Genomic DNA, 72,089 nt, shown 5'->3' with positions numbered 1-72,089 from the left:
AGTACCCCAACTGAAAACAGGGCATTATTGTAGTCCTTCAAAGACTTAGATTTTCCTGAAAGCCATCACTAAGAGATTAACATACAGAGGTGAGAGTTATTTACACTCAACTGCAATGAATTTATATCTGGTTGTTGCTCACCTAGGCAGACATATGTGAGAACAATCCTTACAAAAAAGATACATACACTTGTATTAAACAGATACATTTGCCTTAATATGGGAAATTAATTTATATCTCCTTGCAGTTATAGCATTGCAGTCTAAAGGGGAGCCTGCATTCAGCTGCTAGATATTCCCATCCCACTCAAATGAACTCAAAAATCTGTTTTCTGTCCATGCTATGAAAAGATCAGCTAAAGTAGATTTAACTGATTAGCAAAGCACCCCATCTGGTAGGAGGACTCCATGCATGTCCTTCATGCACCAACATCTGATGCTCCCAGTCAGGAGCCTTACAATCCAAATTCAGCAGCTCTGTCAGTAGGTTGGAGAGGAGTTCACTTTCTGACCAACAGCATCAACAATACAGAGCTCATCACAGCTTGAACATTTTTGTGCTTGCATTAGCCAGCTGTAAGCAGATTGTTGAAGCAATCCCTCTATTGGTCCAGGGAGAGGGAGGGACACAACACAGATTTGACCATTTTGCATTTATCAAGAGGGGTGAAAGGGAACACCACAGACCTTCATTTAATGCATCAGGAGATGCCTCCTCATGTCAGACAATACTCAAGTGGATGGATCCATGGTCTGTTACAAGATGCCTAATTCCACTAATAATAATCCCCTATAATAGGCTCACGTCTTGAGCAAGAGCCATTAATCTGACTCCTCCTGCCCTTATTCTGACCAGCAGTCAGGGAATCTTCATCTGAGCTACAGACTGCGTCAACAGGAATTAAGCATGCACCTGTGATACCACCTGCTGCAATCTCTAGTTCTGTGTCACATAACCGCTTGGGTCATTTTATAGTTAATTTAGTGCCACAGGAGGAGTGGGGAGGAAAACCATTGCTACTTTCCACCATCTGCAAGGTATGAAGGTACCCTTACAGCTCGTGGGATTACCAGTCAGCTCAGGAAGATTTTTTTTCCTTGGTCTGTATATTTTCCTACTCACCTTTAGTTCTACCTTATACTAAACTATAAGTGCTGTATCAGTTGTTGATATACTCAAGAGCCAAAGTGATATACTTTAGCCCTCTGAGTATAAACATTACCAATTTTGTTTTGAAACTGCAGCAGTTAAAGACATTGGGAACCACATGTGAAAAAGAAAATTCCTGGGTCACGGCCCAGGATGAAAGAGCTCTACCTGATTAGATTATATGAGAGGCAGCCTTCTGCTCCAACAGAAGAGCAGTTCACTAATCCTAATCTTTATTCTTGCCCCTTCCCTCCCCCCACAGGAAAAAAATAACAAGAGGCCCTTAAAACATTTTAATAACCTTTCTTCTTCTTTTCTAGTTCTCTTCCTCAAGAGGTAGACAAGACAATTTTATGTAGAAAGTCACTCTTCTTGCATACTTCCTTCAAGTTGCCCCAAGGCAATATATAACTGGAAAGTTCTGTTCACGATACAGAGTAGTGTGGAAAATTCTGACTCTTCAAACCTGTCCTGTGATTTGCAGGGACACACCATGCAAGCTGTTTTTGACACGGGCAGCAATGTTAAACTGTTCATAATTTAAGATGTTACTAGTTACTTCCCAAGAGAGAAATGGAAAGAGTGCATAATAGTTCAACTTCCCATAGCAGAACACGTGCAATTAAAAAAATGCTTTCATGCAGTCACTGGTAACTCGAGGTTAAAGAGACCAAGTATCAGACAAACCACTGGAAAAGAACTGTTTCAAATATATTTATATCATAAGACAAAATATCCAGGAAAATATGGACATTATCAGATCCTATTGGTTTAAGTGAGGACTTGCATTTCACATGACCAAGGAAGGGGTGGGTTGTTTTGGTGGTGTTTTTTTGTTGTTGAAACAAAAACAGAAGAAAAAAGAAAAGGAAAAGAAAAATGAAGGAGGGCAAGAGGGCTGGCCACCATAAGGAAACATGATTCTGGAAAACTAATAAATAATATTTCAAGTAACTTGCTCTATCATGTTTCTCTCTAGAAACTTGAGCCAGACATATTTGAAGTCATAAGAAGTTAAATGTACAGAACCGATTTAAAACAAACTGAAAAAACAGGAATACAGTGCAGCCTTTGTTGAAGTGTAGCTGAAATCCATTTTTTCCTCATAATGATATATTAAGCACCAAACTGGTGGGCAGCTTGGGGGACTTGGTTAAAGATAATGTTTACTGCACTGTGACATTTACCTTAATTACAGTAGATTGTCATTTCCTATACATGAAATTAATACCAGAACTTGCCCCCATGGGTGCTTACGTGTAGCTTTTTTTTTTTTTCTCTTCAGGGCACATCATACAAGTGTGGAAAAAAGAGTATTGTAATACACAAGGATAGATAGGGAACCAAAAACCAAGATAGGTACATGTACCAATGGCAGCATCTGTATTAGCCAGCCTAAACCGTAGGCAAGGAAATATTACGTTGCTATTCATAGCTATTAAGAGATTACATGGGCTAACAAGTGACTGAATTTGAAATACCACATCTTTGTGTGAGGTAAGACATTCTCACAGCAACATGAAGAGAACAGAAATACAAAGAAAAAATGGAGATTGGAAACACCTCTTACTGAATCTGAGATATGAGTGGTTCATAAAGAGCCACTCACAGCAGATGCTCAGCTCTGAGATCTCACAGAGTTCTGTGCTGGTACCATGAGTGTGGAAGAAAGCTCAGAATTGACTTTAATTAGGGCAATTCCAAATGCTTTAATTTATTTGACTTGAGTCACTAAGTTTTACGTCAGATTGTGTCCCTGAAGGAAGTTAAATACTCATTTTTAAGTGCACCTTCCACCTCTAAAATAAGAATCAACTTGGAAAACTGCTTTGTTTTAAAAAAGCAAAATTTTCCATTTTTAAATGTAATACACACCTACAGATAACTTGGATGAGCACAAATCAAAGATAACAATGGAAAAAAGTTGTTTTATTGGCATCATACTGTTTACATTCTTAATTTCTATGGTTTGTATCCCCAACAAGAACATTTTCTATAGGCATTTTAAGCCTGGTTCTTTTGTAGACTCACAAATATGCTTTACAGAAGTACAGACAATCCTACTGAAATAAATGGGAAAGAACAGCAGGTAAAATTAAGAATGAGTTTTCAGAGTGAAGATTCTATTCTCTTAATACATTCCAATTCTGAATCATTTTGTATAGAATAAATATTAATTTTTACATAATTACCCAAAGATTACAGAAGTTAAAACTTTTTAGCAAAGCTTAAATCTTAGAACCCTTTCAAACAATCCACCTATTTCTTAGTGCTCTCCTTAGTATCAGATTTGCCATGTACTCTGAAAAGAAGAATTAAAAGTGAAGACAAAGCTCTATTTTACAGTTAACACCATAACTGAATCCCCTTATATAAACTCTGTGGATGCAGATTTTGACATTATTACTGTTTTATGTGTGGATGGCTCCTACTTGGTTCCTTTCCAAGCAGACAAAGCCTTGGTTGTTACTGCTGTGGGGACTTCAATCTTAATCTGCATCCATTTCTACTCTGAGCAAATTCTGTCATCTCAGCCTTCATCTCTTCAGGGAAGGCTTGCATCACTTTCCACGTTTTTGTTAAAGAAATGTAGTAATACACTGAAAGACATACAACAAGCATAAGAGATGATTTTGTCTGTTATGGTAGTGCTAAGCTGCATGCCAGCTTCATTGATTCAGCTTAGTGACTTTCAAATGAATAGAAGTGATCTGAAAAAAAAAAAAAAAAAAACCATTACTCAGGAATATCTCCCTATTAAACAGTGCTCTTATAAGCATGCCTTGTTACTTGTTTTAAGATTACAGAACCTGTTTGTACAGTCAGTCTGAGATGGATAAGCTGTAAATTCCTAACAGAAAAGCTTATTTTCACTTTACAAGTCTGGGAATGTTGATGTTCAAGGGCAGCTAAGTTTTTCCATCCCAGTTTGTCCCATCTTTTATCTTCAGCAAGTTCTGTTGCTATGGGGAACACCAAGGCTTTGAAACATCATTTTTACTCTGTACAATGTGCTTCTTAATGGTTTTATTCCATTTTGCTTATCGAACTCATAAGCCAACTATCGATCCTAGTGAGACCTTGTGAGTAAAGATTAAAGCATTCCAACATGCTTGTCTACAGGTGTGCCATGGTGAATTATGATCTTCGCATAATTCATAGAATGAAAAAGTTGCACCAAGAAACCAACTGTTAATCAGTGTATAGGCACAGGAGATCAGTCTTTGATTCGTATATTCACAAATCCTGTTTACTTGGCCACATTAGAGAACAGACGGGTGTTCTGGAATGGATTCTTAGAAATGATGGATGTCATTGTCAAAACTGCCAAGGTCAATGTATAATGTTCAAAAAAGAACCAACTCATTTCAAGCACCTTCCATTTATCATTCATGCAATTTGACCCCCAGTTCTCTTTGTAATAACATAGTATGAGGGAACAACTGCTGTGTTCATTCCTATATACTCCTGTGGACTTTTAAATATCATGCAGGTCACAGCCTTTCCAAAAGACTGAGGACATTTGTATATAACTTTTTTCCAAGCTAAAGTATGTCAAAGCTATTAGATGAAGCCTGACTTTAATAAGAGTAAGTTTGCTTCCTATAGAATTGTTATGCTGCAGTACTATATACATTTGAAAGGAACTTGTTGCAGAATCTCTTCTCTTTTTTTTTTCATTTAAGTGCAAATTGATAAGTTTTGGAAAACATACCTAAATAATTTTCTTTTCAGGTCTGGGATGTTCCTGCTGTTGATGATATATCTTAGTTGCTTAACATCATGCTGTGGAATATAAGCCAACACTAAATAATGAGTGTTAGAGAAAAACTGTCCCTGTGGGCAGTTTAGTCCAGAAGTCAGCCATTTCTTCTAAATACCAGCCTTGCTCATAGTCAGGATACTGAATCAAGGGGAATGGCCTGGGAGTTTGCCTTGGTATGTAGGTCTAATTATCTGGAAGTAATTCATAGTGTTCTAATTTTCAGATTTAAAGATAGAAGCTAAAATTCCTAAAAATTTACAATTAAGTCTGGCATTCTAGAAGCTCAAAATCACCAGTTTTTGGTATTACTTTTCATAATGGTGGACAAAGGGTGTTTTTTGCATTTTTGGGTTATCACTGCATGCACTTTTGTTACTTGACTTTGTAACTTTTACGACTCTATTACACAGCCATAAAAACTAGTAGAGTAAGCTTGAATATAGACATTCAGCAGGTCAATTTCTCTCAGATTAGAAATCAGGACTTCGATTCACCATTGCAGACGGTTCAAATTTCTTTTTGAAATGAAATAAAGAATAGACATAACTTATGTAACAACTTTTTTTTTCTTTTCTGGAGCATAGGGAAATAAAGAGTCTGCTTGTCAAAGAAACAACACACTTTAGTTCATATTCTATTGAACAATTAAGAACCAAGAGAAGTCTGAGAGTAATAAAACCCAGTAGGTATAACTGAACACTGTGAATAGTTGGCACCAAATAGCTTACTGAAGGTAGTGGAGAGGCCTGTGACCATCAGGCACAGGAATAATTTCAAACACATTCTTTAATCCTTCCACCTTCAATAAGAAAGTCTGGATGATGAAATGGCATTCTGCACTAAGGTCTGTACTCAGGAAAGCATCTCTGAAACAGAAGTTTGAAGAAATAATACTTACTAAGTTTTCTTTCATTCTTACACCATTATCTTTTATTGAAAAGGTAACAACCAGCCATGCACATCTGTTGGGATATCATCTCTCACAAATAAATGAGTTCATTTGTCCTCAAGCACGTGACATTGTAATAGAGTGGGTAGGAGGTTTGCATAATTGCTTCATTTCTCATATAACATTGAAATAAAGCAGTTAGTTGTGGGTGAAGAAACTGTGACATCAGCCTGAATGACAACAGAAAGATGCATAGGGAAGCAAACATCTGACATACCAGAAGACTGTATTAAGATTGTCTAAATTTTTGCACCTTACCATTGAAGCGCGTTCTCAGTAACAGAGCTTTCTACTCAAGAGGCACTTGCTCCAAAAACACTTTTTAAAATAGAATAAAATATTTGAGATATAAAGCAGACAGCCTCCAGAAAAATTGTGATAACTTCAGCTTACATGATCAAGAAGTCTTTGCAGAGGAGAAAGGAGTAAAAGCTGCTGTTCACAAGGAACTTCAAAAATATGGCAGGGAAGAACGAACAGGGCATAGGAGCTCTACATCCCCTCACAGAATCCACATAGTTGCTGAAGGCTATAAATCTGCGAACTATTTGAAAGACAGGCTGCCATGGGATGTCAAAGTGGTCTCCCTGACAGATATCAGACATTTATCAGACTTAAACATGACTTACATTTAAGCATTTCACCTGCCAGGAACCCAGTTGATGTGCTCCAACACAACGGGACAACTGGGAAAGTTGCTTCAGATCCTCACTCCTGATTTCCACTGAAGTGCTAGCACAGAGATCCCCATGGCTCAGAGGGTGACTTGCGAGCCCAAAGCTTTTTCGGAAGCAAGAGCACTGCACAGGCACACTGGGACATCTGCCTGGCAGCTCAGCTATAGCTCATGGTTTGGAACTGGCTTATACTCATATGTCAGGAATACACGTGGTGCTAACTTGCAGAGGTCTGTGCTCAACCAAGCTCAAAGGTCCACCCTTTTTGTAGCAAATTAACATGCATTAGGGCAAAACCTTTTGATTATTTCAGAATAAAAGTATGTGAATGTACTTCATTTGTGATCAGTACAAGAGGAGATGAATTGATCTGATTAGCTTTATAATCCTTTGCACCCCATTGCTCTTTCAGCCAACTTGATATTCAGGTGTAAATCCACTGTAGAGACAAAAGCACGCTTTGTAAACAGCAGCAGCTTTTAAGTATAACACGTGCTGCAGGTAGAGTTTGGGCAATGCTGCTTCTGTACATAAATCTCAGTCAACAAGTAAGACATATAACTTTAAAAAGTAGCATAGGAAAGCATACAAATCAGTAATGCTGATGAAACTACAGGTTATACACTTCCAGTGCATCACGACAGACTACTGCAGGTTCTAGCCTCTATATGTGGAATTTATCAGGAAGAACCTGTGGCAGCAACTAATCAGTAACCACAAATATCAGGGACACCCGGAGGCAAGATTGCACCCCTGCAGATATGCTACACAACACTGGATAACAGGCACACTAATGATGAGGGCCCATGCTTAGGTACTAGATATGACCCACTTACTTGCCTTCAAATTAGATCACGTAAGCTTGGAGTGCAAACCCATGGAGCTATTTCATTAGAGGGGTTATACATGCTTCAGGTGCCAGCCTTACACTACTAGGCAGTAACTGTGTATTACTCTGGCCATCAGTACCCTTCACACACAGGTAGTGGTGTCAAAAGTTATCACTTGCAGAAAAGAACTGTGAAAGATGTGAATACAAGTGTCAAGTTCTCTAGTGTGCAGTGCTCATCGACTGAACTTGCATATATTGCTTTACCTCAGAGACAGTATATGCGAACAGAAGCTGCTTTTCCATCTCACCTTCTTTATATCTGCCGAGCTCTCTGCTGAACTATTACTATTTAGCTTTTATAGAAGCAGGAAGTGTTATTGCTTGATGGCCCTACCTCAACCAATATAGCACCCACACCTCATAAAAGAACAGGTGAATTAGCAATTAGGATACTAAACAGCAGGCCCTGCCCTGAGATATCTATTGTACGATACCACTGTGAAACATTGGACAAAACTCTGCTCAAATCCCTGCGTGAGAGAATGAATGGCAGAACTTCTGTACCTGACAGGGTGCTGTGCAGTAAGCCTTAACTCTGAAAAGCTTGGACACTTCCTCCGAGATGAGAGGTTTAACTTCCTACAAATACAAATAGCACAAAACAGTTATTGCAGGGCATTCCTGTAAGATTCCATCCATTCAAAGCATGCAAGACAATGGTTATCTGATGCATGATCTGATCTGTAGTGCAGTGAAGGATTTAATCTATACACTGCTACAAAAAGGTATTGGAGAAGAGTAACTGCAAGAAGTAAGATGGCTGTCATTAATGAATTGACCTTTATGTGCAGAATGTGCACCCTCCCTATAGTATAAATGTACCAAAACAGATGTCTACAACTGCATAGCTATTTAATTGAAGAAGCATAGGAAGGCAAGATCATTTTCTTTATTAGAAGGCTAGCTTCTGTCAGGTGTCAAATTTGTTCCTTCTTGAACTTAAGCCATCCAACCCTTAAAAAGCATAAACAGGATGTTCTAATAATCTGTGGATGTACAATTCCTTCAAGAGTCTCCTACACTCCCAGCTCTCTTGCAGTCATAGCAATTTTTAAAAGGTAGAAATCCCTATTTCATAGCAATCTGGTTATATCACAATAGTACATGCTTTTACAATTTTCTGATGTAAATACAGTTGATAAGTGCTTCTCTTGTACATGCAAGGAATGATTTCATCGTCACTGTTTATCAACCAAGATATGAAAGGAGAAGAGAGTAATTATATTTCTGCTTCCATTTTTTGCTAGCATTGTCAGATAATTCAGGCTGTGTTACTGTAGGCTTCTGCAAAACAAACCAAAGGGATGGTAGTGTCAGAACGGAAAATGGAAGAAGAAAGTCAGCTTTGAAGTCTACCTGTACATCTTCACTGCACTGCCAGCTCTGAGCTCATTTTGAAATCAAAGAACGATCATAAAAAATTCGAAGCAATCAGACACATTGCTACACGGAGACTTCACATCAACTTTTATTTTTAGCATGGAAAAGTAAAAACCCTGATGTGTTGAGATGAAGACTACAAGCAAATTAGTTACATCTAGGATATAATTAATGTTTTCAGCATTTCAGTGAAGAAAAATACTTTAAAAACTTCTAAAAATATAGGATTATTTTCCTGAATGTATAAGTATGAAAGCCTGTCATTTTCATGCAGCAGTGACAATTTTGAAATCTCAGCAGATGTGCTGTTAAAGTTATTAATTTCACCAAGATGATCAAGAATGCTTTGCTCAGCTCTTCTGCCAGCATTAGAACAACAAATCAAGTTCTAAATTTAAATACCTGTTGTCCTCAACACTGGAATTTGTTTTACCTTCCATGCTTTGATTCTTATGGTTTTAAATGAGACAGTGGCTACAGTTTAAAAGGGTTATAAATGCTTGAGTAAATGAACAGGAGGACAGTGGGCACTCCAGTTATATTTAGCAAGCCATGATATCTCAGGAAGCAGAGCTTTAGCTGCTTGTAACCCTCCTGTGAAAACATCTGGACATTAACACCTGGGAGAGCCAGCTTCAATGGAAAGGAAAATGACTTGAATGGGTTACATCTGACAACATATCATATAGAGGGAGACAGTGAAATAGAAGGCTGTACAAGTGTCAGACATGCTCCGTTCGATACTTGCTTACTGGAACACGGTAGATTTTAAGATTTGGTAATCTGTTATTCAAGACAAATTCACTAATGTTATGTAACCCAATAAAATACTTGGTTAACAGCATCCCATTCAGCCCAAGACAAACAAAGCTGCTGTCAATATTCCTTTTAATTAACCCAATAGTATTAGCTGCTTATGACTTCATTCCCCTCGGTCCCAGTGGGCAACCTGAAAGGCAATTCTTACTATTACTTAGCTCCCGTGGCGTAATCCACAAGAGGCTGTCAGCTTGCCACGGTTTGTGACCTCTGACCCAATCACTTTCTTCCTTTTAACATTACTACCTTTGCACATTTAATGAACTTTGTACATGGTTAAAAAGATGTCAGCACAGAGAAACGATGGTTCCTGCTGTGAAAAGGCTCCATTGTTTCTATAAGTCTAATTGACCTTTCACATCACAGAAAACGAGGAAAAAAAATCAATATAGTTACTTAGTCACCAGTCCAATGCTATCTTTTATAATTAATATGCTAACCACATTGCTTTTGGAACACTGACACCCAAACACCCTTCCATGTACAAAAATGGATTCTCATTAATAACCATTATATTAATCACTGTTGCCCAGAACTGGAACCTGACTGCAAAATCCCCTGTTGGAAATTGCTATAATCGTTCAAACTACAGGAATGAATATTTTTTTTTTTTGGCATAATTACTGCTGTCTTCTTATTGAAAAATATCCATTAGATTGCAGCTTTTAGTTACGTAAATCAAGTTGATTAATTTTTAATTCTTATCATTTATATGACATTGCACAAGTAAAGATCTTTGATAATTTAAATGATTAGCTGAACAATTATTAAAGCAACTTGCAGTAGTTCAAATATTCGTTTAGTTACTAGAAGAGCCATACATCATTAGCTTCCAATTAAAATAAAGTTGGGAAATTGTAAATGCTGATACAATAAAAAATATACATATGTTCTTGTCAATAAAGCAGTGTACCACTGTGAAAATATTGCACTAACTTCAGCTGAAAGCAGGCAGTTCATCTAGTACCAGCTTTCTGCAGCTGCTCCATGAGTGAGGAGGAAGAAATCCTCTTATGTGTCGGGAAGCCATTGGGAAGAGGCATCCAGCAGTGGCACAGCACTTCTGTGCTGTGTCCCCAGTCCTCTGAGGTGGGAGCACAAACCAACTGCCAGGTCCCTGTACTGGCTCAGCTCAAGCCAGCAGTTCAGCCAGCAGCCTATTCCACAGCCTGCTCTGGTATTTTGGGACACTCACACAACTTTTCTGCCTGGGTTTGTACATACTTTTGTGTTAAAGCACCCAGAACTGGCCAGCAGGCATCTCCACTCCCATTTGGTGTCCAGGTTGGTGTTCCTCGTCCTGTGTCCTGAACCACATCAGCAGACCACTGAGCCCAGCACATACCACAGCAATCACTATTACCTTTCCAGTAGCAGTATCCTCCAAAAAAAAGTCATCCAGTTTTTATGCAATAGCCCAGTGGTTGGACTAACTCCCTCCTGAGTACAAAGGGATTTCATTTCACATCTTACACTGCTTCCCTTGAATGTCTACATCTGAGCTGTGTACCTAAAGCATTCTGAGTTTGGCCTGAAAACCTTCATCTGAAAAACATCCCCTAATCAGGAGCTGCTTCACTGAAATCAGAGCTACCAAACAACAAAACAAAAAGCAGAGCTGTCCTGCTAATGCTAAGCAATAAGTCATTTCCAACATTAAGTCCACACCTACACTGTCTTAAACATATTCCAGTAAAATTCAGTTACATTTTTCTGACCAATCTTCTGCCAGCTTGTCAATCAAAATCTTCAAGTATGCATACATTGTTGCTGACATTCTTCCAGTTGCATATGTACCTCTCAACTCTTCCAGTTACAGTGAGGTTTGATTCAAATGTTTTTCCCGAGGAAATAGAAAGAGGACAGCTGTGAATGGTGCAGTGTTAAATGATCTGGTTCAGGATCCAGAGGCAATATTGCCATACAGAAGACATACTTATGTCATCCCACTTGTCTGCTCAGAGCTTCCTCACATACATCTTCACTGTACTGCACCACATGGGCCTCCTCTGAGAGGCCACATTAAAGAATATATGGAATATAAATATTTCTTAAAGAAAAGCATTCGATTTATTTTGGAAACTACATTCTTGAGATTAAGTAGTTAGCCTCATTGATCCTCATTTGCCAAAAGACAAGATTAAAGATCAAAAAATAGATCTTTTGGGTTTTAGGGTTTTGTTTGTTTACACAAATTGTAACATTGACATTGTCACAGGGAAGACCATCACCTATAAGACTTACAGGAACTCTATAGAGAAGAACTGTATGCTGAGCATAAAATACCTGTATCTGCTTGGTTTTGAACTTCCTTATTTTTTGCCTTTCTAGCTCCCATTGTTAAAACTCAACTCAACTTCTTCACTAACCGGGTAAATTACCATACCCCTGAGGTATTAGCAATTCTGTACCCTACCTCCTCTCCTGTCCCTGTGTTCCTTCCCTCCCACTCCCCACCTCCGATGGGAAAATCTAGGCTTCAGACGAGACTGGAACTTAAACACAGCTTGCCCTGAAATATAAGATTTTAGGAAAAAAGTGAAAACTCTAGGAATGAAAGGGGTAAATGTTCAAAATACTGTCTGTGAACTTAAACTACTTGCACAGGACTTTCATCACGATGATAAAGAGTCCAGGAAAAAACTCTACAACATTATTAGAAAGAACTATTGCCTTACAGAAATTCCCAGTGTACCATGGAGCCTCCTCACTTAAGGGAGCTTCTAAAATAATGCTGCAATACTTCTGATGTGCAGCAAACAAGTTCCGATACAATCTAATGTTTTCTTATGTCACATTATCCAAATTCATTAACATTTCTTCTGTAAAATGCAGTTTTCTCCTAGATTAATTATAACCAGAAGTTGGCATTGATATTAAGCTGATGTGACCGACTGCAGTGGAAAACAATTCTTAAGCTTTCTAATTTTGTTACTACTGATATTTGTGGATTTGGACTGGTCATAAGACCACATACTTTGCAGGCATTTCTATCTACCGAAAACAAAATGGAAATGTTGAAACTTAGAACTGGTGATTTCCAACCTGTTACCTTATCTTTGTATATACATGGCAGACTGCATCTATACACAACCACATTTTTCTTTGCATTCATCCTTCAAGCACTAGAACAAGACAAATTTTAACACAGCCTCATACTTGCATTCTCACATGGGTACCTTGGTACTTGTTTTCAAACAGAAGCTGAAGTAGGGGTTGAAAAAGATCAGGCATAGTTGAAGTAAAAAAAAAAAATCTTTCAGGAAAGCCTTAGAAGAAAATCAGAAGAGACCAAATGAAACATAGGATTTCAGTGTCTTAGTTTCTCATTTTATAGCACCTATCTATCCTTCTGTAGACTACTTAAGTGTACATACCTAAAAAGTTAGGAATAACTTAAATAGCCTTAAATGACAACTCTCCCCCCTAGAGATCAAAATTTATTTTGACACTCTGCTTAGGTGTTTAAACATTCAGGATATTTGACTTTAGGGAAAAGCGTTTTTTCTTTTTTTTTAAAGAAAAATTTTATTTCTGGAATACTGGGGGGGAGGGGTATGAGTCAGTTCAATACCGTTCTTTAGATTAGTGTTATCAACATGTGAAGGATAACATCTCCACAAAGAGAACAGGCAGTACAAGCTGCTACTGTATCAATTAAATCTTGGCATTCGTTATGCTTATGTCCTTTTCCTGCCCCTTTCTTCCTTGGTGGTCTTCTGATATTTTTCTTAATAGCAGCAGCCAAAAAGAAAAAAAGAAAAGATACTAGAGGCAATTTCTTTAGTATAGTCACAAGCAGACTTTTTTTTTTGTAGTTTAATATTTGAAACTGCAGCCCTTGTAACTTCAAGGGGCCACCACTCCACTATTTACACAGATGTTAGAAAAGGCAGCCTGTAACCAGCTACCTCCGCCCCTGTGGTCACCTTTGCCTCTGAGCAGTCTTTGGGAGGTACATTAATAACATTTGTATTAGATACCTATTTCCAAGTTACATTATTTGCATTTCACATTGTCTGTGTGGAATGTAACTTAATACATATCCGTGATGCAGGGAGATGTTGACATAGTATTTTATGATTAGTTCAACTGGCGACCAGTGGGTTTCACAGGCTAGCATCAATACAGCCTATAGTCAGAGCAGTCGAGATATAACTCAGGTTTTCCAGAAGAATTGCACACATAAGTTAGGAATACATTTAAAAGGGATAATAAACAGCCAGCTACAAAGCAGAAATAAAATTGATCCAATTTTTAAATTTCACTTATTGAAATTAGAGTGAAATATTTTCAGGAAAGGCCGAATAAAAGACCATGGCAGCCAGAGCATGTATACATTTCCTTTTAAAAATTCATAATTGATTGGTAATGCAATTGAACAAGAAATTTTGTCTTTTCTGACCATCTTGCTTTGGCTATTTGAAATGCTCCAAAGCAGCAACAGTACTGTTAATAGAGGGGCTTACACATTTCTTTTGATTTTTCCTTTTAATTCACTCCTCTTACACTATGGAACACAGAATAAAATTGGTAGTGGGCTTATTCCATAGGACCTTCCTGCCTCTTTAATCTTCAGCTTTGCCTTCTGAGCTCCTGCAGGTGCCCGTGCCCTGCTGGCAGGGCGAGTGCAGGTCTCCCACTGGGAATTTTACTCAGCCAGGTGTCACACAGTCCCGCTGAGCCACAAACACTAAGCAGAACCTGCCAGGGGAATATTTGCATTGTGGCTTTTCCTTTCAAATCAAAAGGTGTTAAATATGTCATTGAAGAGCTTAGAATAGTGACTAAGCATTTTCTGTAGTCCAGTCTCTCGTGGCCTAACTTAGTCATATGGCCTCCTGCAGGTATGCCTAATAACTCCAGCTCTAGTGCCTATATCTTTTCACACCTTTTTACCAAGAAGAAAGCATTGTCTTTGATTGTCCACCAGCCCTAATCCTCTCTCAGCAAGAAGCTTGTTAGCATAATTGGAGAGAAGAAACCAAAAAGGTACATTATGTGCATCTATGTGTTTCTTTTTTTCAGTAAGTGAGGCTGTTTGGATGAAAGACCACTGTATTTATTGTACTAATCCAGCACCTACAGGTTTCCTCGATAGAAGTAAGTCTCTACCTTCTCAGACTTTCATTTAATGCAAGTGATGATAATCACAGCCATAACTGTGAGAATGACAGTCACCATTCTAGAGAAAGACTTGCAGAAGTGAATGTTAGACTCGCTGTCCAGAAATAACCATGGACACTGTCTGGCATCCCTGAATTCAACCTCAGCTTCTTGGTCACTTAGTAAACTGCAAAACTGATTGCAAATAAATTACTTAAAATTAGTTTTTTAACTTTTCCAAGAACAAAGATTTTTAGCATCTTCCCGGACACTGGAAGCTAAGAAAGTATGAAGGTAATGAGCCCTAAAAACTTCCAAGGCATTTTCACTCTTCTACCATCTTAGTCCTTAATGACAAGCAGTTAAAGGACTATAAGCAACGATAAAAGAAAGCCAACCATCAATCACAGACACTTTATATTAGGATTTACTTCACATTTTAGTCTTCATCTCCCTTGAATAACAAGACAAATACCAAAATAAGTACAATTTACCATTGGATTACATAGTTCATCAAGCTAGTAGAAGAATTTTTGGTATTTCTACTCACATAACCGAGAACAACAAAGCCAGACCAGAAAGAACAAGCAACAGAGACATATTTGGCTACTCTCTAATACATCAAGTATGACATGACTTACAGTAGCTTGGGTACTATCTGGTTCATTCCTAGTACAGTCCAGGGAAACATGAAACTAAATCTGAAACACCAGTGTCCTACAGCTTCTCTTGAGTATATGCAACTTGCAGACTACCCTGACTACCCTTTGCTTTGAGCCAGGTCTAAACCAAAAATAGTCAAGAAATTTTGTTATTTTGGAAGCTTTTGCATTTAAGATGTCCTTGTGAACATGCACATAAAAACCACTTGCAGAGTAACTTATGGAGGTGAGGTTGCCTTCCCTCTGCGGCCCTTACAGACGTAGTCACAGAATTACCCAGCCACTATTTCCCTGCCATGTCCTGCCTACACACACCCCTTTCCTGCATGGAATCTGTATGCATTCCCTTACCCCACTAGCAATAACAATTTAGCAAGATAGGGGAACTTATATTTTCCAAGGTACTTTCCACTTATCCAGACACTGCTATGCACCATCTTTGATCAGAAGTAACAGATCAAATTAGTACAGAATAGGAAACTTTGATTCAAATACACATTTTTGCAAGCTTATCTTGTTTTCTTGTGGTTTTGTTTTTGCTACTTTAAGTGACTGCAAATTCTTAAACTGAATCCTGGGAAGAAATCTAAAGTTTTACAGACTCGAAGGCAAAGAATGAGCATATCATTGCACTGTTTTTAAACTTATCTGTGGTATCTGGATTATTTTATTTCATTTTAAATGTCTGGATCAGGAATGAGAAGAAAACTATTTTTCTTTCTTATTGTGTACACATGAACAGGTATTACATTAGATATAGGGCATACTAATACAGAATTGAGCAGTGCCTACCCTCATGTGAGGTGAAAATGTGTGTGGTTATGGAAACTTCTCATTATACTTTAACTTCTACTTACACATAGAGTAACTGTAAACAGTTATCCATCCTTGCAAACTTTTTTCTACTCTGTGGTGCTTGCAAACCAGATAAGATACCTAAACTTCCTTAGCTTTACACTGAAAAAACTGACACTTTTAGTCTACTTTGGGGATGCATCTTTATCATACAGAAAATTTTCAACAGTTGTTTTCAAGTGAATATACTCCATTGCCACGGTTATAGAGCTTGAAGAGCTGCCGAGCATGGGTCCTAAGTACCTCAAATTGAATCCTTCCTATGTATTCAGGCACTTAGTGCATCAGGTATGTCTGAGCAACATACAGGTCTGCAAGTAAAATTAAGCATTTATGCACATGATAAAATTCCATGTGCTTTGGTCTTAGTCTCCTTCGATCATTGGTCATGTGTGGAGGTCCCTCCATGACAGCATGAGGGCTCTTGCACTACAGTAGGAATGTGACCTATCACAGGTTTGTGTTTATCATTGCTAAGTTCAGTGAAATGTTTTGCTACCAATCACATCATCTTTGGTTTTCTACAGCACATTGCTGTATGTGACAAGATGAGGGAAGTTATTCAATTTCAGTTAAGTGGGTTTTTACTCTATTCTGAGCTCCTAAAACCAAAAGTTTTTCTTCATTTCAGCACAACACCACTCACAGAATACCAACAAGTACCCCCTTTCATACTGAAAATGCAGTATATATGCAACCTATTCAGGTTTTCAGTTTTTCCTTACATCAGAAGTCCCTGACCACCCTAGTATTAAAGAGCCATGGAGAGAGGAATTGAAGCAAGTAGTAGAACCCATGCAAAACAAATCCCAAATCACAGAACTATGCAAAATAAACATTTTATCAACTATAAAATAAAAAATAAAAAAAAAAGTGAGAAGACCGTGAAATGAAAAATACAAATTCTAGAGGCTCAGTAAACTTTGTTATTTGTGCTATCAAAACTCTAGAACCCAAGGACTGAGAGTTGCATGCACATTGCTCAGTTTTAATCCCCAGTATTAGGCAGCTCACTTTCCATAGCTGTAAATACATACATATACAGACAATGGAAAGCTTTGACTTACCCTGACAAGTTAGCCTAGCAAAATTAGACAAGTAACTTGGCCAGCTATAGTGATAGCAGTGTTCCTCTCCTTGATCACTCTTAAATCATTGCAGAGGTCTATTTAGGGATTGAGACTTTACTGAAATACCTGATGTCAAAGTAAGTCACTATGACCATTGTCCCCATGTGAACACACTTTTCAATAAAGAATTACCTTAGACTCCAGCAGAATGCCTACTACATGCTTTTGCAGATCCAGAAGATGCATTTCCTTAATGGTTTTCCAGGACACTATCAGTATTAAATATATATCAGTCATTATATGTAAATACACATAACAGTTTTAACATAACAGATCCTTCCCTCTGCAGGAAAGAAAAGGAAAATCCATCAAAGAATGGTGCATAGGGAAATCAAATATCAAATGCTTCCTGCTTCCAAACAGAGATGTAATATTCTGCGAATGACTGACCTGGTTCTGACCTTGATCACGGTAAGAAATTTGTTTTGGTAGTCTGCTGTAGCCAGCAACCTGCAGAGCAGTTTGGGAATCCTACCAGAGGGAGTTCTCAATGCTGTAGTTAAAAAGCACATTTGTTTATGTGGAGATACTATTGCAGATATGGTATTGCAATAATATATTTAAGATTGCTTGACAAATACTTTAAAAGAAAGCTAGATAATTAAATACATAAGCATGAAAGGCTTCTTGAAGATAACATAAGGTGAGATGTAACACTCACTGCTGTGATTCCTGTAACAAAGGCAGCATTAGAACAACATTAGTGGTTTTACTTATAGCCAGACAACAAATTCAAATAAATTTTTCTCACTCCATTTATGCACTGTTGACCCCAGGTACTGCAAAGGTCAGAGAAAAGTTCAGCTTTCTGTAAAAAGCACTAAGTGTACATATTACCTTCATATAAAGCATGAGAAAATACTGGGAAGCTGAACAGAGCATAAACATTTTAATGTTTAACAGACAAGTTCATTTTAATTTTTGCATTGTGTAACTTGTTTCTGCTTTCCATGAAAAAGTTTAAATTAAAAAATGTTCAAAGTACAAAATTCCATTACTTTTCATTTGAAGATGTTTGATACTGGTTAGATATAAACTGAGTAAATATTGCAAATAAGTACCTTTTAGGACCCTTAAATGTGATTACTACGTGTCTGAAGTCATTTTTCCCCTCAGAACCAGGGTTTTGTTATGTGGTGTGACAAAATATACAAGAAGCATGATCCTGCAATCTTTGTCCTCCCGAAATTCATTGCTTTGAAAGAAACGTAGGGAGGCAACATCAGAACTCAAGATAGTCGGGTAACATATGTCAGTAATAAATTACACCATTCACAGACATCCTGAAGCAAAGCTGATGCTCAGCTAGTGGCTTGAGCAGACCTGAGAACCAAGAGCAAAAAAGAAATGATGCTGCTCAGAAAATATACAGAAAAGATGGGTAACCAACAGCAAATATCTGCGGAAATCTGAAACTTAGAATAAGTAAGAGTTCAAGTGGTCTACAGACTTTCAGGTAAGATCAAGCAATTAAACAAAAAGCCCAAACTACTAGACCAGTTTTATTGACACAGTGCCCCTCTAACAAGGATGCTTCAATCCTTTTTCATGCAAACACTGGCACACTGCCACTCTGCCACTGTACACTGTTCCGTCACTTGGAAACTCTAACATGCACCCCAACAATAGAGAAGAGCTCTGTAGAAATACTCAGCCAACAACCTATAGTAGAGTCTTCGTTCACCACTGAAATCACCAAATTGTCTGGGGAGCAAATGCAGACAAGAGCTGCCAGCCAGGATGAGCTGGCTCAAGAAAAGGAGGACACTGTGTTGGTTCATTGCTGGAGATGTTCCATGCCTAACATAAGGACGCATAGCAGTGCTTCTGCTGGGGGACGTGAAGGACACCCAGAGTGATTTTAGCAGTTGGAGGCAGCACAGCTCTAGCTGGCTGATGCCATGAAGACTGAGCAGGAAATGTGAAAACTCTCCCTGTGTGGAGATGAAAGGGCACAAGAAAAAGAACTGCAAAAGGTTGCATTTGTTACACAGGTATGAAAAGGCACCAATAACCAGAAAAAGCTTTTGTGGCTTCACAAAAAAAGGTGGGAATCTTACCTCAGCATAATGGTAATTATGTATAAGGCATAATGCATTCTCAGCTCCAGTGTGATGGTGTTTATATTTCAGGTTTAGTGTGATTTTAACTTTAGTGGGTTGGTGATTAAGTTTAAGGTATATATGAATAATACATAGGGAGTGAAAAGGGCAATATTATGAACAAAAGAAGTGAAATAACCAGTTGGAGATGTTGTTGCAGAACTCTGAAAGTGCAAGCTTCCAGATGTTTATGTTCACCAGCTTAAAAGATTAATGAGAATACTAAAGATTTATACCCACCCCCTGGAGCAGAATACAAGTAGGGTTTTCTAGGCATGAATCTGGCCACTTCCTGAAAGAGGCAATTTTCCAGGTTCAGTGTGGTTGAAGCTAACTGGCCTGCAATTAGCTAGACTCAAAACCATTTAAATTCAGTCCTGACTAAACCTCGAGGGAAACTTGCTGTGCTGGCACATAAGACATTTTAACCTTCGGAACAATTTCATGGCATAAATAACATTTTTCTGTGTATTGGATTCTTGGATTAGCAATGATTATGGAGACTGCACTATCTTTCAAGCTCTAAAGCAGCTTCCAGAGCAGAGAGATAAAACACAAAAGACAATATCTGGACACTTTGCCTACCACTGCCTGCACTTACAAACTTTTTTTCCCCTCCTCACTGTTACTCTGGCATTCTTCACAACTAAAATTAAATAACAAAAATGTCAACCAAGATCCATCATCCAACACCAGAAAATAAGCCTTCCATCACAGGAATTCAATCAGTCCACCTAATCTGAAACACCGTGTAACAGTTATACAAAGTGGCACCAAAAAGCAGGAACTGATGTCATACTCGCTATTCCTACCCTAGCCAAGACAATCCCTTACCAAAAACTAAGCCTACGCTTCCATACCACTGCTACATTTACTGTCATCACAGAACATTTTACAATAACTAGTTTTTCTTGACTGGCTGGCTGCCATTAGGTAATGTAATAGCATTCACTTCTGGATATTTCTGTTCTGGGGAATGAACCATCCAGCTTTTGATGATTCACACTTGCCTGTTGACATTCATGATGAATGCACTTCCTTCACTCTGTGAAACACAGAAACACCAAAATCATTGCTTCAACAGGCTAAGCCAATATTGAAAGTTTTCCCCTTCACAAAGGGATCTCAGTCATTAGCACCCCTCTCTAAAACAGCATCATTTTCCTATTACCCACCATGGGTTCATGACCATGACATCCATATAAATCACTTACCACTTCCAGTAAACCCCTCCTATTTCCAAGCCAAAGCGACACAAGCAAAGCCTCCAAATCAGCTGTTTTCTGGTCAAGGCTCAGAGCTACCCCATGCCTCCCCCTCCAATAACCAGTCAAGCAAGCCCAGATGCAGCCTGTTATAGCCCCCATGCATGAGTGGGGCTGTGCCCCACAGGTGTTCAGCTTTCTGGGTGAGTGCTGCCATTTACCCTTCATGGGCAGTATGGGGATATTGAGAGCTGAGAACCTTCTTGAGCCGTGTTCAGAAGTTAATACGTTTCAGAGTATAAAGTGTGCTGTGGGTTATCTCGAAATTTTTGAGGTACTACCACAGCTGGCTGTCTATTAATATAACCCTTTATCTACAACTGGAAAGAAAACCTTTCACAAATTCACCTCCCTGCATTTACTTTTGCTGACCTAAGGCTGCCTTGCTAAGAGAGAGCAATGAGTTTTGATAGCTCAATGGCTTGTTATCATGTCAGAGAACTAATGGTCATCCATTACATGGATGACTTTTATACACAACCTGATGTGCAGAGATACTGAGCAGAAATGCTCACTGAGAATATACTCTGATGTTGCCCAAAATATCCAAACTTGCGTAACTGCAGGTAATTTCTGAACTGTCAAGGATGGGTCAAAATTCAAGTTGATTGTACAAGACATTTTTACAAGTTGACTTTGCCCCAGATATGTGTTTTAAACACTCCTATACTCCAAGGAGAACAAGGCTTGGATGCTGTTTTGGGAGGAAGCAGTAAATCAGTATTTTTAAGTGGGACATGGCGCTTTCAAAAGTCACTCCAGATGCTCCATATTTACTCATCTTAGAGGCATTGCTTTAGCAGTTAATGTAGGTTGGAGTAGTTCTGCAGCAGCTCCTGGTAGGCTGAATGCAATGTGTGTGTGTGCCATCAACTCTCCTGTCAACTCTTTGTTCTCTGAGAATGAGAGACTTGGCCATAGCTAATGCAAATGCCCAAAGAAAAGTGTTACAAAATTCAAACCCAGAGCACTACATATGTATCTCACAGCTTCTCCATAAGAAATCAGGCTTGGTTTAGTTAGACTAACTAATTAACTCCAAAACAGTATGAGTTTTGTTGTATCAAAGCTGTTTCCTGCAGAGCTATTTGGTACGCCTACATTATGCTCTAAGCACCTCGGTACCAAGATTTTATTATACAAAGGCCAGTGTTAGCCCTGAACATGTCCATACATTGTTACAGCCGAATACCTGCCTGAAATAGCCCTTCTGAAATCTGGTAGCTACCAAAAGAGTGTTTCCATATGGGCAGTTCGATGGGTGTAACCTGAGTGGACTTCACAGATGCCTGATGGATCTGACTGCCTTTGAGACAGCATACTCCTCCTCCACCTCCTGCCAGGCAGCACTGGGGCTGAACATATATTCCACTGTCATGGGTAGAGCAGGTATATTTTCTCAGGCCCTGTGTGGTAGGAGACCAGCTGCACTTGCTGACTCCTGAGAGCAGCTTCTGTCTTGTTGCACTTGAGTTAATACATGGAGCATTCCTGAGCAGTCACTGCATCCATGGCCCAAGTAATTCACAATCCAGCTCACTAAAAGCTGGCCACATCAGCGTTCAAAACACCATTTCTACTCAGGTAAACAGAAAAGAGGCAGCAGCCAATAGATGTAGCAATAATTTCCCACATAGTTATTAACACGCATATATTGGTTGATAATGAAAAAAAAAAAAAAAAAAAAAAGAATAACGATATAGCTTATTTCTTTCATTAATACTGTTTTATTTAATAATTTCTGTGAAAGCGTTTGATGCCAAGCACCAGGATATCAGATCAGGTCACCATATAAAATTAGTTTGACATGACTGCTTTTAAAAAAGCAGGCTTTTTAAAGATATCCTCCTTCTCAATGTGAAGTTAGGGATGTAGGAATCACTAGATGAAACTATAAAAGTACACCTTACGCACTAAAACAAACTAGATTATCATCAAAGTGTTTAGTCTGGTCTTACAAAATATGTAAGAATTTACTATTTCATTTTTCTTTGTTTTTCTTCTCCTCATGAGGAAAGATAATCTTTGTAGACCTGTCTCATGAAACCATGTCCATAGTTTAGAGACTTCATTTACAAACTTCTTTGCAACTTCTGAATTGTTGATGTTGCTGAAGACAACAGACACTGTGACACCAGCGGTACGCCCACATCCAAGTGCACCCCATCTGGCACAGGTTGAGGTGCCAGTTGCCATGAAGACCCTGGTTCAGGCGCCAGCTGTGCTTACAGGCTGCTGTGCTTCAGCTAATACATCCTGTGAGAGGCTGCCAAGTGCAGCAGTGAATACTGCTCGGGTAATGAACTTAAACTCTGTTTGGCAAGCTATATAACACAGGACTGCCTTACAAGATAAGATCATCACCAACTCACAAATCTAGCCACTACATTCACTTTTACAGCGTAGGCATTCCTACAGTTCAAAACCTGGCCTGACAGATACCAATCATTTTCTTGATATAAATTCAGCTCGGGGACTAATCTAGGAAAAGGAAACTTTGGAAAACTTTTGACAACTTTTTAGATTCAGTGAACCATTAGTCTGTTGCTCTAGTTTAAAAAGTAATAAGACAATTTTAGAAACCACTCAAGCACTAGGCATGGGTTGGATCTGTCCAAGTTTCTTCATCTTTCTCATTCAGAATACATACATGCTCTAAAACATACACCATACTCTAAAAACACTGTTATATGATCACTCTAATATCAACTTTAAAAAGGCTTTTGTTTGCTGATTTTTTTAATTTTATTTACAGCAAAGTTAATGTTTCAATTATTTGTAGTTATGTGTAGTAGTTGTCTATTTGGTAAAGTATAACTGAGATTGTTACAGGACTTTTAGATTATAAGCAGGATATCTATGATTAAAATATATTCTTTACAAGTTGTTTTTTTTTTTTTCCTTTTAGTTATATTTCACTTTCATCTGATGGAGAGTAAAAGATAAAACAAGCTTTTGGTGTTTACTGTACATCTGGAGTATAAAAAAAGCACAGTATGAGGAAAGGATACTCCATGAAACACTATTTCAGAAACATTCGCAGTCAAAATTTCAAAAATAGCAAGATGTTAGATAGATAATTAAAATGTCTTCCAGGTCTAAACCATAGGGAGCTTGAGTTTTAATCATGTAGAGTATATTCATGAGAAGTTTTCTCTTTTATCTACATGATCAGATTTTGATGCTTTCTTTTAGGAAGAAATAAGATCCTGGTCTGGAGCACAAACATTGTTACATTTCGTGTGTATTGGCAAAGCTCACAGAATTGAGTGCTTGAGTAGAAATCCCTTTTCTGTTTACCTTTTCTGTGAGAGGGATCTGCAAAAAAGTTCAGGCTCTGTCTCCCCTCTGAGCACAACTGTCCCCTCTGGATCAGTCGGGCTGGAAAGCGGCAGCATGGAGGAACCTTTCTGCAAGTGACTTGGTGCCTACGCAGCAATGTCACCAGAGAAGAACCAAAGCCTTGTTTTACTGTAAGCCAAAGATCTAGCCTTGAAAGGCTTAATAAAAAGCCTGCTGAAATAACAAGGTAAATATTATTTACAGCGGACATTTCTGCTGTGAGGCCTTCACTGAGCTGTAGAAAAACTAGAATGAGCTTAGTGGGGAAAAATAAGATTAGCCATTTTTTCATAGCTAAGAAGATGGTTTCACGGCTAAAGCAATTCACTAATCTTATTTTCTAATTCTACCACATCTTTTGTTAACTCATTTTTCATCTTGTAGCCTCTATATAACCATAACGTTTAAATAATGTTACATTTGTATCTGAACCATCTTCATCTCTGCCTAGTCAGATCTAGTTATTGAGTAGTATTTTAAAAGCTACTGCAATTTTAAGGAACAATTTAGATCTAGGCTATGCTAAGAGAAAAGAAAACACATCAGTGCCAAATTAGGCTCTGATGAAGCTCTTGATCACTTTCTCTTTTCCTGACAAAAACAGAAGGTACTAGCAATGCTGAGAAGGCCTGTGTCCTCGATGAACAGATGTTAATAGCAAAGAGCATCTTCCTCATGTTGAGTTGCCAAAAGAGAAGAAGAGGGTTTGCAGCCATTGATAATGATACCCATATATCATGCATGCTAAATCATGACTAAATAATTAAAATCTGTGCATGATATGTGTTTCAGGTGAGAAAAGCCAGTTTTAGTGGTCAGAGGAAGTGAAATGCAGCTTCACAAAAGTGATCATCATTGAGCATACAGAGCGTTGCAATGCGCTCAAGGAAAATTAAACTGGAAAAAAGGCAATCAACTGTGAGTTTCTTATTCAGGAATTGGAGATGGTGATTCTGGGGATGTTTGCCTTTCAGTTATTTTGATGCATTATCTGAATACGCACAAATGGGTGGAGAGAGTGAAAGGAGGGCTGTAACACACAGAAAGTTTTCCCAGGCAAGGCTGGTGGCCAAGCCACGTATGCTGCCTCGTGTCACCACACAGCCTCTGCTCCTCAGAGGTTAAACCACTGATATTTCCTGCAGTGAGGGAAGAATCTGAGCAGAGGCAACTGTAGCCCTTTACAAATGCTACACTCTGTATTGTCCATAGTCTTCATTTTACCAGCTCTGTGCTTCAGGAGCACTGGAGCAATGGTAAAGCCCCAAACCTGCCCAAGAACACCTTGCCTGGCTCCCAGGCTCCTTTTTGTGCCTCACACCAACACAGAGACTCCCTGCACACATCTGTGTGCAGAAACAGAGGTGAAGGTTTCGTTTCCTGAAGGATGCCCACATGCTGCAGCCAGCTGAACTCACCAAGACCCATGCAGAGAGCATCTTATCTCACATCTCATAAAATGAGGGCTACAAAGGCAGGGCAGCTTTGTTAGCTGTCACGCAGACCTTTCCTTCAAAGACCAGGGTGGGAGGGAAACTATTATTCAAAACATGAAGGAAGTGGTTGAAATTAATTTTTCCTCCCATCCATTTCTAGAAATTGATCAAGTGGATTTTGAGGAATGTGGGAATATACCTGCTCTGTGAAAAGTGTATTCACTTGGAGCATTAATAGCTAAAGTGTAGCAGTGTTTTGTCTTGAACAAACTAAAACTGAATTCACTGGATAAATTTGCATAAGCATATGTTGTAAAAACATTGAGAAGTATGGCAATAAGAACATATTAGAAAATAAATTAGGAACTTACCTAGCAATAAATGGCTATTTCCTAGGAAGAACGTATGTGCTGGACTCACATACATTTTCTGAGATTAGTACTCTTTGAAATTAATCTAAATTATGAAGGGAAAAAGAAGCTACATCTGTATGTCATGATATCATAGCAATCCACCTGTTTCAACCAGTTCTAAGCTCATGAACATCAACATTACATGGAACATTTAATTTTCAAAAAAAAATTTAAACTAAAAACTGGAGAGAAAATTTTAATTTGTTTTGCAATTAATTGTTCAAAAGGCAATACTGAGAAAAGTGAGCTTTGTTTTCCAAGTACAGCCGTGGTGCCCTGATATTAATTGCAAAATAAGTACAATAATACAAATCATATATTTCCAATGATCCTCATTTTCTCTTCATACTTTTCTATTATATTCATCCTCTTAAAGCACTAAAGAGTCAGACAGCAGATGCATGCCTATTTTAGTATTTATTTTTTAACCAAGGCACTCTTTTCCATGAACACACACTCCAGAGAGTTTGTGCAGGTTAAAACCAATGTATTTCAGTTATAGCAGGAAAATTCTAATTTTGTAATTGTTTTCTACAGTGTAGTATTTGACTAAGGCATGGACAAATAAGGCATATTTCTGAGGCTTCTGGGACTTTCTTCTATATTCTATTTCTTGCTTCACCTCCAATAACCTTACACTCTGTAGTGTGCTCCAGCTTAATGATGTAATTTAATCTAAGATTATTCTTTCTGTACAACTGTGGTAGTAGTCAAAGACCGTGGCCAAAGAATTATTAGAGTTAAAATAGCAGCAAGACATCAACAGAACATCTGACAAAGTGTTCCTAAATGGTGTGATGTTTAACTAGTTATCCACTTGTTGCATCTTCATGAGAAACCAAAAAGGTTCTTACAAATGGCTGAATTGAAATATACTTGTGGGACAACAGGTAGTCATCCATACCAGGAGATACGAATAGTTCAGAGGGATGTGTTTCGGTTCTCCTTTATGTCACTTGAAATGTGTCTATTGGCTTTAGCAGGCAATGGAGAGAATGCCAATGGAGTGACAGTACATGAGGAGTCTTCCAAGTAGAATCAAACAGAAATAAAGGAATCTATCCTTTTTCTGCATTATTTAGCTTTTTGTCTTTTACTCTATACTTACATTTTTCCCCATTCTGGTAGGGTTTCGTTTTTGTGTTGTTTTTTTTTTTTTTTTTTTCCCTGTAAGAGTCACTACTTAATTTAAATATTTCTTAGCAGTAATAGATGGAGGCTTTATTTTATACTCTTGCCCCAAACTGAAGTTATTTCACTTAGATGTATCTGCATTGTTAGAATACTAAATTGCTTTTTAGAACTGTATAAAGTAACCATTAGGTTGGACTGCCAGTTGAAGCTGAATCTGAAAAGCATAAAGGAAAAAAAGTATACCAAAATCCAGACATTGCAGATTATAGTTTTCAGCAATTGTCCTTCTAAGAGGTTTGTGTATGTGTGTGGGTAAACACCAAAAAGAAAAAAAAAAAAATAATAAAAAAAATTTATGACACGTTTGAGAGTCATAAAGCAATTATTTCGTGTACAATAACAACTGTAAAGTCTCTAGACAAAATAAGTAAAATGGAGAAGAGTATATTAGTACAAGCATATTTTGCTGACTAAGAAAACACTCTTAATTGTAGAGAAAGGAATCTTTTAAACTAACATGACAAGGTACATGAAAAAATTAATATTATACGCTACTGTTATTTTTAGTAAGTAGCTTAGGTTGATATATTCATTTAGGTAATTATGTACCACAATATTAGTAATTCAGAGTTAAATTGAATTAGGAAACACAGAATAAATTGAAACTGTAGTCATATTTCTTTCTTACTGTGTAACGAACAGAGATGTATTGATGTAAGTTCTAAGTGTACTACATAAGTTAAATTCCCTAGACTGCAATTTGATCAAAAAGCATTAGACATTTACTTAGGCTATAATAGGTCCTTGCCATTGGATGGCAGTAAAATTCTACATCAATCACTACAAGCAAAGTGAAGCTAGGAAAACAATAAGATTTTTCCTTTTTTATTTAAGAGTAGAAAGCTTGAGAGGGGGATGGTGATGCCTTAAATGCTGTGATAAGCACTAATATTAAAATGTTTCCTTTTTCTATGTTAAGAGCATTTTAGAAATAGTAAACTCAATTTTCTATTATGTGGAAAATCCTTTATTTTTTTCTTAAAAAGAAAACCCAAGCATATTGAAAAGACACAATACAAATACCCTCTATTTATTGCTACTTAACTATCAGAGGTTTTTATATAGATGTTTTGTTTACTTTTTTACTCAATGTGATTTGTTAAATTGTGTACAATATGCAAATTATTTTTTCAGTAATCAGCCTGCTGCAGTAGCATTGTAGAATATTACTTCTTTTCTTTTGCATCTTATATTATTATTGCTAATACTGTGACCTCCCCAAAAGAATCACATTTTCAATAAGAAAAAATCAAGTTCTTTCTGTATGTACACATGAAAACGGCAGAAGAACACGAAAATATTCTTTGTATGGAGAGAGCCTTTTTATGCAGCAATTGCATACCATGGGTCATATTTTGCCACCTTTGCTCATGCTCATTCTAGGATCAATACCCAGTCAAGTTTCTGGAAACCTAGCCTATGAAAGAATTAAGTTTCTGTAAGGTGATGCACACTGAAGATAACCATGACATTTAAACAAAATGAGCATATTTATCACTATGCCTTGACCTTGACTAGCAAAGTCAAGATTTAGACCAACAGTAAGTACAACGTATTTCTTTTAATTAATACTAACAAATAATAAAATGTGATTACCATGTTCTTAAGATACTTGTTATATAAACTACACATTAAATAAAGTAAAAAAAAAAAAAGATTATCTATCAAATTATCTTCCAAAATTATTTTACTTTTTATAACTCCTACCAAAAATATTATTAGGAGGGTTTCAAAAACACATGTGCAACATAGTTTCACTTTTAAATGTGGGAGTCCTAATCAATGAAAATCACTAGAAATATTCTGAATACAATTACTTTTACATTAACTGCACTGGTTTTGGATTAAGCCCTTTTCATATTAAAAATAGATTTTATGTGGTTAGCAAATATACAGAATTATACATTTATAAGATTGAATTAAATAGACCAAGAAATGTGTTCAGCATATGGTCTTATATGAAGAAATATAAATTCTTATGTCTTCATTTAGTGTTTTTAAAAAAATTGTTATAAATTTAGTATGTTGAATTGCAATCTAAATGGCCATAAAATGAGTCAACTGTTTTTCACAATGTATTCAGGGTGGTCTAACTAAAACTAAAGGCCATTAATCAGGATTTCCTGGGATCAAACCACAGACTCCCTGGCAATTTATTCACTCACTTTATGTTTAAAGTCTGTTAAAAGTTTATAGCTTTTCAAAGATCATATTAGGCATTAAAATTTGGAAGTCATGTCACAACAACCGTTATGGGAAAAAGAGAGAAAATGGCTTATCACTAACTCTTTCTTATAAAATAATTTGTAAAACGTACACAATGGAACAATATTAAACTGGTTTTTTTTGCTTGTTTGTTTTTTTATGACAGTGACTGTAAAGCAAAGCAGTGCTATAAACTTGGTAATACAGTCAGTTTCACTCACAAGGACTTTTAAGTACAATGCCCCAGAACTGAAATAAGAAATCCCTACAAAAATATTTCCACACACACACACATTAAGGCCATGATCCTGAAATGTACTATCAATTTTAGGGGCTTGAGCAGTCACTGATAAGTCAGTTGAATTACTCATATATTTAAGATAAGCGTGTACTATCAAGATTTTGTTGTTGAAATCCCCCAAGTACATGGGACTAAATCTCCAGAGGTCCAGAACACTATAAATTTGCTTATATTCAGTGAGATTGAACAGCCAGCAATTAGTTGTTCATATTCTTCCCACATTTGATTTTAGTCCAAAAAGCATCATTAAGACCCATGAGGAGAATTTCTTGTGGTGTTCAGAATTCTTCATGCATCAGAATTTGAGATCCTTGGCATTTCACAGAAGGGGTTTGGTGCCATACAAGATCAGACTGCATCTGAAATAAAATTCACAGTGCTATTTTATGTAAAATAAACCTGTCAAAAGATCATATTCTTCTAGAGGCTTGTATTGAGCCTGCATTTCCTTACTAGCAAGAAAATTGACAAGCTACTGCATCATAGCTAATCACCCTCAGTAATATAAATGAAGTCTGTGTAATAACTAATGGCCTTTCAACTGCCGTGCAGACATGTCTATCCAGTATCTGATCTTACTTAAAGCATTCTCCAATCCCATTCTACTTTTCAAATCCTACCTGCTATCTTATTAAAAAAAAAAAAAAAAAAAAAAAAAGGAGGGGGTGTGTGACAGTGTGAAAGTTTCAGTCATCTTCAACCTACACTTTGGAAGCGTGCTTTAGCTTTGCAAGAAGAAAATACTAAATTTACATTGTCAAAAAACTTGAAGAAATACAATGAAATGACTACGTATGCACAGTGTGCTCAAAATATTTAGCACAAATGAAGTGAAAACAACTTCTACGGTCTTTTTTTGTGTACAATGGCCAGCTGCGCACAGAGTAGCTGAACCTAAGAACTGCACACTTTTAATAAAATACTGTAGCATATACACTTTTAAAATTAAAAATGTACATTAAAATAAAGACTTGGGTACCTCAGTAAATAGAACAACGCACAGACAGCAACAGGGTTATACTGACTAATACTAATGACTAGGAAGCGTAACTGCTTGTTGGTTATTATTTTGTTCTCCAAATTAAATTTCTTGGCATCCAGATATTCAAACCACACTAAGTGTGCTCTGTGGACAAGGGATGGGAAGGTGTGGGGAGAGTGGTGGAAAACCACTAGTAAGATATCCTAAAGGAAAATGAAAATTTCAGAGTTGGATGAGTTGTGGACATCTGACTAATAAAAAATTGGTGGAAGCGGACTGGGAAAAGTGTGCAGAGAGCCAAAGAATAAAGCAGTACGGCAGGAAGTTAGAGAGTCAATAAGGTGGACGAAGTCTAGTGTTGAAATGTCAATGAGTCATCGCAGTGGGGAGGCAGCTGGATTGCAGGTGCTGAGCTCAGGGAACTATGGCAACACCAGCAGAGAAGTTTTTCTGAATGTCAGAATTTAGTACCATCATCAAAGTGCAGGGCTGGCGTAAGGTAGGTGCTGAGTGCTTCTGTTAGCACTCCTACTTTTCCCCTGTGCTGGCAGAGCTTCCTACCAGGGAGCCAAAGGATTTTAGTCTTCCCTTCCAAATAAAAAAATTAAACACAATTTCCACAAACTCTCAAAAAAATTTGTCCAGCAATTATTATTATTTTTTAATTGTTGAATTTTAAAAGAGTTACTTATATCTCAAAACTCTTCTTATCGTAAAGAATTTGAAATACAATTATGTCTTGATGTAACTGTACTAACAGCAAACTAACTCAGGACATTACTGCTAAAAAGAGAAACTCTCATTTTGCTCCTTCAGACTTATATCTTTAAAATAGGTATCTAATTTACTGCTCTGCTCAGTGTGGCAATGTGCAATTTCCTATGAAAATCTCAGCCCAAGACACATTGGATTGAGTAGATATTCATTCACTTTTCATGGAGACTGGGTTCTAGAGAACTGAAACATACACTCACCTTCTATGATTTAGTAAGTCACTGCATTGACTGGTAATATACCACTTTTATTACCTGAAGAATAATACCAGCTCAAATTTTGGGCACACCACCTTGTGTCAATCAGAATAGAAAAATCTTATATTGACCAACACTTGAAAAGGGATCTGAGTAAGCAATGACTAGCTGAAAAAGTCAAATTGAAGTTTTCCTTGTGCAGGAGCATGTCATTAATATATTTTTAATGCCCAAAACTGGTCTTAGTCTTACAAAGCTTTGTTGTCTGTGCAAAATCCAGTACAGAAACCCAGAAGGAATAGAACTGATGTGTTGATTTAATTCTGTAAGATTATAATCATCTTCTCTTCCAAGTACTGCAATATCAGCTCAGACCAAAAGAAGCAGTCTGCAACTTTTTGAAGAAATTGAGATTATTTCCTAGTCTCTTCTGTACTTTTTGATGCCATAAACGCTCCCCCCAAGGGAATCAAGAGGCTGAAACTTTTATGTTAGGTCATTAAGTTGGGCAGTATGGGTGATCTGACTTGATAAATGCTAATTATCAGTGTCTTCTTTCATCAGTTTAAGCATTTGCATACACAGAAGACTTCCAAAACACAGACAAGTTTTGCTCACGTTTGGAGAGGAAGTGTGAAGGATCTGTACTTCCAAATGGGTCCCAGTGCTAATGCAGGATGTACATTCCTTCAGTCAAACAACAGACACAAAATTATGCCAAGAAGTCATTAGCTATAAAATAAGTAGCAGGAATCAGGTTCTAAAAATAGATTGTGAAGACAATCAAGTAATTCAGAAACTGTGATACCCTTACTTGAAACACAAATAATTACCAAAATAGTAAAAACAACTTGTAAGAATCTATATTTCAAGAATTAACAATTCTGCGCAGAAACAAAGAAATGCAAGTCATCTACAAGAGCACTCCCTAGAAGCAGTTCTTTTTGTAATTAACAAGAATCAGCTACAGACTCTCTCCAAAGGATGTCTCCAGTAGTGGATAGTGTCTGGCAGCAAGGGTGCACCATGTATCTGCTCAGCTCTTCTCTGCCCTGCAAGGATGCCCTTTTGCTTTTGGTGTGCCCCAAAGCACCAGGTATGTGACTGCAGATACCTGCAGCTACCACACAGCCCTCTTCAAGGGGATTAAGCGTGTCAATTAGACCATTGGTTGCCAATGAATTCTTTCATTTCCTGAGCACAGACTTCCATACATAAGCAAGTCCCAACTTAATTTCAAGTCATGATTAGTTTTTGACAACATTTAAGATCTCTGAATTTGTATTTATTTTGAGGCTCTTGATATGCAAATCACTTATGCTAAATTCTGCAGCTTTGACTCAGTTTAGATTATCAGTGTTTACCTGCAAATATTTGAATAAACACAAGTGAGACCATCCTTTTACAACCCTTTTAAGATCAAAGAGTCGGTATTCTGCCTTTGAGGCTTGTCAGTTTAAAACCTGCACTAACAATTAAAGGATTCCCCCTCCTCCCTTTCTGCTGTCTTCTCCCCCAACCTCAAATCCAAGAATGAAAAGATTCCACCCTGCAAGAAATGTCCAGCTTTATACCAGAACTTCTCAGTAATGAGTAAAACTGCGCTGTTCTGCAGTATTGTTTCAATGCTCTTCTGTTTAATGGGCTCCATCCTGCATGGCTAAAACCTCATGATGAAAAAAGGGCTCAGGAGAGATCTAAGCTTCCATTAAAATTAGATTTATTTAGTGCCATTTCACTAGGAATACCCCAGGAATTTTTCCCAGGGTAGTTAATATCAAAACACCATAGGAATAACACTGTATGTGTGAGTAAGTGTTAATATGCTTACTGCTGACATCCTTCAGTCCAAAAGATGAAATTTTCTGCTCCTTGGATAGGTAAAATAGGTTGCCATGTTTTTCATAGGCATACAAATGGGAGGCATTTCTATTGCTTTACACCAGTATTTCTGAGCCATCATGACCTGCCTGACGGGGATGTAGAGACTACAGAGAAGACAGAAGCAGTCCACTTCAGTTTTTTAGGAGAAAGAGGGTATCTTTTGTTTGCTGTAAGAGAATGTTCATTGTCAGTTTTGGAGAATTTATGTTGTTGGTTGTTATTTTTTTATTAAAAAATATTTTTTCAACCTGAAAACATTCCAGAGGAGGATAGAATAATTGGCCATTTCATGGTCTGACAGTTTCTTGACTGGCAGACAGCAATAGCCATTTTTAGCCATGGCAATAAATGTGGAACAATTCTTAGTATTTACTGTACCTTACAAATATGATTACATGATTTTTCTCTTTTAATAATAGCTACCCATACCTATGGGAAGGATGGAGCTATAAATGCTCATGGTCTTGAGGCTGTGCTTCAGCAACCATCTACCACCCACACTTGTCCACCCAAGCTTTTTTCCTTCTGAAAGGGCAAGTAGCAGGACTCTAAAACAATATATTTGTGCAACCACAGAGACAGAAAATAGCGTTTTCTGTGTTATTTCCATGACTGGAGGTGGGTGGGAATGAGCATAAAAACAGGCCATTCTCTAGCTGCCCTAAAGAAAAGAGAATAGTTTTACATGTAGAAATGAGTATTAGAAGTACAAAAATGATAAAATATATAGATGAATACAGCTTGAATTGCTAATGGATTCCAGTTCACTCTAGGTTTGAGATATGGTTCACTGCTTTGCACAGTCTTATGAAGATGTTTTTGTAACTTTTCTAGTGCTGTGCGAAAAGAAAAAAAAAATCTGTTTGAAGGGTATAAATACTTATGTTTTTTGATCTTTTATTTGATAACCAGTATTTTAATTTCTTACCATTGTATCTTGACCATACAGATACAAAATAATTTTCATTACAGGGTATTTCCTATAGTGAAGTGTCTCTGTAAAGATGCATCATAATCATCCTCCGTAGAGGTTAATGTGGTTTCTCTGTGTTGCAGTAACCAGTCTTGGGAAAGTCTCTTGAGGTTTTTCTGTTCCTCTCTGGTTTCTTAAATGGACTTGAGAAATGAAAAGAAACCAGGGTGCTTCTGAGCTGTACCTGGCTATGTGCTGCCGACCTCAAGGTCATTAGCAGCTGACCTAAGGATTCCCATCCAAGATAAGTGAACATAAAGATTATATTTTCACTATAACCTCTGACTTGTGCAGGTAACATGGTAACACCTGGGCTTCTGCATTATTTAAAAATGATTACATTTTCACTGTTCATAAAATCTCCTGGGTTACATACCAGAATTCAGCTAACAGTAAAGGCCTTTGTTATTATAGGCAGCTAGAATACAGGTTTGGTAATTCATTTGACAAAATAAGTACATAATTAATTGCAAACTAAATTAAGATATTAAAAAAAAAATATCTAGAAAGTATGCATCATGACTGATTAAATTTAATTTGTTGCTGTTTAACTGCTTCCTCCCTTATAGTAAATTCTTCACACTGTCTCTTCAGTGACTCTGGTACTCGGTGTACTACTTTTATAATTGTATCAGACTTATAACAGTATGCCCAGCTACTGGCTTATACTAGTGGCTGAAGGGTCATGAAGTAAATTAAAGAGCATGATTAATAATCATAGAATCATCTAAGTTGGAAAAGACATTCAAGATCACCAAGACCAACTGTTAACCTGACCAGCTGAGTCCCATCACTAAACCATGTCCCTTAGTGCCATGCCCACACATCTCTTCATAGAATCTTAGAATCATTAAAGTTGGAAAAGACCTCCAAGATCATCTGGTCCAACCATCATCCTACTACCAATATCACCCATTAAACCATGTCCCTAAGCACCAAGTCCAGCCTTTCCTTAAACACCCCCAGGGGTGGTGACTCCACTACCTCCCTGGGCAACCTGTTCCAATGTCCAACTACTCTTTCTGAGAAGAAATTTCTCCTAATTTTCAATCCAAACCTCCCCTGGTGCAACCTGAGGTCATTCCCTCTAGTCCTATTGCTAGTTATCTGCGAGAAGAGGCCAACGACCAGCTCCCCACAAAGTTCCTTTCAGGTAGTTGTAGAGAGTAATAAGGTCTCCCCTGAGCCTCCTCTTCTCCAGACTAAATAACCCCAGTTCCCTCAGCAGCTCCTCACAGAACTTGTGTTCCAGGCCTTTCACCAGCTTCGTAGCCCTTCTCTGAGCAAACTCCAGGGCCTCAATGTCTTTCTGGTAGAGAGGGACCCAAAACTGAACACAGTACTCAAGGTGTGGCCTCACCAGAGCAGAGTACAGGGGGACGATCACCTCCCTGGCCCTGCTGGCTACACTATTCCTGATACAAGCCAGGATGCCATTGGCCTTCTTGGCCACCTGGGCACACTGCTGGCTCATGTTCAGAAATACCTCTTAAATACCTCCAGGGATGGGGATTCCACCACTTCCGTGTACAGACCATCCCAATGCTTAACCACACTCTCAGTGAAGAAATTCTTCCTGATATCCAGTCTAAACCTCCCATGGCACAACTTGAGACTATTTTCTCACATCCTATCACTTGCCACCTGAGAAAAGAGACCAAAACCCTCCTCATTGCAACCTCTTTCAGGTAGTTGTAGACAGTGAAGAGGTCTCCCGTCAGCCTCCACTTCTCCAGAATAAAGAACTCCAGTGCCTTCAGTTGCTCCTCATAAGCCTCGATTTCTAGTCCCTTCACCAGCTTTGTAGCTCTTCTCTGCACATTCTTGAGCAACTCAATATCCTTCCTGTAGTGAGGGGCCCATCAGTCTCTCCAGTGCTGAGTACAGAGTCACAAACCCTTCTCTAGTCCTGCTGGCCACACTATTTCTGAGGCAGGCCAGGATGCCATTAGCCTTCTTGGCCACCTGGGCACACTGCTGGCTCACATTCAGCCTGCTGCCGCCCAGCACCCTCAGGTCCTTTTCTGCAGGACAGCTTTCCAACCATGCTGACCCAGGCCTATATCACTGCATCGGGTTGTTATGATCCAAATGCAGGACCTGGAACTTACTCTTGCGGAATTTCATACGATGGACCCAGCCCATTGATCCAGCCCACCCAAATCCCTCTGCAAAACGTCCCTGCCCTCAAGCAGATCAACGGTCCTGACTAACTGGGTATCATCAGCAAACATACCCTTAACCAGATCATTCATAAAAATGTTAAATAAAACTGGCCCCCTTGTTCTGGAGAACACCAGTAGTGAGTGGCTACCAATCAAATTTAATTCCATTCACAACAATCCCTTGGACCCAGCCATTCAGCCAATTCGTCACCCAGAGAACTGTATACCTGTATACCTGTATAATATTAAAGTCAGTTGATGCTTTCAGACCTCTAGGACACTGAATATTTGCAAATAAATCAGTCCTAACTCTTTTTCAATGGCAAGTTACATAGTCCAATTGTTTCATCAGTTTGTACTTGAGGAACTAGAAACACTAAGCCAGTTTTCCTCCTGCAAAGCAAAATGCTTACTTTGCATTCTTGTTGATGTTTGAGAAAGACTTGCAGTTGCATAAATAGAATGTTATCAAAATATCGCAAAATAGGTTAAATAGTGAGATACCAGATATTATCGCAACACATTGAAATATTTAACCTGTGATTAAGAGTTCAAAACAACCTCTATGAAAGAGATAACTGTATTTATTGTAGGTATCATTCTGTAGACTGAAAAATACTTGGGAAAATGATTAGATTGCATGAAATAAATTGGCATTCTTATTTCAAAGAGAGAGAGAGAGAACATCATGTGTTAGAAATAAAGCAGAAAACTACATAATGCTTAAGTGGCCTTTTCAAGCCTTGCCCATAATGCCAGTGACATACTGCTCCAGTGGGAATACTAGAAGGAGTTGCATCTCAAAGAGGCTTTATGACTTTTATGTATTTCCCAATCACATAGTGTTCATTAGGACATGTTCTTTAGAGAAGACAACTCAAACATCTCTCCTAATTTTGGCTAAAGAAATAAGCAGTAACTCAGGTGCATACGAGAACTACAATGGAATGTGATTCTTCCTTTTTTATTTGAATAGAATTACCAAATGAATCAATGTACTCAAACGGTAAAAAATACAAGATACTGATATGAAATAGCAAAAGCAGAAAGTGACCACAAATAGCCAATAGGAAGGTTGGAAAACAGAGATCACAGTCAAGTCTCTCAATTACCTTGATGCCTATTTATTCACATGTCTTTACTTAATTATACATGTACATAATCATACATGAGATACAGTAAGTTATCTCAAGGAGAAAGGTGAGGAAAAGTGAAATTACAACTGAAGTAGATTGTTAGGAAAGAAAAGAAAGATGAAGACAAGATGTGCACACACGAGAAAAGACAAGTGTAGGGAGGAGAAAATGAAAGACCAGAGAGTTGAGGATAGAGGGTCTCATAACAAGGGGAAAAGGAAATTAGGTATTTGCTGTTCCTGTGAGTATTTAGTCACAGTCTGGAAAAGTTCTGTGACCAGGCAGGATGTAGGCTCAGAAAATCAAAAACTACTGAATGTCTGGTGAAACACTGATGGATACCGAAGCTTTTGTGGACACCTGAGGTTTGGAGATTTCAAGAAAGATGTGGGGATCTTTATTGAAAGACATTCTGGGGAGACGGAGGAGAAAAGGGAGAATGTGTTTTCTTAGGCTGAAATTGTGAAGGTTTCAAGCCTCATATTGACCAGGAGGAATCATATCCTGGTCAATTCTTGCATCTACCCACATCTACAGCTCCAGACATGGCATCTACTGAGTCTTTGAAGAAGGTCAAGAGTAACACTGTTACGTAAGGCTTTTCTTTATTGGGCAGACCTAGAAATATACTGACTTTGAAAGGCATATATAAAGGAATTAAACAAAGTTAGGACCCTTGCATTTTGTTGTCATTTTCCTTATAGCAAAATATAGGCTATATTAACAAAACTTTAAAATTATAAAATTAAGTAGAAATGAATTTCACAGAATAATTCATGCTGGACAAAATCCAACATTTTTTCAGAAAACTGACATCCAACAACACTTCTGACTTTAACTGCAATTATTTTAAGAAATAAATACCAGCTTTTCTTTACATAGAGATGAATTTCATGTTAATCATAATTTAAACCTATCATGGACATTTAAACCTAATCATAGAAGTCTTCAATGTAGAACAACCATGGAAACTGACAGAGCTGTTCCAGCTCTGGAGGAACTTATTAGCTGCACATGTAGCTCAGCTACATGTGTTAGAACTTCACTGGTTAAATCAGACACATAACATTATGTAGGTAAGTACTCTGACAAGCCTTTAAGTCACCCAACTGCATCTGACTGATAGATGATTTTTCATCTCTCCTGTGCTGTCTTTGGTGGCAATCAGCCATACCTTCAGAGGACTGTTGTTCTTGCAGCTCCTCATGTGGCATCTGACCTTCCTCAGGGACACCCAGGTGAGCAGATTCGGGGTACTCCTTACTTCTGAGGCCACAGCCTGCAAGGAATTACAAAGACTTTCCTATGGCCACGTGTCAGGTTTGACAGGGGTGGTCTGCAGGCAGTACCCACCACCACGCACATCAAGGCTGTACCAACCTGAAAAAAATGTGGAAGGGACTCTAGGACACCAGGTGCCACAATTGGTAAATACTAGCTAAGATCTATTGTAAATCTCTAATAAAATTACTGTCACCAGTTCTACTGCTAAACATTTACCATGATTAAGGAAAAAGTAATGATCATATTGTTTCAATGAGAATATTTTCAGAACAGAAGTTCCAGTATAACAATACATATATTGTTAATAACAATTATGAATATAAGTATCATAATAACATCCAAAATGCACTAATACTTCCAAAAATCTCTTTTAGAGCATTCAGCAGAGAAAAATAGAGTGGACTTGAATGTCAATTGTCTAAAGTATGCTTTTGAACATGAAAGATTTAATAGGGCTTTGATATAGAAAAATAGAAAACTTTACCTTATGTTCTTACTTGAAAAGCTGCAGTGAAAATTTGGCCATTAACCTGAAGGGAATGAGGATGCATATGTTTCAATATATATATAACTATGTTTGCTTTATGAAACAAAGATGTCTATATAGCACCAAACTGAGTTCCAAACACAAAAGATGAATTTCTACTGAGAATTGACATTAAAAAATAGTGAATAGAAATATTTCCATGAAGCTTGGCAGGAATATGTACACTGTAGATGAACAACTGTTTTAACAAATGTTCAATAGAAGAATCCAGAATCCATGAGGAAATAGCATAACTGCTGATGTCTGATTCCATTAGGATCAGGACCAATGCACTACTAAATTATTACAGGATATTTTATAAAAGGTTATTGATGATTTAGTGGCAGGCTAGGTTATGTAGCTTACAAGCTGTCACCTTTAAGGTGAGGCCAAAAGCGAGCCCAAGGATATATTCTAAAAGAAAATGTAACAATTATTATGGCATGTGTGTCAGCAAAGTTCATATGATTCATTGTCCTTCTGGTAATAGGAAAGCTGTCAGTGGGCGCTCTTGGGCATGGTTCAGCTAACTATATAAAGAATGTTCTCTAAAACATTCACCTATGGCTTGCGATTCAGAGGTTGCTTGTCTGATTAAATGGAGAGGAGGTAATTTAAAAGCATCTTCCTTTCCAAATCTGTTATTGTCAATCAGCTTTGGTTCAGAGGTTTCCAATCTGAAGTACATGAGGCGGCTGCAGAAGAACTCTATTAATATTCCTACATAAAATGCTTTCTTAGCCCAGGTCAGCTCCCCTATGCACTTTTGATGTATTAGAACTTTAACATTTAACTGAATTGACAATTGATGGGTTTTATAATCAATGTGCACAAAGGATGTGCCATTCTCAAGTAAACTCACCATTTATTAAATATAATGATAAAGAGGATCATATCAGGTGGGGGTTAGTGCAGTGTTTTGTTCCTCTGTGGTTCATTTATTGTGCAAGATACACTTGTGATATAATCTGGTATAAAACTGGGCTGAAGCTCAGCTCCATTTCAGTATTAAGTAAATGAAAGTTATGAATCTAGTTAAAATGGAGAGTGTCAACCTAACCGTTCAAGAGAGGGCAAAAATAAATCTGTGGCATATTTTCCTTAATGTTTTGCCACAGAGTGATTTCTGAACTCACAGCACAGATGTTTTAAATATGATACAACCTATCTGCTACAATGTTTTATGTTAATTCCTTCAGAAAAGTGTACTAATTTAGGGAAGGTTATGTTTTCTTTTGATGAAGTAGCTCATCTTCCACCAGTGTTTCCAGGAACATTTTCCACTTTTTTTTTTTTTGTGTGTGTGTGTGTGTGTGTTTTTGTTTTTTTTTCTTTAATGGGTAATGTTGGAATGAAGTGGCAGGGTCTTCCACGGAAAGGCTAACTTACAGTAGTTTTTGTATAATGCTCTACAGATGTAGATGTTCCCCATATGTGAACAGACTAGAAACTTAGTTTTGTCTCTGTGTATTCATTCACCATATAAATCTCCCAACACATTCTTATCTGCTATGTAAATAAGATGTGGAATTCCAATAGTGTCTCAGCATTCTACAGCAGATGGTATAGTGAGATTTACCACACCATTACATTTAATGGGATTGAATTCATTTGGATTTCTTGATGTTCACTCTGTCCTTCTCTGAGCAGCAGTGTTGCCAATGTTCCTGATTATATATGATTTGAGAGAGTGCTTAAAGAAGAAAAAAACCTTTATCTTAGAAATATGAGTATTTTCTGTCAAATTTTAAAGTGTGTATGTATTGCATTTCACAGGATTTATAAGCCCTATGAGAAAAGGATATTTAATGAATATTCATCAAAGAACTTGAAGTCATTACACGCTAAGATTTTTGTAAATATCAGCTATCCAGTTAACTGTTTTAGTACTAGCATATTCATTTGGAAAGAAATGAGCTTTTTACCTTACCACATCATTGCAGAGTGAAAACAACAAAAAGTATCTATGTTAAGAAAAAAAAATCTTTTAAAAACATAATCCTTTTTTTTTATTATTTTAATTTCCTAGTAAAGCTGGCTCACTATATGCAATAATTGTACTAAATTAATAAATATTTTCAAAATCGAAGTGAAAACTGACACTGTTAAAATATAATTAAAAATGACAGTGTAAAACACTGTCAACTTCTTCTAGTAAACTGTCTTCTTAAAAAATGCTGCTGCAAATGCCTTGATCTACTTGTTCCACAAATTGCTGTGAACCCAAAATGACAACTAAAATGTATACAGATGTTGTACGCAGTCATACATTAGCTGGTGTTTTAAATTATTTTGTCTGCTTAGCATTCTATCATTTCTGCAATACCATGTGTGGCCTAAAAATTTACTCAAAGCAATCTTGTGAATTTTATCATGCTATTGCAACCATTCCTCATGGTGGTCATATAGACCACCAAAATACTCCATACCAGATATGTGAATGAGATAAAACATATCTTTTCACAATTAAACTTAGTGAGGATTTCAGAATTTTTCCACCTTAAAAATATTGAGCTTTGTAATTAATATGTATATATATATATTTCTGAATTCAGGATCTCTTGTGCCTGAAGCCTAACTGTTTTATAAATCATGTTATTAATTGCAAATCAGTCATCTTATTGGCCATAACACATTCTTTACTACAGTGCCAAGCAAGGACAGCAATAATGCTGAATCTACCATACACAAATGAAAAAGCTTTAATTACCATGATGTATGACAAACACCTCACTTTTCTCAAAAGCTTGAATAGGCAATAATATCACCTCTGTGGATGATGTGGTTCACACCCAGAAATCCTATTCCAATGGGCACCACAACTTTTGCTTTGAAGATAGATGAAACATGCAATGTCAAAATTGTGGAACTAATGAAGTACTATTGAAAACTCTGAAATATTGATGTTTTTACCTAAATGATATTGGATCACAGGATAAATAGGCAATTCCACCAAATCACCAAACTGAAATGCAACAGAGCCACAGTCACATCAGAAACACCGGGCTGGGTTTGAGGGGTGGAGGCTGAAGGATTTCCATGTTATCCTCCAGACCCACAGCAAGAGTCAAAACAAGAGTGAAAACACAAAATCAAAATTGTCTGTTTGAAAATTCTTGTTTTATGAAAAGGCAGAGTAATAACAGAGAAATATTTTGAATGAAAATTATGCAAGCTCTAGTTTACAGCAAACTGCCCCCTCCCAGCAACTCGACATGAGTGCTACAAGCTGGTTTTGCCCACACAAGTCATTTTGCTGGCAGTAGTAGGGAAAGCACAGCAGCAGCGAGACATGCCCAATTGTTGCCCAATGATCACATGTTGCTGTAATGTGTGTGCACTGACTGAACACTAACCAAATTTAATCATTAGGAAATACCTCTGCTTTACTGTTACTATCAATAGCTTTATCTACAAAAGAAAATGACTGAGCTGAAAAAAATCACAGAAGTAGCAGTATGGTATTCTTGATACATTTCTACTACAGCTTATAATTGAAGTAAAAATAAGAGCTCTATAGATCTTTCATTTCAGTGAAACTTCACTGACAAACTTTTTTCCCCTTCAAAGAAAATATCTTCAGAAACAGCAGCCCTACTTTTCCACTGTCTCTAAATTGTTTCTTCACTCTCTGGCTTTGATGGCAATTAGATCAGACTATCAGTATATCCCATTTTTATATGGCTTACCCATAGCTCTTGTTACCTTCTGTCAAAGACATTAATTATATACAATACATTAATGATATATCCATATTGTCATTTGTCATTAAGGAAATTAGCTACAGGAGGTTGCTGTAAGCCCAAAGATGGTTTCTTATTTTCTTTGATTCATTCTTACCAGAGGGTGGCTATAAGATTGGTTGTTTGTGAGGAAGGGGGAAAAAAAACAGCATAGCTGGTTTTCCATACTAAAAACAAACAAACAAAACTTTAAAAGCTCAAGCACATGTTATTTTTCCTACGTTTATATTCCCACAGTGAAAAAACTGGGTGGTGGACTAAGCACTTCCCATCCAAAACCAGTAGTCAAAACTGTTCCATACACTAATCCTAATATTTTTAAGTATATCTTTCATATATGAACTCCAAAGCTTTCTGAAGTGTTTTTAGGACTTTTTAAACAGAAAAATCCCCAAGAAAGAAAAATAACAGTTTCAAGTTAATTCCAGTTTGCCTTAATGTTGAACTTCTAATGACTTATGCTGGTTTAAACTGAGTAGGGACTCCCCATGAGATGAACCAAGGAAGGATAGTTTCATTCTGAATAAGTACTCAGAGTTTGAGTGTGTATTTGGATCAGGATTTCTTCTTTGAAAACTCATGAAAATAGATTTTGTGTAAGATACTGTTGGCACTTGTTTCTGGACTATCAGAAGATCTCCATTATTTAATGTATCCTTTGCAGTCCTAGTAACATGAAAAACACTGGAGAAAAAGTTCACAAAGTGTTCATACATCAAAGTCTTTAGATTCTGACTTTTTGTAAAAGTGACAAACTCATGAGTCATGATTCATGAGATCTGTTCTGCTCTTTTTTCTTTCCTTTTTTTTTTTTTTTAATTTTCTTTTTATTTATTTTTGTTCTATTTTCTATGTGGTTTTGTGGTTTGGAATCTCCCAAGAAGGTGTATGGAGACAATAAATGTAGAAGGGAATTTAAGGGTAAACTTAGCTGTGATGAATTTGAGTTGCACCTTTATCTAGTCAATGCATCATTTAGTTACACCACCTAGTTACATCAAATTAATTTATCCAACTTTTTTTTTTTTTAAATATATAACACTACAGGATATATTCATGAGTTAGTGGAGGACATGAATATTGCATAAAAATTATTGATACTCAAGTGAATTAAGAAACAGTAAATGAAATGGCTTTCATTTAATTGCTTGGGGGTTGCTGCATGAGGAACAAAGGAAAAATATGTCTGCACAGACAGTGAAACCAGCCCAAAGAATGAAAGGGAATTCTCCAGTGAGATACACTTGATATATTACAAGAGTTACTCTCCCTTCTCTATTGTAATCCCATGGTAAAGCAAACTTATCTACACTTGCCAAAGTTGCTTGCCGACTCATAGACTATGGTTATTCATACTAGTCAAGTTACCTATGTAACTTGGAGCTGCCTGAATAGATTTTTGTTTGTTTGTTTTCAATGTGTGTTTTTTGTTGTTGTTTTGTTTTACTTTAAAAAATCACAGATGAAAAATTAATCTCTTCCTACATTGTCCTCAGTTTAAGTTAAGGATTGGTATACATTTCACTTAAATTATTCTGAAAAATAAATGACAGTATTTAACTACAGTTCTTCATTACAAGTATAAATTAGCTCTGTTTACATGTCAGTTTCTTATTAAGCTTCTTTTAGAAACTCATGGTTTCTGGGAAGAGTAAGAGGGTGCTGACTTAAGTCAGCATTCTACACACTATGCATAGGTTTTTGACAGCTGTCATGGAGATGTTAACCCAGTCCATTCTCACTATTTACCAAGAACTGAATTCAGAAAGGAAATAGAGGCTCAGATCTCCACTGAAGTATCTCTAATAGAAACTTCAGATGGGAAATCATTTTCCAGTTAGTGAAAGCCAGTTTCTACCTACATCTTTGATCACACAGTGAGCAACTTCTTGTTCTACAGATGGTACCACTGCCATCAGGACATCCTGCTGCAGAGTCAGGTGCTAGACTATGAATTTCATATCTAAACCTGGCCCTAAGGACATTTGTAGTTCTTAAGGAGGACTATTCTTCTGTAACACCAAAGGAAACATTTTTATCATTCCTTTTGTTGTTTGATAGTCACCATTTTGATATTTATCTTTTTTTTAATCATATCACTAAAGTGAAAATTTCACCTACTTCTTCCATTACATTTTTGTGAGGGATACTCTAAATTTCACATGGCTCATGTAGTTGTGAACAAGTCAAATTTGAACCAAAGACTGAACCTAGAATCTTGTAAATCAAAAGGCACTGCAGGTACTCTGTGTTCTTGTTAGTCAGTCTGTAGGATTTAGATAGGAAAAAAAAATTAAAACAGGAAAATAATATACTGTTAAAGTTGATTAGCTGCCTGTAGTCTCCTAGATACAGAAGATTTCCTCCTTTTGCACAGCAGGTGCATGCATGACTTATGCAGGCAAAGCTCAATTTTGTAAAGGTTAAATTTGATCAAATTGATTAAATACAGATTTTTCTTCCATTCTATCAGTACCAGATTTATGCTTACTGGTTAGAAACCTGTTTCTCAAAAGCCATGGTCATTTCCCTACTTTATTCTGTCTGATTGTTAAGTATCTATGATTTCAAATAAAGAAACAATCCTTTTATGTGTAACTCTAAAATACATTAAGTAGCACCCTGCAAAAATGTTCCTGTCCACCTGTGACAAAGAAAATAAGTAGAAATTAATTCCTCCCAGCCCACCATATTTGGCATATCAATGCTCAGACCAGGTGAAATGCTTACTTTAGGTAAAAGTACTTTTTCTTTTCAGCAGGTCAAAGAGTTCAAAAGTATCACACACTGAGAGAAATTACATTTCTCAGTTGGCCAAAACTGAAAACGCAGGTCTAGGACCTGTTTAAAATCTGGCCAAGCATTACATCCATGATTAGCAGTGCTTACTTTGACAGAGACTCTTGTATGGATCAAGTTAAACACATGACTGAGGTTTGCAAAGGACTGGGGCAAAAACTACCCCCATCGCTGGGAGACTGCAGGCATTAAATTCCCTCTGGAAGTGGCTGGTAGTGAACAGTGCTCAACACCTTGTGGAAGACGTTTAGCCTAGGGGCAGACTGCGTTTGCACCTGGGCTGATGGCTGGTTGTGGGCAAGGTTTCAGCTCCTCACCATGAAAAATCTTTGCGCACCCAGGAATTATAATGGAATTTATTCAGGGTCATTAACTACGTAGAGACAGCTGTGAGCACCACTAAGATTTACTTAGCGTGAGGATATAAGAATTAACCAATCTCCTAGATTACGGATACAAATTTGTGCTCCAAATCCATTCAGATCAATGCTAAATGAATCATTAATATTCTGTATGAAGCAGAAAATGAAGCCGATGAAAGCTGAACCCACTACCTTGTCATTACATTCTCTATTACCACAAGTTCATCCAAAATTGCAAATCATTACCGCTTCTCCGGCATCTGCTACATTCCACTACTGTCCCTGGAGCACTCAGAGAGTCAAATATGTTTACTAAAGCATAAAACTACTAACACCACTCATCCATGGTTACACAGACACATCTGAACATTACTTTAAAAGTGTCATAGACCTTATATTTATTGTTCTGAATAAACATTAGTCTCATGAACAGAGAAGCACCAAAGTCTGGAGACTGGTAATTACTCACAGGATAGGTACACTGCCATTAGCTGCAATGAAAGCCTCGCTGTGTTTCCATGTCAGTGGATTTCGGTACTAAGGAACAGTATCTTGCCTCAGACAGGAGAATTTATCTCCATGCTTCTTTAGTCTTATGTACTTAGGCAATAGGACCGTAACATTGTGGAATGTTTGACTGGGTTTTGACACAAATTGCACTAGACATGGTACATAGGTAATGCAATGCATACAGGCTCTACCTTTAGTCCAAGCCTTTTATATATTCTCAGAAACTAATATTTGGGCCAACAGAAATGTTTCATGACATTTTCATTTTCTCAAAAATGGTAATCCCTCCTGATAAGATTCCAAAATAAAATTTTGATGCTTTCAATGGCATTTTGTATTTTTAAGTGTTTTAATCTGTATTTTGATTTTAAAGGCTAAATATTTTTATAGATTAAAAATACATTTTAATATTAATATTTTAATGAAAAATTGACACATTTTTGTAACTTTCTTTTTCAGATTAGACAAACAGAAAATTCATTTACTGAGCTCTTGGAATGTAATTTCTTGTGAATAAAGATTCAATTGTCTATCTGATATTAACATGATAATAAGTTGATTTAAAAAAAAAAGGTTATCTAGAGTACCATATTTCTAATTAGAAGAGACAAGAATCTTTTCAAAATGACTTCCTTATACTCTAATATAAGTCTGTGATGCACAGCAGCAAGATATTAGGGCAATCAGAACCCAGAACCAAGGTTGATTCTCAGATATTTCTGTAAATTGCCATTTGAAGGATTGTGACCCAGGAAGAAATATACATTCACCCAAGACTCCAAAATGCATTGATGCTCACTATATTCACAAGAGAGCAGAAATTTTGTTCAGTAACACGACAATTCCCGTCCAGCTTTTTAACCCACATCATCTGAAACCACCAAAAAATGGGAGGTACCTCTGTAGTGCCATTCAAAAATTAAATGTTGGACTCATTCCAGTCTTTCACTGATGTGCTGTACGAAATCAAGGAAGACAAGAATAACAACGTTATGAAGATACTGAAGTGTCCCACTATTTCCCTGACAGCCTCACTACCAAAACCCAATGTGTGTTTTGGCATAATGCTGCTTCAGGGCTGATGGAAGTGTGATTATTCTGGTTTACATCAGCTACCGGCCTGACCCAGTGCCTTTGGTGCTGGCCTCTAAGGGATGAGCTTGGCAGCCTGGACGGCTCAAGAACAGAGCAGAGAATACACCAGAGCCTGGTGGGCTGCCTTTACACTTACAAAGCACCCAAAGCATGGAAATCAGGGCAAGAGGCTCTGCATGCCAACTGCATCTGAGGAAATGCACCATAAGGCTTTTTATAACTCATCTCTCGGCCTCACAGAAGGCAATAGGCAGCCTTATTTTTTTTTCTTCAGTAAAAATCTGCCTCTCTACATTGCTCATATTCAGCTCACAATCAGATGCTATGCAGATCAGTGCCCAAAATATCAATCCAGCCAAATGTTTGCCAGAACTTTAGGGAAAACTTACAGTCTCAGAACTATTTGCATTCTGAGCTGAATGTTTTAATTTCAACCCCACTGACATCTGCTATGTTTTCACAATCTTTTAGATGGGTTACTCTGATTATTAGCAAGTAACCAGTGTGATCTGACTTTTCTTTTTACTTCTCCCTCCTGCTAATATGGAAAGGCAGCAAACTATGCCTGAACCTGCCAAAATTGGTTCCTCCTGATTGATTTGGCATTTTAGGGTTTATTTTTATTTGTTTGTTATTTTGAAGTTTACTTTCCAGTGTCTACCCATCCTTGGGAGAATAGAATGTGCATGCCATGCAGATATCTCTCAAGATCTATTCCAGTTACTTTTGATCTCCAGACTTTGCTGGCACCTTTCCTTCCCAGTTTCCATTTGCCACCTTAGTCCCTTTTCCTTTTTTTTTTTTTTTTTTCCAAATCCACAAGCAAATTTTTCTGCAAAAGACCTTTCACTGATGTATCCTCCTTTCTTTGCAGATTATCTTCCCTGAGCTTTTCATTAGCAGCTGCCAATCTCATCTATTTATCAGCTGGCACAAACTGCTGGATTTTCTCTTTCCAGACCTGTACTTCAAATCAGCCTGGGCACTCCAAGCTGGGAAAAGAGGTGATGGTGAAGACAATCAAGGGGATTCACATCGAAATATAGAAGCAGCAGGCAGCAGCTGTGGCCCTTGAACAATAAAAAGCTTAGAAATTTCACCTTTTTAATTTATCTAATAAAAATGGATGATACTAGTGTGGGATAGATTCTAGCTGCTTCAGGCTGGTGTTTGGATGAGCAACAACTCAAGGATCCTCAGGAGTCCTCACTTAAGAGAGTGCTGATTCTCCCTCTGGTTTGCTTTCCAATACATGGGAAGCACTAATGAGTGTTTTAAATCAAAGCGCATCTCAAATATTAATGATGTTTCAATGTGCCTCCCATTTAACGTAAAGCAGCACATAGCACTTTTCAGCTGATTTTATTTTTTTTAAATAGATTTTACACTCTAACTGACATTAGCAGGAGACCTCTGAGTGGCATTAACATATTAAGGGTGCTTAGTTCCCTGCCTGTCTTTATCCCAGCCACCCAATGAGTAACAGCTACAGTCAAGCTGGTAGAAAATCCTCACAGAACCGGTTTCAAACGCAAACACCTTTTATGCCCTTTGGTTTAGTGCATCTTTTTATTTTATATTTTTATAGGGCTTGGCTGTCAGGAGAGACATATCACATCACAGTGTTTATATATAATGCCATTACAAAGACTTCATGTTTAGCTGCAGCTCACAAGGGTTGTTTTCCTTTTGGGGGGTAGTTTGTGCCAAAATGAGAGGAAATAGCATTTCCTCCGAGAGTAATGAGCAGCTGGTGCTTTTGCCCTGGTGTTTATAGGATGTAATAGGCACAGTGGCACATTTGGAACTGGTTGGGGAGAAAACTAAATGCTGCTTTCTTTTATCTTTATCACCCCCTTTCCCACAAAGGTTTTTCAGTTTCTATGGTTTATACTAATTTTAGAAAATGCAATATAAATAAAACCACAGCACTTTACCACAATGTAGTAGGATATTACAATGTGTGCGTGGTAAAGATGGACTGTTTTTATCAACCGGAATCATAAAAACTAAGACAATAAAATATTTTTAAAACTTCTCCAAATAGTTCTTGGAAGAATTAAAGCAAAGGGAGTGCATCTGGAAATCATACTTGGAGACAAACCAGTGAAATTGCCAAAAACTGTACATCTGCTCTCTTGGCCATTGTCTGACCTTAGCTGTGCATTCATAGCTGCCATTCTTACTCCATGAAACTTTAATCCAGAACAACAGTAGAGGAACTTTAAAGCACCAATTTCTCCTAAAAACATTTACTAGTTTCCCACTCAGTGTAAATTGGTATAGCTCATTGACTGTGATAGACCAATGAACTCTTCAAAAATGATATAAACCCATTGAAACAGAACCAGGATCTGCTCCGTTATGCACAGCACTTCAAACTGACTGATTAGACCATTATGCATTGTGAATAGGGTGGCAAACACTGTTCCACAGATAATGTCCTCTTCATCAGCTGTACTAATTGGTATTTGTGGTGATCTTGTAAACATTGCGTAAACTAATGATATGCACTTGATAGCAGTTCAGTAGCCAAAGACTATTTATTTGTGTTGATATAATGTGATGAAACACATAATTATCTACCCCGCTAGTAACAGCGCTCTTTACATGGCTCACCACTAATACAACGAGTTATGTCATGCTTGAGTAATGACGTCATATTGGTGATTTTAGAAATGAGGTTATGGGCAAGCAAAAAGCAATATTCTTCCTTGATGGCTGCATAAAAAAGAACTTTAAGGATGGCACTTAGACATTATTTGGCTAATAAGCAAGTCCAAACACATGTTTATGGAATTGTTTTTGCGTATAGGTTATGAATATGTAAAACTGTTGCCACTTTTTAGTTAATTTTTGTTTTTCTCAAGTAATGGGCATCCACAAAAGCAAATTAGACCTAGGGCATTTATGTAGGGCACACAAATGTGAATCTAAAAACCTGCCGTAAGAACCTAATTTGTAAAATGTGGGTTTTAATATTTCACGGGGGAAATGTATCATGGTCACAACCATGTTTTTGGAAACCTCCACATGGGTTGTAGTTCCTCACAATGTTCACAGTATCCATGAGACAAGAAGCCTCTGCATTAGCCTGAGTGTTATTTTCTTGGGCCATATTAAATCCTTGCAGTGATTCAAGATGGTTTCAGGCTGTGCCGCAAACTCAAGGTTCAGACCCAGGATACTGGGTTCAACATGTCTGGATCATCTTAGGCATTGTTTAACCCAGTCAATGTTTCTGATGTACTTCTGAAATGAAACAAGAGGAAGCTGGTTGTTGGCATGAGACACCTTGCACAAGCCAAGGAAGCATTATCCCATGAAGACTCCTTCTTCACCAGTGTCACTCGAGAGAAGGGCTTCTTGCTGTAACTTGGATCACTGTCACCATCACCTAGAGGCTGGCTCAGTTAGCTCACAATGAAGTACTACTATTTTTCTTATGTTTCCTTACCTCTCCCACATATTCCATCTTTTGATGTCTCCCTCAGTACGTTATGAAAGACAAGATTCTCACCTGCCCTGAGACCAAAACTTTCTGCCTTATCCAGCACTTGCCATGCCTTCCTTTCTCTTGTCATCACCAACTTGCCTTCTTGGACATTTGTTGAACCTCAAAGTCCACTTACCTTAGTTCTTTCACTGCAGTATGTGACACCTTGCTTCTAAGTAGATCCACTTCTTGAGAGCTATGGGAAAAAACTCCTCATCCAGTACAAGAAGAAAATACAGGTCCATACCTACAGCCACGTCTCAACAATTAGCTGGGTGGTACTGGAATATATTGTGACCAGTTTTCTGATGAAAACATCTATCTTGCTTTTCAGTCAGTGTGAAGCTGAGCACATTGCAACCCCCACCATTACTGATTCTTCTTTTTCCTTTTTTCTTTCCTCTGTATTTGGATTTTTACATGTTTTAAATAAGCTGCAATAAAATCCCAAATAAACCTGGATTGCCAGATCTTGTCCTATGAAACTTGTCATACTTCAAGACTATGTTTCTTTTGAAGTTACAGGTCATTTTACCACTCACTCCAAGAGCTAGCTGGATCCTATTTATGCTGATGATTCTTTTAAAAAGTGTCTTAAATGACTCCTTCAGAGAAAAGGGGACTGCAGTACTACTTGCATTTTTTTTTTTAGAATTATGATCATTACATTATTTTCCAGAAGAGATCAGGTGTGCTCCAGCCTGACCTCTGCTACTTCACGCTGCCCTCAGAGCAAGCAACCCCAGAGAACTCCAGAGCTCCTCCTGCTTACAGCAATTACTTATGATACAAAAGAAATCTTTTGGAAAACTGTCTCAGAGAAAAATACAACACTTTAGGCTTCTAGTCCCCAGACTGCATGGTTAAATAGCATTTAGAAATCAAAACAGACAAGCAACTAGTATGAACATTTGTACAATCCCTCTGAGAATGGAGAGAGGTTTTCTAACATTAGCAACCTCTTTAGGAGGATTTCTGTTTCATAAATGCTTTTCATACTGTTCTGCCCCTTCCCTTAAGCTCTTCCCATCTAGTTCACTGCTCTCTTTTTTCAGAAGCTGTAAGATGGTAGCTGCCAGGGTCACAAGGTTTTGCTTTACCTTACACAGGAGGGCTCTGATAAGAGAGTTAAATAACTACCGGTAACTAATACTCAATATTATTCAACTTGGCTGATGGAAACTCTGTCAAAGGCACATTCCTTACAAAAATCTAGGTCTCAAACACCATTAGTTTTCCTGTGTTTTATTTTATTATTAATTCACCCCATCATTAGCTCATATTTGACATAGTAGTCTTCCATAGCTTCCCTGGAGTAAGATGGGGAAGAGGCTTTATAAGCTACAGAAAAAAAAGCACTGAGTAATGCTTGCTACCAGTAGTCTATGCAAAAACTTTCCCTGGAATTCATCTCCTTGATGGAGGAAAAATATGGCACATCTCACAATGTCCATCCCTTTGCTCCATTATCTACCTTTGCTCCAAGGTAGATAATCTGGAGCTTTAGTTTACATTTAATGAATCATCTTCACCTGTTGTACCAATGGGAAAGGATTTTATTTTATATGTTTCTTGATTATGATTTCCAGCTCAATCTACCACTGTACTAATTGGTACACACAATAATATTCTCATGCATACAGAACAGTCACTTTGAGCTCTGGGCCCAGGATTATAATGTGCTGCCTAATTTCAAACTCACACAGCTTAGAAGTGCCACTCTTTTCTGTTTTCAGTCCCTTCAACACTCCCCAAGGGCAGGGCTGTGTTTGTATCTGCTCGTCTTGCTCAGCCCAGCTTGGAGCAGTCTCAGACCTGATCCAAATTCCCCAAGGATGATTCAGCTACCTGGGATCAGGAGAACACAGGATTATCTCAACAGCCTGGCCATGGCATCAGCAAAACAATTGAAGAAGGTGGTGAATAAGCTGTACCCATTTAAAACACAGTATTTTACTTGAAGTATGCTTTTTGAAGTGCTTGCCACTGTGATGTACACGTGCTTATCATGTCCAAAATTCTTCAATAGCATGCAGACAGCTGGCTACAGACCAATGGCAGGTACAACAAAGGTCTATGTCCTCACCAGCACTCAGGTAGTTATCTGTACTGAATGTATGTGTACGGCTTCACGTACGATGTTTGTGACAAGCCAAGCCCCAATAACTGCCAGGAAGAGTCCTGAAGGGCACACACTTATCAGCTCCTTTACGTTCCATTTCAGCTGTTTTTAAAGCCCAAAATAACCTTCCCTATGATTCACCAGCCATAAACCCACTGGAATATTCTGCAGAGAGTCGATCAGTTTGTCATGCCAGGATTGCACAGATCAGTAAAAGAACAAGTGATACATTATAATTGCACATAAAAAGACTGGAATGATCTTTTGCATCTTTATTTACTTCTGTTAGAAAATGTCTTAGCAGACTTAGCCATTAACATTTTCTGCTTTCTCAAGGAAAAGATAATTTATCCTCTTAAAGATATTAGACTCCTGTGTATTGTTTTTCCCCATTTGGTATCCTTGATTCCCCCTTCTTAACAGTTGAGTGCTTGCAATCAGCACACAATGACACTTACTAAAAGCAACTGAACTACAACACCCCACCATAATGTTGTTCTAATACCATATATAACACCATATAACACCAGCAATGTGGAGCAGCTTCACTGTGCACAGACTCAAGTCTCTCCATACCTACATCTGTTTTCTTTTCCCTCTGGTACATCTGCTGTGGAGCGTGACCCCTGCTGAGCACAATGAGACCCAAACTCGTGTCTTTTGCTGTAATTCTGAGCCCCAATTCAAACTCCGGTGCTTGGTTTTAATTTCTCAGAAACTGACAGATGCTGGATCAACACAACGTGCAGAAAACTGTGTGTCGTGTTCTGCTGTCTTTGTTATGCTTATTATACTCTATCGGAGAGGTGGCCAACAAACAAATTCTGTAGCACACCTTCTTGTTACATTATATGCCACATTGCCAGCTACAAGAGAAATATATGAGACATATGGGAAAAGGGAGAAGAAATGTTAGCTGGCTAATCTATATAACAGACATTGCTAAATTTCAGTGCTGCACTATTTGCTTCAAGCAGAAACAGACAGAAAAACATTCACTGATGAAATTATCATTTTTTTCTGCTAAATTATGTCCTTATTAGTAACAGACATACATGTAAATATAGGAATAGACTGAAGCAGCTACTCCATCAGCATTACAAGAATGGGAAACAGGAAAACTTGGATATTCTTGGGGTCCCTGAGCTCTGCAATTCCTCCTCTGCAGCTCCACAGAGTGCAAGAAAGTTCAAGACAATTTCACTGGTAGCCCTTCCTCTCCCCAGAAGTAGGAAGAGAAAAATACAAGTCCTGATCCAACAGAGAGGAGAAATCTTGGATTTGTGCCAAGGATCTTTATGTATATTTAATTATACAGGTCTAATGAATGAATAACTTCTGAAGTGCTCTATAGCCCGGTCCTTAAGATAAAGCTAATTCAATCCTTACTGTGCTTTGCTTTCCTCACTTGATTTATCCGTAGAATATATAACAGTTGGCCAACATCACCAGGAGTAAGAGAAACCTATTCCTACTGCAGTGAAAAAGATGGGTTTTACGCCTGTGCACGTGTCTTTAGACAGGCACAGTTCACCAGTGTTGGAGACACATTACAGAGCTAAACCAACTTTTAACACCCAGAATGGCTGTTCCATATATCTCTAGATATAAATCTCTGGAGAGATCCAACGGATCTTATAAATATTGAACCTTCCCAGTCATGTACATGAAGAGTTAGTCCCAGGTGATCTGGCTTACACGTCCTTCCCTGCATATGGAAGTGGGGGAGCACTTTACCAGGCTAAGCACTTCAAGGCACCTCAGACCTTCGCTCTTCCATTAGTGGACTTCAAATTCCTCCTTCTGAAGCCAGTTATTTCCTACACCCCCCCTCTCTGGGAGATGTTTCTCATCTCAGAGAGGCTGAGGAGCAGAACAGTTACTGCTCACAAAGGAACGCTTCTCCTGAATCCACCCTCTGTGCTCCATCCACCAGATTGCAATCCTTCCCTGCTTAATATGAAACACTTTGCTTTTTTGGCAGGCTGTTTTCCTAGAGGGCAGGCTGATGAGAAGATCAGCGGAAAACCTGGAAGGTCTTTGACAGATTTAGCTGCATATTCTTAGTAAAAACAATTTAATATTGTTAAAATTATAATTGACAGTAGTCCTGGAGGACATTTTGTGACTTGGTAAAAAGCTACGCTGAGCTAATGTATAAGGTGTTTCCTGTTTATTTAGAAAAGTGGGAAAATGTTATGAATACAACTTATGCCGTGCTTTTCAGATGATGAAAAGTTTAATTGGCTTAGCAAGCTTTTTACATGAGAATTTTTACTTTTCTTCTCTGGCAGTTTTCCACATTTTTTCTTTAAGTCCACCCTCTCCCCATATCATTCTTTGCTTTTGAAAAAAATGCAGAAAGTAAATAAGTGAACAATAATTTTTTCTTTGGGGAAAAATATTTTTTTCTTTCACCAAACAAAGAAAAAATTATTATTTTTTTTTTATGGTGAATTTTGACTGTAAAGGTAAGCATTCAAACAATTTTGAGAGCTCTATTTTCATTTATGTAGTATGGAATAGATTTAGGGTCTTTTCAATGCTAGTTTAAATTTTAAGCATTTGGGGGAAATGCCCATATTGTGCTGTGCAGCACGGGGCTGCATGACAGCATGCCTGTGCATCGAGGGCAGGCGCAGTTGCTTGAGCCATTGCTCTATCCACAGGGGACAGAGCAGACCAACCAGGGTTCTGCATGATAAACAAATGAAAGCTCAACTCTTTCTCCATGTAATATTTCATATATTAGAAACCCACATATGAAAATACAATGATTAGGAAACTAGCGTGCTCCCGGAATACTGAGCTAACAGTAGCTCATCTGAGCAGCATGTTTTACGTTGCTTTCATATCTATAAGGCACTGGCAAGCTGTCAAAATAACACCAGCAAAACAGTCAAGCACTATGCAAAGCAGACTTTTGGAGAACTGCACTTCTGTCAGATATTACGAAGACCTTGTGTTATAACCGAGACTTTCTTTTCTCACTGTTTTAGATTTGACCATAATATTTTTATGACGTGTGATTTGACAACGCTGGTTAAGCAGCACTAACTGCTTCCAGTCTACATGGTCTTGTTGATAGTTGTCCTAATACATGCTAACACTTGCAAGAAACTATGTGCAAACATGATATAGTAGTAAAAATAAGACTGAGCTTTTACTAATATTAAACATACCAAGAGGTTTCAGAGTACTTTTAGGTAACAAAGTCCACATATTTAATTACAAATATAGCTCTATTTCTCATGACACCCCTAATTTTCCTACTGGTCATTTATTCTAGATACAGCTTTTCCATTCCTTAATATTTGTTATCCTTCTTACCTAAATTAAGACTGCTGGGGAAGAACCATAGTTGAGCAATGAATAGATTCATGCTGACATAGCACAAAAAAATTAATATTATGAATGATATAGGATTGTAGCATATTATTTACTCGACAAAAGACTTAAGAAATTTGGTGGTACTCAAGCAAATGATTAGGCTGTCATTGCTAAGTGCAGTAGCAGAGGGCCTGGTTTCTGAGACATTGCAGCTTTGGGAGCTATTTAGACTCATTTATATTGTGTGTAAAATAAACATCATCTGTGTGAATGGTGAGTGTGAAATGTTAGAGATTTACACCTACTTCATATTCATGCAATGCTCCTTTAAGTAATTATAGAGATGAACAAAACTGGCTAGACAGTATTCTTATGGTTAGCATTTGTAGGGAGGAAGCCTGGAAAACTTGGCTTTCCCTCATCTTCACAGCCACTGCAAAGAAATTCAAAGGAGAAATAAAATGCTGCCAGTCTCTTCTGAAACTGATGTAAGAGACAGCTATGCTCTGATGTAAATGAGATTAAGCCCAAAGGAGAAATAGACTGACAGAGAATTTAAGGACCTAACCTGTTTTCTTCTTTTTAATTCTGAAAAACAAAATGAGATTGTAGTAGCAACTAAGCCTACAACAGTCTCAGAGCTTTCTCTTCTGTCTCTTGTACGAACATAATTGTTAAAAGCTCAGTGATGACTCCTCTCCATGAGGGTTAGAAAGGAAATTGTGGAATTCCACTCTCAGATCTCCCCTCTTGCAGATTTTGGACAACAAGGGCTTAGGTCTGCTCCAAATCTCCCTCTGCAGCCACAGATTTCATTGCCGATCAGTCCGCCTTCATGGGTGCTTCTTAACTCTGCTCCAGAGTCCAAATTCAAAACAATGTCTGTGCTTGCTATTCTAGTTTATGTGCCTAACATATTCCGATTCATTTGAAGTTTAGGAACCCAAATAATTTGTTTAATCTTGACCTGACCACCTTCCTCCTATAGTCATCCACCCATAGTCACCAATACACAGGGATAAATTCATTTAACTTTCAAGCTGAGTTCTCCAATCTTTTAATTAGTATCCAGTTTAGGTCACAGTGAACAGGGAACATAATGAATAAATCATTATCCTTACTCCATGCTTCATCTGGTTGCCCCTGCTAGTGCCTACTTTCTTTAGTGTATTGTTGGAGCAAATGTACTTCAGCTTTGTGTAGATGTTAGAGAAGATGGCCCACATGTGCTGTAGCTAGCGTGTATGTAGCATGTTGTCACCAAAGCAACATCTGTCTGATGACTCAGAGTAGAAGCGGTTCTGTTTGTTCTGTGTTGAAGAGACAAATGCTACTTTGATGTCCTAGCAAGCATCACAGTACCAGACATATGCACAACAGAGACAACTGCAAGCAGCACAATCTGGTTTCGTTTCATATATTTTAGGTATTTTTACCAAAGTTTAAAAAAAGGTTTAATTCTCAAAGTAGTGAACCATTTTGTGACATCTCTAAATAGAATAGCCCTCCTCCTTTCTTTAACACACTGACCATCAATACACCACAACCTAACCCTGCCAGAAATAATGAGGGCAAGTTCTGCCCATTTACACAAAGGAAACAAACTGCTGACATGTATCCTGTCTAAATACATGATTTTCAAACTATCCCAAGTGAGTTTTTAGAAACATGAAGAAAAATAATTAATATAATGCTAAGGACTATAGAAGTATCATATTTTTGCTGTATAAAGCTCCTCCAAATGGTATTCACAGCTGACTTGTGAATTCACAGTTCTCAGTTCCCAGCTTCACACACCTTTAAGAAATCTAATTTTCTGCAGATGGCTGCACATAGCATTCTTGGAAAATCAGGAGCCTTTCAGGTGTTTCAAGATGAGTCTCCTGAGATTAAGGCACCAAATTATATTTGTCACTCTACAGAGCATAAGCCTGAAAGTCCAGCTCAAGGCATGCATTATCCAGACGAGCTGACAAGCTCCTGCCAATCATTCTGGCCAGCAGCAGGACCAGGATGCCAGAGAGTGCGGGGGTTCGGGGACAGAGGACAGAGAATGAATACTTTTGGGTCCATGCCTAAATAGATTAGGGGGAAGAAGAGCCTCCTGCTAGTTAAGCATGGAGATACAGCTTCCAGGGAGGAGACAGAATCAGCAGGGAGCAAAGCTTGCCAAAGATAGTTTCTAACAGCCAGTTCAGAAATCATCTGTGATTTTAACAACCAGTTGTGCTGAAATATGCTCCAGTGGAGTTCTGCAGCTAGTTATGTTATAATGGAAAGAGACTGTAGCCAGTTTGCAATCCAACTGCCTAAAAAGAGCAGAAATTAGAGGGGATACATCCACTACACCCAATGTGCCAGCTTGGGCACACTGCTCTTTCAGCACAGAGCTGCCCTCCCTGGAGGAAGCAGTAGATGAAGCCTCCTACTACAGCCTGAGGTACAGTCTTCAGCAAGAGGGCAAATCAAACCCTAAGGAGTGCAGAGTCAGCTAAATTAAAATGTCATCTTCCTGCAATAGTGTTACTGCAGTCATAGTATGCTGATCATCTCTATGAAGAGTTTTTACTGCTGTTTGTGCAATAACATCCCATCCTGAAATGGCGTTTGTTAACCTTGCATATTTCATTAGCTCCTGCCATTTCCCATCACAATCTCTTTGAATTGCAGAATGTTATTCAATTTAGTTACTATTTGGATTTCTTCCAGAGCTGTATGGCTGTGAGAACGGCACAGAAAATAACAACATTGGCTTGTATTATTTTTGACAGCTCCCTTTGTTGTTTTCTGATGATGATAAATGTGTGGTGAAATAGCTGAGAATGTAATCAACAGTGCTGATTTGGTATTCACCTATATTACACCACAGTATATCCTTTGCAATTTTAGTAGTCCAAGCCCTTTTATGTTCCTCATACTGCAGTTGTTACTATTGCTAGGGCAATTTTTTCCCTCATCAAAACCAAAGTGAAGCTAGAAAACTTCTGTGCAAGTTCAGAGTGGAGCAGAAGACAAAATTTAGCCCCATTATTTCCTCAGAAATTTTCAACAACTCCTGAAAAATACCAAAGATAAGTGAAAAGCAAGATAAAAGACAACTTTTCTTAGCAGAGTGCAAGGTAAACTTCATAAATCGAACTTTTCATCATATACCTATAATATTGTAGCTTAGGCTGAGCAACTATAGCATCCCTAAATTGTTTCACATTAAAAAAATGCTTATCACTTAAACCTTTGCTCTGGAGGTTTTCATGTTATTCACCAGTACAAGGACATTTTTGATAGTTTTCTAATACCGTGACAGATAAAGCTGACCAAACAATTTATGTGGAGTACTGGGTTGTTATCAAAGGGTTCCACATCACACTAACATCTATTTCTAGCTTTAAATGCAGTCGATCAGAGCCCAAATATTTGTCTGGTTTGTGTAAGCAACAGTTTGACAAAACCATATCCCAATTTTGCAGTAGATGTAAGACTGAAATCCCTCCCTTAATTAATCAGTTAAGTACATAACTCGATTTTAATTTTGGTTTCAGCTTGTCTTCCTTCTTTCTGCCTTTAGCTTAGAAAGTTAAATCTGTTACTGTGAAATTAAACAATTTAAGACTGAAGCGGTATTAAATTTGGAAACAAAAACTGTAAGGAGAGGGACGCTTAAAAATCCCTGTCCTGTAGCAGATTTGATAGGACACCGCCCCTCAGCCTGTGGTCTCAGGCTAAGTTCTGCACACTGTGCTAGCATGGACTGCAAGGGCTGTATTTTATCCTAACTTCACTAGACCAGCTGCAGAGAAAATTCAACAATAAAATTCAAATTATGTTTGTCATAAGCTTCTGCTCTTTCATTGTTACATTTGTGTACATGAATTGTAATATACTAGCAAGAATGTCCCCTGACATGGAGCTGATTTTTATATCCATTAAATTTACCACTAGCTTTACAGATGCCACAATCTCTTTTATTCCAGCTCTAGCAATTATAACGTAATCTGTACTAACACTGCAGATTACTACGGCAATTTTGAAGATAAACGATCACATCTCCATTTCCATCTGCTGGTCCAATCAGGAAAATGGTGAGAATAAACCCTAGCCCTTATATTGGTACATTTTGGTGCTTTCCTAGTAGTCTACTCAGTCAATTGTACTGGCCATGCAAAGAACAATTCCAATGAAGATAAGAAGAAAGGTCTCAATTCCCTACTGACTTATATCTTCATTTTAAAAAAAATATTATAAAGGTCTAAACATTTCTCTTTTTCCATCACTGGGCGTGTTCCCGATCATGAGCAACATACAGTTTTCCTGCTTAATAGGAGACTTTTCTAGATGTGAATTTAGCACATTTCTATATTTCTATATATCTACATTTGCCATAATTACAATCTCTGGTCAGAGTCCTTGGCCAAGCCCCAGCCACAGGCATTCTGTCTTGTCCAAGCACTGTGATACAGTCAGGGCACTCCTTTGCATCTGGTTTTGTTGCTCTAGACTATACCTATCTACCAGTCTACAGACCATAGCTGACAAAAGAAACGTGTTCAAAACATGCTTAGATGTCACTTGATTTTGGAGCACATACTAAGCAGCCAAAACCAAATCACATCTCCCTGCCAAATCCAACAATTTTCTCTGCTTCCCCTCCGTCCCCCGCCCGCCTCTCTCTCTCTCTAAAAAGCCTGTCTGATGAAGGTTTTTCAAGAAAATTAGGTTTGCAAATCTCCAGAATAAAATGATATGAGGTCGTACATAACTGCTTAGACATTTCTGATGTTGTCAGGTGCAAAGTTTCATACTGCTGAAATGTGTTTCAATTCAATGATCAGAAAACAAAAATATTTGGGGGATAAGCAAACTAGAAGAACAATGCAATTGTATTTTCAAGGGAATTATTTGCAGCACATTCTACTAGTAATTATTTTTTGTTCTGGTTTGCAGCACTTCTGCTTCTGGCATCTCATCTCCTTCACAGCAGCCAGCAATTGAATTAGAATCATTGCTGAACAGCAAGAAAATCTGTCATAGAAGTCATTCAACATAGAAGATGTTGACAGACAACTTTGTCCTGTTCTCATTTTTATTTTCCCTTTATTGTATTTACAACTGAAAGTCCACACCTAGAAGCAGAAAGACATAAATCATATTTGTCTAGCCTCCTTCTCCTTTATCCTGCTTTTGTCTTTAATAGAGCTAGTATTCAGCCTCTTGCATTGGGAGGAAATAGCCGGCCACCAGTCTTTACTACCTACTGCGTCTGGCAGCATGTCAAAAGCGTACCTTTTCTCCAGCATACTGCGGTAGTGGTGCATGTCTCCTGGTATCATCCTGAATGACTAACAGGAGTAAAAGATGATCAAATTCTTCTCTTACAGATACTGGATATCACTGTTCTTTGTCATACCAGGGAGCTCGGTGGCATGGACATCACAACACCAAGAGCACCTGGCCCACGGACCTGCCATCTGAAGATTAATCTATCAAAGATACATTTCACAAAAAAAACATGGTAAGTTATGTGAGCTGTTGTTTTTATTTTTCCCCTTGGACAAGCCCAGTGTCTTACTATGTAACTCATAGACTACAGAATGCTTTCACAGACACAAGCAGGCACAGAGCCCTCTGAAATGGTGAGTACTTGTAAAAGCTGGCAAAATTTGTCCATGTTGCTCCCCATCCCACCCCCACCACGACATTGCATAACCTGAGATTATAGCAATATTGAAAAGTTGAAAATCCTAAAGGTGAGGGAAATGGAGACTGAGTCAGCGAAGTAAATGCATCTCTTCCTATTAAAAACTGCAAAATACAAGGACTACCAAAGACTACCTCCAGAGACAGGCACCCTTCAGTAGCTGATTGGCAGAAGAAAACTGCACACAGCAAGCTTGATGCAGCTCATGTCTACCAGAGACTTTACAAATAAAACAACTCCCTCCAAAACTAAAGAACAAAACTTCTAAGAGCTACCTCCACAGAAATCAACGTGTCCTGCTTTCTCTATAAAACGCAGGTATGGAAGACCATTCAGCTGCCCCACTGACTGAAGCCAACTTATAATTAATTCACCAATATCTTTTAATCTGTTGCACCTCAGATAAAAGCACTGATGTAGAACAAGCAACAAATCCCTTTGTGGCAAGGTAGATCTGGCTCATGATATGTCTCAAGTTCTTCTGGGGAAGCAAACCTTTGTGGGCTGGTGACTTGTTTTGACATACAGCACGGTACAGATCATACAGTGGCCCTCACTTCACAGCTCTGCAAATATGAATAATGCAGGGCTACACTGTCAGAGACAGGAACAAACTCTTCATCCTCTGCCATCAGCAGCAACAAACTACCATGCCAAAACACCATTTTGTGACCACTCTTGGGAAAAGTTTCCTTCCCATTTTTGTCCCTCTTCCACAGAACAAAGACCATTATCATATACTTATGGTAGAAAAGGAAGAACAACACACTCCCTTATCCTTAAGCACGCACAGAAAACACTTCTCATAATGTAGTTTATTAAAGAAAAATGAAAAAGGGATCTGAAAACTAGGCCAAAATGCTCACAAACTGGTAGAGCCCACTAAGCTGTGGTAAGTGAACAGTGCCCTGATGCATCTATGTTGACTATGCTTTGGGCGAGTTCATTCAGAGTTGGTAGTTCTGAGGCATCCCACACCTCTTAGCTCTCTGGATTGCAAGAGCAGACATGGGACATACACAGTACCAACTGAAGGCAAATGTATGAAAGCAAAAGTGAAAAGTTATCTGGGCAAATATCTCCATTTGCATGTATTGGTGATCAATTTATGGTCTTATTTACATTTGTATAGTCAAGAATCAAAAAAGGTGTAAACAAACACCATGCAAAATTTGTCCTCTTTTATAAAAAAATCAACAACAGAACAAATAATGAAAACTAGAAAACACCACTTGATATTAGCTCCCTGACAAAGAATGTTTTTCCCTCAGCAGAAAGCAAGATTAACTGGGGAAATAAATGTTGTGGGTTTTTTTTCCCCTTCAGGAACAGTGTTCAAATGCAGAGACATTTTCTTTCTGGTGACAGTGACTGCTTCTCAAAAAACATTGACTGCACTTCCTTTGTATAGGCACAATTTTTACATACTCCCATAACATAACATGCATCAGGCCCATTACTGACACTGTTATTGCTATCTCTGGTAGTTTTATACAGAAGGGGGACCACAGCACTAAGATAATCACTAGTCTTGCTTATAGGTCAGATCATGTTGGCGGGGGCGGGAGGAGAAGTGGGGAAGAGTGACATGGGCTTTGATCATACGTGGTCCAACTTGATCTCATTCATATCAGCTCTGTTAGGATCACTTTTAAAGCATACACTCTCCAATACTGAGAAATTTCCTACTTTACTGTCCCGGTTTACATGCTTTAAAGTCACATAGCACATGCAGAGTGTCCACTTAGACACACATACACACGCAGATAATCCCAAGTTAAGCAGAAACGATGTACATCTAGATTTTCTTGTGGTCACAGGTCTGTTCATACAAATGCACAATTAGATTAGACTGCACAGAAATTATTTTAGAGAAATGGTACGAGCTAGTTTGCAAGAACAAACTAAAGTGCTAGAGCTCAATACAATGGCTTGGCATGAAGAGCAATTGGATAAAGTCATTAAAAGATTTAGATAACTTTCATAATTTAACAAATTGAGATTGTAAAGAACTGTATTAACTACCAGTCCAACAAGAACCAAGTGACAACCATTTTTGGTTTTCAACTAACTTTAAGTTCAGAATACATATAAAACTAAGAAGTGTTTCTGTATTTGCTTGTGGGGGGAAGTTATGACATATATCTTCGATGTAATCACTTAAAAAGCCATTGTAACAGGGAGAAATTATCTAATACTACAGGAAAAAAAAAAAAGAGAATTTTTTCATCATCTTCTGAAAAAAACTTTCAACTGGATGTTATCATCTTGTAACTTCATAAATGGCTTGGTTTAAGGGGGGTTATCATTCACCTCTAATGCCCAGGACACCAGTATGCCAGCCAGCTTTCTCTAATAATAATCTGTCCTTCTCCCTTTTAAGTCACAGCATTTAAGAGTATTGCCAGATGAGTATTAAAAGGGTTTTGTATTCACATGCCATTTTTTCACTTGCTTTTGTTTAACACATGTCAATGTCTTTATAATGCAGAGAAAGCACTGCTAAGAAATAGCTGACCCATGGGACTGGAAAGGTGATCTGAAGGTTTCCCTTGCTGGGTCACTTGCTACGTATCCGGCTTACGTCTCTGGTTGACAATAAATTAAAGTTATTGCCATTCAACAGGTGTGCAACAGCCTATGTAAAATGAGTTGGTGTGCTGAGCACTGCTGTTGGTAGGCAGGTGTCCACAGCATGCAAACATGCTCACTGCCAGCACCCACCCTGGCAGTCCCAGGAGGGAGGTCAGGACTTGCCCAGATGCAGAACATGGCCCTTTTGCTCTTACAGGTGGTCCTTCTGCTTCACTGGTGAAGCACGTGGGCAATACCACAGAAGAAAGCACAGAGCTTCCCACCATGTGTGGTACTCCTCAGTAAGCACCTTCACTTTCCCTGCCAACAGCCAGGGATGTGCTATAAGAACTTATCATCTGAATTTACAATTTTTTGTAAATTTACATAATGTTACAGTTATGTAAATATTATACATTATCCTGACAATCCTAGCTTATAATTATAAAATCTAAATCATTGATTAAATATGGGAGATCATCCTGCTTGATTTCTTTAAATGTTGGAGTGGCAAACAGCTCCCCGCAGAAAGGAGCCCAGAGAATGCTTTTTACATGCTCCCTGTGGGAAGCTGGATGCCTTCAAAGGAGTCAGAAGGGAAAAACACAGGAGGCATTCTGGCTCTGCTTCTTTCTCTGCCATGGCCAGCAACACCAGGAGGACTTGTTTGTAAGGAAAGAAATGGAATTCCAATGTGATCAGATGAAGAACAGCAGGAAAAAATCCTACTAAAAATAAAAATCTATTAAAAAGGGAAAACTGACTTTTCCAAACTTCCAGAAATCCACACCTCATAATAAAATACTATCATAGAAATAAGTGATGTTTCCTGACTTGAAATTATTTGCTTTGTTCCCATTTCTTTTTATTAAGGTAAATGCTTTTTATATTTTTAATGCAAGACCCAGGGGACATTAAATAACAACATAAGAAATTGACTGCAAACACAATGCTGTTGTTATAAAAAAGACTGTGATAGAATACAGGGAAGTAAATGTGGGTAACGAGACCATGTTCAGACACATGATTAAATAAATCTGAGATGTCTTACTTGAGTGCAATAAAAAGTGTGTTTTTTATGTTTGTTTGTTTTTTTTCAATTTTTTTTCCCCTTTCTAATTCAACTTAGTTTGTAATAAACAATGGAAACAGCTATTTTAAGAATCAAATAAGACATCATGCTAGGAGTCCAAGCCAGTACATAATAATCAGAATACAAAGAGTTACTTTCACCTTTCTCTGAAACATCTCTGGCTTGCTCAAGACAATTATTTGACTTTTTGTATCATAATTCCATTATCATAGAGCGATCATGTATGCAGATCATTTCTGGAAAACGCCAGATACAGATAACAAGATTACACAGGTTTCTTTATCCTGCCCATTGTGTCAATTTCTATGCTTTTTCCAAAATGTCAGTCTGCTAGAATTTCCCAAACATATGTTTTTGTTTTTTTTCCATCTTGTGATTTCTCAAAAGTATTTTTCTTCCTGCGTTTTTATGCTTCCACTGTTCTGCAGCGTATAAGGTAGCTAAGCAAAGTCAATTACTGTGCTAAGAGTTTCAATAAACTTACTCTCAGAAGCAACATCTTTCTTAAATTCTAATCTTTACTGTTCCACTACTTTGACAGTTGCCATTGAGCACTACAAGAAGAAGAATTAGGTAATTGTATCTAATTGTGTTCTCCCTGGCTGTTGTTTAAACAAAAAGCCTTTCAGTTGTTGTGGAAAGTATTAACAGCAGACCTTTGCTGACCTTCTAGAGCCATTTGGGAAAACTTGACATTACACAGAAGCTTACTCAAACAAGCCATAATTAAGTTGAGAGTGGAGTGACACCACTTACAAGAGAAAACTAAGTATGGCCATTTAATCCAAAAATTAAGGACTCTGGGGAGCACAAAAGTTTACCTCTACTAAAACAATTATGTTTTTCTGCTAGATGAAGAGACGATACAAATGGAATATTCATGTTCTTTTCAACATCACTGCCCTTCGCTGCTCTTCCAAAACTGGAAGGGGCAATCAAAAGACCTTTCAAACTAATGTTTTGCATTCAATTATGTAGAAGCATTTGCTTTGTCTTTAAATAACCTATCAATCATTCACAAGGTAAAGGCCAAATTCTGATTGCTGTTATGTACCCAGTAGTCCCAAGGACTAACTGAAGCATAGAGGCCTTGGCAGATTCAGGACAGCAGTACTTTATCTCTAGCTGAACATATTAATGTCTTCCCTATCCTTTCCTTCATCCATCTCCCACTATTTTACTTTTAACAATGAGTATGCAATGTGAAAGGTAAGCATGTCTGGAATCAAAACATACCTTGCATAAACTTCAGTGTGTGTCAAAAAAAGTGTCAAGTTTACCACAGTTCTGTCTAAAACAAAATATTAGGCTTTATATTTACATAAAGGTTATTTCAGAAATGTTCCCACATACTTCCTTTTGCAAAACCCCTAATTTAATATCCAAAAAAAAAACCAAAACCATACAAAATTGTTCCCCAAATGTATACTGTAATCCATGCATCTTTTGTACCCCTGAAATAATAAATGAGGTATTCCTCAGAAAAGAGCATGCCTCAGAAAAATCAAACAGCCAGTCCTCCCCCTTTTGCCTCAGATTCAGCCATATCTACTTCTCAGAGTGTTTCATTGCATCAATCTCTCCACTCAGAGCTGCAAGAACAAGTTATGCTGCCTAGCTGACCTGGTCTTGATTTTTTTGTGTTCTTTCAGTTTTGCCAGTCATGCCAGCTTTCATACCCCTTTAATCTCCTCCCAAGACTACCTTCTGTACATCCTAATGCCTGAAAACTATTTAAAATCTATTTGCCCTCAATGTATTTAAATTATTCCTAGAAAAAGCTCACTCCTTCAACATTGTATATAAAAGCCTAGAATGGAATATTAAAATATTTTCGTGTTCTACTCATCTCAGAATACATTATCCTAAAGCTCCAGAAACTGGAGTTAAATGAATTCTGACAAGTTGAGTGTGTGACCAAAGAGAGTAGATACTCAGTCATGTTCCTGTGATTAAGGACTATTTTAATGCGACATAGAATTGACTTGAGACTACCAAGGTGATTTGTGAGAAGTTTTACATTTCATCATAGGGTTACAACAACCATAGTGAGAGCACTATCATAAGATATTATTTTGAAAGGTATTCAAACCCTGTGATTTCAGGCACATGGTTTTATTTATTTATTTTTAAACACAAGGATGAATTAGAAAATAAGTCTTCCTATTGCTCCTCCACAGTCCCTGGAAGAGGCAAGATCTTCTGGATGACAGGTCAAAGTAAGACCTTCTTAATTTCTCCCTCCAAGAACCTGTGTCCCTCAAATGCCTCTCAAGAAAGACAAGTCAGCTAACTTATTCACTAAAATCAGGTTACATGAATTCCTCTTTGAGACTACCACTTGCAAAAATGTGTTATTTCAGAAGGTGATAAAAGACTAGATTGATTTGGGGAGGGGAAGGAATTGTTTTCTTTTTATCCAAAATTTGTTCCATTGTAAGAAGGTTTCTGTAAACACACTCAACCAAAACAGAATGGAAGTAAAATAGTTTTAAATTATTCTTATTTTAAGAAATATATATAATGCCAGAGTATTAAATGCTTTCAAAATCTTGCAAACCGAACAGAAAGAGAATGGATTTGTTTTAATGCATCCGAAACAGCCTTTTTATTTTTTATTTATTTTGAATTAGAAAGAAAAGAATTACATAGTAACCTAGCAAATCAATATAAAGTCCTTCTACGGTGAATCTATTTGTGGCTGATTCTTTAATGTTATCCTTTTTGATACACAGTAGGAGCAGAGGGTTAGAGGTAACTTTCCTATCCCCCAGAATTATTCAGCTAGTAAACTAGATGAAGGATAATTTTCACTGGAATGAAAATTTGTGACTACAGTAGAAACACCATCCAGAACAGAACTCCCCAAAATACTCTTGTTGATTGAAAAATTCTATTTCTCAGCACCAGAATGCTCCCAAGTTTCCATTAAACTCAAGCAAAATGTTATCTAGCAGGAAAGGAGATAAAGAAAGTGAGATAACACATAATAAACACCATTACAATAAAATATAATCTGGTAAACAGGGCTCACTTAGGATTCAGAACAGGACCCTCGTACAAGAGAGAACTGGATCTCACTATGCTACATCTCAGGAGTGTTCCCAAATCTCCATTCTATCTAGCCAGCCTCTCTCACTCAAACTCTTCTTTTGTTTTGTATCCTAAATTTTCTCCCAATTTAGGATAATTTCTGTTCATGCGAGCAGAAGAGCTCAATAGCAGAAAAATTGAATTCAGGTCCCTTCCTCCAGTGAATATCAAATCGTCTGGCATGCAGAACAGAAAATAAGTTATTTAGAATGATTATTCAGTAGCCAGATGGTTAGACACCCTGACCTCCCACCCTGCATTGGGCGGGGCTTGAATGAAGGCTTCCCCCCACATCTTGCCTAATACAGCCAGAAATCTGGGGAATGCAAGCCTTCCTCAGAATTTTCATGACAAGACTTCTAAAGAACACACCTTATTCACATTCAGTACAAAAATGTTATAAAATCTTAAAATTATTTGTGATGTTGGCTAATCTATTTCTTCACACATTTCATGTTAGATTCCAGTGTCATGAAAACTGTCATGAAAAGTATTTTTATAGATACTGAGCTATAGAATCAACTTTAAAATGTTTTCATTGTGCACCCACAGTCTCACAGAATTAGCAGGATTTATACTTTGATGTGAAGATAACAGGAAAGCTTTTAAGAGATATAACCTTTATTAAGTTCAGATGAAATTTATATTCAGTACTAAAATAAGATGCCATTGCCTAAAGGAAGCTGAATTCGTTTCCTGATAAACACATTGTTAAGTCTTAAATTCACTTTTATCCAAAACAATGCAAAAAAAATTTATTCTTTCATTTTCTATAATGAAATATTATATTTTTCTCTGATGTGCCAATATCATAAACAATATCATAAACACTTTCCATTTCTGTCTTATTCCTTTGATTTTTTCCCCCCTTAAAAAGCACCAAATTGCTTAGAACTCATTTCATTCATGGCTTTAATAATTTAAAAAAAAATATATATATATAAAATAAATCAACCAAGCAAACCATAAAACACAAATAAGGCCCTCTGACAAATGTGAGCTGGAAGAGAAAAAAAAAAAAAACTTGTTTCTAAAACACATTATTATGTAGATATTTTGTTTGTTGTTTGTTTCATAAAAGGCCTGATAGATGAAAATTTTATGTGCAGCTTTCGCACAGAGAAGATAGAGAGACAATTAAAGCTTACTATAAATGTTGTCTCTCTTACTACTCCTGGCCTCAGTAGAATTAAGAACTGCATTTTGAAGCAGTGAAAGCAAGTTGTGGCACAGATGTCCTTTGTCGTGTTACCAGAGATCTTGAGAAAACAAAGTAGTCTTTGGTTCAGTATCAGTTATATCTACAAGTTTGGAGGCAACACAAATTTGGCAGTCAGGGAATTGGATAAAAAAATAAAATACCTTTGCTATGCATTTTCTTGTCATAGTTTTCAACTTGCAGATGCTACATAAAGTTAAAGATGTTTTGACACAGAAGAGAGTTAGTTCCAAGGCAAGAAGACAACAAGGACACACTAAAATGCTGACTACCAGAGGAACTTTCCTTACTTGCAGGAGTTTCCTACTAGGTTTTTGTGAATATTTGATCTTGGGACCATCACTTGCCCTACAGCAAATGTGGGCCACAAGCTGGGGCGGCTTCTCAGCTAAGAAACCACTTGCCCAGAGCACATCTTTCCCATTCAGAAGGCCTGGTATCTGCATGGTGTATTCCCCACTAGCTCAACCTAAACCTCCAACAGTGCTACCCAAAAATATAATTTAGTATAAAGTTTGGAATTCAGGCAATTGAATTTAGGCTTGTGAAAACCAACAAGAAGGATCAAAAAATTACTTACTGGTAGCAAGTGTACACACAGCATGCTGTCCCTGATAGCCAGTTCACTGATATCAGAACAGTTACGGTCACTGAAGGCCAAGTGTTATAATTTTCAGATATTGTTATATTGTAACCTCAGTATTTTCTTCTCTGGCATATAAATTTATTTATTTCTATTTCTACTAATATTACTTAGCAAAAAAAAAAAAGTAACATTACTGATAGGAAGTGGTTTGTTAAGAAAAAGGTTGATGTCCAAATATTTGTCACTTATACTAAAGAATCCTGTTTTTGCATTTATTACCACATTATTATTATTTTTTTTTGGTATACTGAAGGGGAAAAAAATAAGATCTATCTTTTTATTCATAATACAGTGAAGCTGAATGGTGACCAGTTTCCTACTGAACCACTGAACAGATTTTTCTACATTTCCAGGAAATTCAATTTTAGGGAAAAAAAAATGAATTGCATCAATACACTTACTTTGTATTTTTCCTTTATATTGCAGAGAACATAGTTACATTGCAAGAAATCAGAGACTGTTAAAATCAGGCAACATAAAATAACTTTAAGTGATATGGTTGTACAAGGTAAGTTAAACATATTCCTAAGAACTCCTTGTTTTGTGTGAATTGTGACCTTCCATTTAGCAGCGGTGCCACAACAGTTGTTTTATGTTACATAAGAAATATTACTGCGTGTCTCCATGTAACACATCACACCAATCTAAATGTTTGATATAATATTTTATAGTTTGGGGTTTAACATTAGTATCAAATTCCCTAAACTAAAAACTGAATCTTTAAAACTCACAAAACAAAACAGTTAC

The 72,089-nt window shown here is 37.6% G+C and overlaps 1 long non-coding RNA gene across 1 annotated transcript; it reads right to left on the bottom strand.

The window, feature by feature from the left end:
- Nucleotides 1–29,799: 29,799 nt before the first annotated feature.
- LOC121074750 lies at nt 29,800–39,563 on the bottom strand. The gene is made up of 3 exons (XR_005822525.1): nt 39,524–39,563; nt 38,930–39,034; nt 29,800–30,003 (listed from the first exon to the last, which is right to left on the bottom strand). It is a non-coding gene; the product is annotated as an uncharacterized LOC121074750 (long non-coding RNA).
- Nucleotides 39,564–72,089: the final 32,526 nt, after the last annotated feature.

This window comes from Cygnus olor, chromosome 9, assembly GCF_009769625.2.
Source record: "Cygnus olor isolate bCygOlo1 chromosome 9, bCygOlo1.pri.v2, whole genome shotgun sequence".
NCBI classification, from domain to species: Eukaryota; Metazoa; Chordata; class Aves; order Anseriformes; family Anatidae; genus Cygnus; species Cygnus olor.
The sequence above is the reverse complement of the archived record's forward strand: the minus strand, read 5'-3'. Positions and strand labels throughout refer to the sequence as shown.